At 46.4% G+C, this 72,089-nt stretch overlaps 1 long non-coding RNA gene across 2 annotated transcripts; it reads right to left on the reverse strand.

Annotated features, from left to right (window-relative positions):
- Window positions 1-4,993: 4,993 nt before the first annotated feature.
- Window positions 4,994-19,861, reverse strand: LOC142847352 (uncharacterized). 2 transcript variants are annotated; one of them, XR_012910152.1, is made up of 5 exons: window positions 19,687-19,861; window positions 14,990-15,315; window positions 11,818-12,037; window positions 6,484-6,647; window positions 4,994-5,686 (listed from the first exon to the last, which is right to left on the reverse strand). It is a non-coding gene; the product is annotated as an uncharacterized LOC142847352 (long non-coding RNA). The 2 variants fall into 2 exon arrangements; XR_012910151.1 differs by having other exon boundaries at window positions 4,994-6,647.
- Window positions 19,862-72,089: the final 52,228 nt, after the last annotated feature.

A 72,089-nucleotide genomic window follows, 5' to 3' on the forward strand; every position in this document is an offset into this window, starting at 1 on the left:
CATATCCGCCCACTGTCCTTGGTCTGGACCTCATCATGTGCCTCCAGTCTGTCCATGCAGAGCCTTTTGAAAGATCAGAGTCTCATCTGTCCTCTCTTCTCTGGAGTCTTCTCCCTTCTCTCTTGGCAATTTCCTACTGGTTGGTTCTCATGACCTTGGAACTGCCGATTCTGGACAGGTATTCATCGTTTGAGATGGAAACATGTCAAAGGTAGGTTGTGGCTAGAGAAACAAGATCCCTATTTCACAGTATGCTATCTGGGCTTACTACGCTACTGAAACCGTGTCTTGGGTGACATGCTCAGTTCGGGCCCTGGTGTTCACAGCCACTAATGTTGAACAGGTGGAGTCACTGATGGCTACAGGAACTATGACTACGGCAGAAGTGGCTGTCCATCTGTAAGGGGCTTGGTAGAGGAAGTGGTGGGATCTCTGCGGCTTGGGTCAGGGATGAAGCACAGATAAAAACCTAGTAAAGCAGTCTTATCTTAGTAAGAGCACCATTTGTGAGGTTTGGGACTTCCCAGAGATGAAATGTATGGTAGCCATCCCCCGTCCGTGGATATACACAAGCAGAGACAGAAGGGCACAGTAGTTGTGGGGAAAGTGTCCCATTGGCACACAGCCAGCTATTACATAGGAGGGAACCTGTGGGGTTTTCATTGTAAGAGTGCAATCTGCCTTCTTACTTTGCATCTTCAGTCTATTACTCAGAGAAACAGAGCAGCTAGGAGCTTTTTTGGAACATTCAAGAATCCAAGGCAGCCAGCTGTAAATGACCCAGAAACCAAAGGATCCCACAGCGAGCGCATTTGCTGCAGCGCCCATCCTCCCTGTTTTGAGCATTCTCAGAGCTCTGAGCAGACTCTCTCTCCAGCTCCAGCTTCAGACACAACTGTATACCCTTAGGGTTTGTAACACACACTACAGAGAACATCCGTTGTGGAGCGCCGTCGGAGAGAGCCACTTGAAGCAAAGCAAACCAGCGAAGATTCCCAGGGCACCGCAGCCGTGCAGGGAAAACTCTGGTGGTGAGAGCCAGTCTTTGCCAACAGGCAGGAGAGCCCAGGGAGAGCACGGGCTTGTGAAAAGCTTAACGGCCATGCCACTCTTCTAGCACCTTCCCAAAGTCGTCCACTGCCTTCACTCAGCTGTACCTTCTGCAACGACTGCATAGCTCTCTCACTGAGACAGCATCCACAGATATGACATCTGAGTCTACGCCCTACCAATCATTTGGACAATTTGTTGTAATGCCCTGAATTTTAATTTCCACACCTGAAAATGTTATACCTATTAGTATTGATTATTATGTGATTGAGCTATGTTAATAATATAGTTCACAGGACCTAAGACATATGTGCTAAATCAATATTTTCTACCATTAGTGATACTATTGCCAATAGTAATAGGGTGAGGTTACTGTTAAGATCTCTTTTCTAGAGTAAGTTCATAAAGCAAAATCCACACAAAATTAGTAACACTTCACACTCCAGTATCACAAGCCCTTGAGAACATAGGTCCTTCTCCCCAGCTCTCTCATTTAGGAGTGGCTCATGAAGCTAACGAGTGCTTATTACATAGGAATCAGTCAAAAATCTCTACCTGCATTGAGTCCCTTAGTTTAATTTCACATCAGTTCCATAGGGTAGACACTAGGATTTTCTCCATTTTTACATGCTAGGAAACGACAACATGGAATGACTAGGCAAATAGCATGGGGATTTGGATCTACAAAATCATCCAACCAAGCTCTAATAGATACACATTATCAACCATGGGCACAGCTGATGTCCTTAAAGGAAACGGTGTGGGACTGTGCCCTCATCCCTATTTCAGTGTCTTGGGTAGCTGCAGAGTGAATGAGTTCCACCTGTTACTAGTTATAGGAGCTCAAATCTTTATATACCCCAGTCTCCATAAACTTATAGGTGGTGGAAGGGGAAGTGAGGCTGGAGTGAGGTTATCAGGGTGTGTCCCCATTTTAGGAGCCCCTTTGTTCATGCCTAGTCAACTTCTGGTCCATATCTCCATCCTTGACGCTCAATGTATCATCCCTTTCTCAGTTTACACAATGACCTCACACACATACAAACAACCTTTATCCCATACAGCTGCCATCTTACTTGGTCTTAAAGACAGAATGTCACACTGCCATCTTCTAGACACCAGGACAGGTGGTAATGTGTGACATTTCTATTTTCTCTCAGTAGACACATTCAACCAAAGAGGAAGATTTAGAGAATCAATGAAGCTTACCGGATTAAAGAAGTAAACAGCTGACAGGAAGTTCCTGAAATGTACAAGACTCACACTTTTTCCCAAGGTTATGTAAGCAGTACCAACCAAGCTATTTGCAAGAGAGTCCCCACTGACTGAGCTGCTTGCAAGGGCTGCAGGAAGCAATAGGGATGCAGTTCCCACAACTCCTCACCCATGCTGGAATGAGGTTTCAGCAGTGCAACTGCTTTAGAATACCCGGGATCCTATAAGACACCCTCGCCCATGTTCCTGTATGTAACACCAATAAATTCATTTGTTTGCCAAGATAGTCTTGGGTGTGATTGTCCTTTTGGTCTGTTGTTAGTGCCCTATTTGGTCATGTCTCCCCAGGAAACATCACACATTGGGAGCAAGAAGAAGGCCTCACAACCTTCAACATACTTTGGAGGAATAGCAATAAAGCATTGCTTCTATAACAAGGGCAGAGAAGGAGATGGAGATATGTTCCAGAGTTTGTGAGTTCCCTGAGAACTTTAAAGTGATATGTTTTTACCTTTGTGATATTGTGGCTAAAGTTAGCATTCTGATTAAATCTTGGAGTGGCATTTATCTATGGGTATAAACATAAATATTTATAAGGCAGCTCAACACCATGACCATTTAGCTAAGCAACAATATTTGAACTTCACCCTGAGGGCCTAAGACCTTTTCAGTTATGGATTTTGGACTGGGATTACCGTCAGATATGAATTCGTCTTGTGGAAGGGGCCTCATAGCCAATAAAGAGTTGATTATCCCATAACCATCATGCCATTATTACACCAATGGGCATGTCTTGCCTGGAAGGTTGGTATTGCAGATCATAGGGTTTATTCAATCTGCAAAAGACCACTAATGCTTTTTTCTCCCACAGCAGCCTTCGAAACACCTCTGGGACCTGTCAACACTCCCCAGAAGGAAGGAAGTTTCCAGCTCAACTAGAACTTGGTTTCTATGCAGCTTACAATCAAGGTATCCAGCGTCTTTAGCAATAAGGTCTTACCAACCAGTTCCGGTAGGCAACCAAGAAAAGTGCCAAGAGTCTGTATAGTTCAGGGGCCCTCTGGGGGCTCTTGAACCAACAACGCCTAAGGTGTTCTGCAGCTGGCACTAGAGATTTTGTTTAGTAATCCTTGGCTTTTGGGAGCAGCCTTATCTAGACATGCAGAATATCTTCCTTCTTACTCTCTTTTTTTAAACTTACATTTTTAATTAACTTACAAAGTAGCAAGTTTCCATATGGCTTTTTCATACATCCTTAGTTTTAGTTAGCTCTCCCTCCCTCGTCTCCCACCCCCCATGCGCATCCCTGCTTAAACTTTCCGCCCTCAGCACTCCCGCTCTGTTTTCCTATCTGCTGTGTGATGCTATCTTCCCCTCCTTAAGGCTTCCTGCACTCCAGTGGCCCTCTCGCTGCGGCAAATGGTGATGAATGCAGAGACACATAGCTGCTGAAGGCTCGCGGAACATCCTGGAGAAAGAGGCAGGAAGAGCCTGCAGGAGCCACAGAGAAGGGCTGAGATGCCGACTTCTGGGCCTGACGCAGCTGATGCAGTTCCAAACCCACAGTCTTACAGAGGATCCTGGTTAAACTCAGGAAATCTCAAAATAAAAAAAAAACAAATAAAAAACGAAAACAGCGATGAAACACTGAACGCAGAAATTCCTGTAGGAAACAATAATAGAGGTAGGAGGAAATTTGAGGGGGAATTATAACAATCACAATACACAAAATACATATATGAAATGTCAAAACAGCAAACTCAATGAATTATCATATTTATTTAAGGAAAATAAATATAATATTCCTATATTTTAGGGGCTAAACCACTAACTCCAGCATGAAAGACTCTGGATGCAGTTCCTGACATTGCCACTCAACAGGGTGTGTGCTTGTAGCTAGGATCCCAGAGAAGATGAGCGGCCTGAGGAAGCCAGCAAGCTTTCTGGCTGACCTCCCTTCCGTCCCATCCTGGCCACTCACAAAGCTGCACAAGTATGTTTCTGCGGTAAACATTTCACCCTGGCTCAAGGCTAACCGAGAGAAGCCACTCTTGACTGAGGAGAGACCTCTGGGCTGACGAGACCACCACCATCACCTGAGTCTGCAGAATATCTTCTAGCTGACCATGTACCTGCCAGTAAATGTCATCCTGACGAGCCCCCGAAGACATGAGTGAGCACTGTATGTTTATATCGATAGAAAACTGATCCTCACAGTTCACAGATTTCATGTCTGCAAATGTGCCTGCACTCTCGGATTATTGTAACCCCCAAATCAACACCCAGAGTGCATTTATAGTCACCCGCAGTCAGGGCAGAGCAGTGAAAATTTAAAAGAGACACCCAGAGTTGCTAAGGAATCCCATCAGGACGGAACCTTCATCTGGTGATGGATGGAGATAGAGACAGAGACCCACACTGGAGCACTGGACTGAGCTCCCAAGGTCCCAATGAGGAGCAGAAGGAGGGAGAACATGAGCAAAGAAGTTGGGACCACGAGGGGTGCACCCACCCACTGAGACAGTGGAGCTGATCTACTGGGAGCTCACCAAGGCCAGCTGGACTGTGACTGAAAAAGCATGGGATAAAACTGGACTCTCTGAACATGGCGAACAATGAGGGCTGATGAGACGCAAAGGACAATGGCACGGGGTTTTGATCCTACGTAATGTGCTGGCTTTGTGGGAGCCTAGCCAGTTTGGATGTTCACCTTCCTAGATATGGACGGAGGGGGGAGGACCTAGGACTTACCACAGGGCAGGGAACCCTGACTGCTCTTTGGACTGGAGAGGGAGGGGGAAAGGAGTGGGGGGAGGAGGAGAAGGGTGGGAGGAGGGGGAGGGAAATGGGAGGCTGGGAGGAGGTGGAAACTTGTTTTTTTTTCTCCTTTTCTCAATAAAAAAAAAAAAAGAGACACCCAATTCACAGGACCCCAGCTAAGGTCAATCAAGGCCATGCCACCTTCTTGCTACAGCTCAAGTATCCTTTAGTGGTCTAGTTAGTAGCATGCTTTTGGTTTTTGTTGGTTTGTTTTGTTTTACATTTTGTGAATTTTTGTTCGTGAGCTCACTGTTTTAAGTGGCCTTCGAGCACATGTCAAAGAATTCAAGGAGCTGTGATGGGCCTTGCAAAATATGCACATAGAAGATGAGCTTTGTTCCGGTAAGTTACAGTGCTGTTGGCCGTGAGCTCAACCGCAATAAACCGGTAGTAATATTAAACACGGTGGTTAGCAGCAGAAACACACACCTGAGGCGGGAAGTGTGCGCTCTACAGCAGACAGAAATGTGCCCACTCACTGAAGACTAACCCAGTTTCTCCTGGGAGCCATGGTTTAATATTGCCAACGTAACGTTCCCCAAGACTTCAAACTCAAAAATCAACCCTGATGAGAGCGTAGAGAAGACTGCACACACCAGACCTGCATGAAAGAAAGGACAGCGGGCTCAGAGACTTGCCGGTGTAGCCTGAGTCAGTAATGGCACTCACCTACCGCCGGCAGCTCTCACCTCTCTGGTTCCCTGGCAGACTGGTAGTTCAGGCAACTGTGGAGCTGGTAGGGAGGGACTGCTCCGAGTGTTTTACCAAACCCATTGGGTTTTTGTTTGTTTTGTTTGTTTGTTTTCTTTTTTGCAAAACGGACTCAGGTAGCCCAGGCTGGTCTTGAATTTAGAATGTAGCCAAGGCTGATCCTAAACCTCTGAGGCTCCCAACTCTACCTCCTAAGTGCTGGGATTACAGGTGTAAATCACACCCAGTTTATCTGGTTCTGGGATTGGACCTGGAGCTTCATGCACGCCAGGCAAGCCCTCTGCCAACTGAGTTGTCCCCAGTCCCAGGTTCCCCCTCACTGCCCCTGTTCTTTGTATCTTCTTGCGTCTCTTGTTTCCTTCCCACTCATTCAGACTCCTTGGCTTTCCATTTTCTATGAAGGTTCTCTGAAATCAGTGAGCCCCGACTCTCATTGCCATGTGCAAGCCTTCCGTGGTGGGACACAGGCCTCCTGGGAGGCAACACAGTAGGGTTTTAAACCTGAGTTCCTGGGTGAGTCAGTGAAAAATCTCTGCCTTAAACTCTGGCAGAGGGTAAGTAGTGGAGAAGGGCTGGAAAGCATCCGTACACCCTATGCCCACCACAGGCAGCAGCCACAGCTCCTCAATGTCTTGTCCCTCCCCACGTAGGCACTGTGACCCTGTCTTCATGGCGTCATACACTCACCTCCCTTTTGTGGGGTCTCAGACCCAATTCGCTTACAGTGCTGTGCAGATGTGGTGAGTTTGACAAGCCTGGCCCAGAAGCAGGGGGAGATACGAGTGTCTCCCAGGTGGCGTCAACAGTTAGCATTTGCTTCCTTTCGATGTGCGGCACACGCATCAGGATTCCTAACAGAAAGAATAGAATCTATCTTAGCCCGTTTAAGCAGAAAGCTAATTGGAAGGAAGAATATTAAGTGGTTCTCAGAATCTTCAGGGCTGTCAAAGAGCCACTCAGAGGCCAGCCACCCTCATGCTTATGGTGACTCTTCTGCCTCCCCACCCCTGTGTCTGGGAATAAAGATATGAACCACATCTGGTTTTAGGGTACCTTTTTAAAAAAAGATATCTATGACTTTAAAAAAAGAAAAATATATGATTAGTGTTATTTGTTCTATTATAGTATTTTTCAGAAAAGCCAAAAACAATTAACTTCGTTCGATACTATATCACCAATAGATAGCCAAGCATGATCCTAGATATTGTGTTCTTGCAGAAATTCTCAGTAATTATGAGAGCTGGAGGGCCACTGGATTGTCCTTTGGAAGAGAAAGTGAAAGGCTTACTTATTTCATTTAAAATCTCTATTAGTCCATGCCTTTACCTTTGCTGGAATGTTCTATAATGTAAACCCACTGAGAAAATTAATTGAGCCACTCACCCCAATGAAATCAAGATGAATCTCTTTAAGTACAACCTCTAAAAATAAGAGAAACTACTATTAACTTTTTCGACATGAAAGGATATTTTGAAGGAACTATTTATGTATACTAAAATTAAAAAATTAGTGTTGTGGTAAAAAAAATTTAAAAAAATTAAGTAGCCAGCTAAGAATAAAGGCCTCCTACGACCCCATCTCAAAGTCAATATATTTTAGGCCCAGAACAACCACACGGAGCTACAAACACCAAGCTACAGACCACCACTGACCCTGGGAGTGCAAAAAATTTAAATTAAACTCATCCATAGATGCATTTGGTTGGTAATGACTAAAGGGCAGAAACAACAGAAATTTGTCTTTTCCCACTTCTAAAGACAGATGTTCCCAACCAAGACATCAGCAGTGCTGTGCTGTGCCACCTCTGGGGGCTGCAGAAGACAATACCTTGCCTTGCTGCTGTCGGTTCCCTATGGCTATGAGGACATTCTCAAGCACGTGGCCTTGTCACCCCAAGTCTGTTTCCACCATCACACTGCCTTCCTCTTCCAGCTGAACCCATCGCCCCCAACCCCTCCCCCCACACACAGCTAAATGAAGAGCCCATCAAACAATGCTTTCTTCCTTCCAAAACGCTTAATTAAACAGCTGTAAAAGCTCACTTTTCCAAGCAGAGGACGAGTGACAAGTTCTGGGATTAGGACATGGTGCGTCCTCCAATGGAAGGCCGTTTGTGTTAATTACTTCCCTTGTTGTTGGAACCATACCTGACAAAAAGCAATTTGAGGAAAGAAGGCTTATTTTTGGCTTAAACTTGAGGGAACACCGTCCGTCATGGCAGGGAAGGCATGGCAGCAGGAGCTCAAGGCGAATGCATCCAGTCAGAAAGCAGAGAGATGCAGGCTGACACTCACCAACATTTCACCTTCGCATACAGTCTGAACTTCTGCCCATGGAATGATACCACCCACATTTAGGGTGACTCTCCCTAGCTCCATGAACTTCATTTAGAAAACTCTGAACAGATGTGCCCAGAGATTTGTCTCCTAGGGGATTCTAGATCCCGTTGAGTTGACCATCAAGATTAACCATCACACCACCATTCAACTCGCTGGCTATGGAGTCAGGTCGTTTGTGGACCTTTCTTCATGCATACTGATGCTGATGCTGGTGCTGGTGCTGATGTTGATGTTGATGCTAATGCTGGTGCTGATGCTGGTGCTGATGCTGATGCTGGTGCTGATGCTGATGTTGGTACTGATGCTGGTGCTGATGCTGGTGCTGATGCTGATGCTGATGCTGTTGCTGATGCTGGTATTGATGTTGGTGCTGATGCTGACACTGATGCAGACCAGGGAAATGGCAATCTACAGGGGAGTGATGGCAGCTGCTGCTGGAGCTTCCTTCAGCTTAGTCAGGCTTGAGGGTCAGTAAGAGCCAGTGTCCACAGAAATCACCTCTTCTTACAGGTGACAATGAATCCCAGAAAGAATCCAAGATCTCCCCCTCAGGTCATGTGCAGACTGAGTACAGTGTTTGACCATCCTCCAGAGCAGTGTGCAGTGATGCCCACAACAGAACCCAGCTGTTAGGCTCCAGGAGAGTTAGCATGCTCAGTATCTTCTCTGGCTTGCCTTTTGATAGGGTCTTCTTGACCCCTCTCAAGTTTAGCAGCATCTGACCTCACACCTGCTGGGTCCCCAGCGAGGGACCAGATCAACTTACAACTTGCTGAGTGACCTCGAGGAAGGACCTGAAGCTCTCTTGGTCTGCTTTCACCATCTTTCCTATGGCAGCTTCAGCTCAGCGTGCTGCGAGGTGGCTTTCTGCACACAAAAATGCTACAATTTGGTAATTCCAACCATCTGAGCATGTTTAACTTGGCCCTCGGCCATCCCAGGATGTTTGATAAAATCTGATCACTTGGACAAGTCCCAGGAAAGGAACGGATCAGAGCTTGCATTTGGTGTTGGGAGCCCACCTGATGGGAGAGAATGTGTGTATGTGGTGGGGGTGGTGGGCTGGCTGGTAAGATTGCAGGGACTTAAAACTAGGCGGAAGTAGACTCTGGCCAGGGAAGCAGACGGCTTCCTTGCTCAGCCATCATCAGAGAGGCTTCCTTCTGCAGCAGATGGGAACAGATACAGAGACCCACAGCCAGACATTAGGGAGAAAGTGAGAGACCTTGGAACACTCAGCCCAGAATAGGATGACTCTGTTAACTCCCTCCCCTCAGGGCTCAAGAAACCCTGCAGAGGAGGAGGCAGATAGGGACAGAGGACACCAAGGAAACAGGACCCTCTAAATTAGCATGAACAAAGCTCATATGAACTCACAGAGACTGAAGCAACATGCACAGGGCCTACACAGGTCTATACCAGGTCCTTCGTGTATATTTTTTTAGCCTCCAGTTTGGTGTTTTTGTGGGGTTCTGGGGAAGTGGGTTTCTGTCTCTTGTGCTGTCTCTTGGGTTCCTTTCCTTCTGGTTGTTTCGTCCGATTCCAATGTGTCCATTTCTCTTTTCTCTTCTTATCTCACATTTTATTATTTAAAGAAATACTAGGAGGAAGTAATTCAGCACATTCCAAGTTTGGACCCTGAACTCTGGGAGGGGCAGGATTCGCCCAAGCTCATACAGCTAGTTAAAGGCAACTAACTAGTTAAAGTTAAAAAGCGAGTTCTTGACTTCTATCCCTTGATATTTTTTCCCCTGTATTTCAGCTGCCTTGGACACTGTCTTCTAGAAGAGTCTTAATCCCTCCAGTCCAGTAGGAAGGGTGCTGAAATTGTTTAGCAATGCCTGACAGTCACGGAGGGGAGAAGAGCTGCCCACGTTTTGCCAGCCTTGATCTACCTTGTTCACGATATGGACAAATTGCTGGTGGAGAATTTGGTCCTCACTTTCCACAGAGAACCCATTGGTGAGAGTGGAGTGAATCTTCAGAAGCCTTGTGGATCCTGCCCCACAGGTAGTTCTGGGTGATGCCTCAGGAGCCAGCCCACGCCTAGAGTAAAGTGTCCTAGAAGAGGCTGGGAACCAATAGGAGCTGGAACTGTGACCAGGTGCCTGACGGTCACATGTGAGAGGCGGGGGTAAGTTCCTGGAAAGATGACAGTTATCACAGAGTTGCCCTGAACCCTGGGCACTAGGAAGTACCCATCATAGTATCCCTGTTAGGCTGACTGCAAAATTGTTTTCTTAAGCCCAGCTATAAAATGATATTCAAATACTCATGCAGAGATCAGTCCTCCTATGGCTAAGCTGAGGTGTGGTGAGATTCTAGTGACTTCTCGTGAGATTAAAGAGTACCATTCCTGCTTTATACATGAGGAAACTGGGGTTCACATGAGATGGGGAAATTGCTAGTCCCACAATTAGAAAGTGGCAGAAGTGAGATTTAAATAAATCTAAACCCGATTTGAGGCCTATTTAAGAACTCATGGGAATCAGGCCTTGTGCCCACGCCTTCAATCCCAGCACTTGGGAGGCTCAAGCAAGTGGGTTTGCATGAGTTTGAGGCCAGTCTGGGCTATATGGTGAGTTTCAGGTTAGTACAGGCTACAATAGAATTTACTAGAAGTAGCTTTTCCAGAGAATAACCTGAGATTCCAACCCCCTTTAATATGGAACCGAAATCATGGTCTTCCTCTTTTCATTGACTAGACTCCAAACTACCAAACTTCTTGGGCTCCATGGGAAACCTAAGTGACTCGGCATGTCAGCGGAATGGGGTCTCCGCACAGCTGCACCCTGTCGTCCCCCCAACACCAGCATGGACCGTCGGGTTAAAGGATATTGGCACTGCCATACACTCTTCTTTTTCCCAAATTAATCAAGAAGCAGGAATTTCTGACAAATGCCATCTGCTGATTTTTCAGAGACAAGTTTTGGTGGTGTGACCAGCAGGTGCCTCAGCTTTTTCTAGCATGCAGTACCAAAATAGTCACCATGGCAACCCTTGGAGGGCAGCCTTCCAAAGAGATGCATTGTGAGCACAGAAACTCTAGAGCCCTTTCAAGCAAGAGGGAAGGAGGCTGGTGTTAGGTTTCCAGTATGGGTGAGTGAGCGGGCCTCCCCGCTAGCCTCACACTGGGCTCCAGCCCCTGGATGCTGGGCATAGTTCGACCTTTCACTGCTCCAAGGCTTCTGTTCCCAGAAAGAGAGCTGACTTGTGAATTATGGACCACAGCAGCAAGCAACCTGAATATCTCTTGCAGAGGCTCAGGTAGCGCAACAAGACTAAGCAATATGGCTCTGAGTTGGATCCTGCCCAGACCTTTGGCAGCTGGACTTATCTCTAGTCTCAGCTTCTCGTCTACGAAACAGACTGATGAGCAATGCCATCTTGTCCTAGGGAACTCATGGACGAAAGATACGTGCAGGAGGTACTGAGAAGATATTTGGTGGGCAGCACAAGCAGACAGAAAGAGACAGACGGACAAATACAGAGAGATTGGCAGAGAGAGGGACAGACAGACACAGAGAGAGATAGAGAGGGACAGAGAGAGTCAGAGACACACACACAGAGGGGAAGGGAGGGAAAACACACACACACACACACACACAGAGAGACAGACAGACAGAAAGACAGACAGACAATTGGGGTATCAGGAAAACCTGGGTCCCTAACCGGGCCCTACCTCTTTCGAATCCCATGACGTTGAGCTGTTCACGGAGCTTTTCAGGCCTGCACCTTCACCTTTCCAGCATGTCCTGGAACTTCTGGCACTGTGGTTGAGAAGGGTCTAACAGTATGACAATTATGGTCGGGGTACACGAGGGCTCCCCTTCTTTGTGCTCTCTTCTTTGTGCTCAGGAAATTTCATCCGGTATCTTCCTAAGAACTAGGATTCATGCTGCCTTATGGCATTAAAACAGACAGAAACACAGAATTAAGCATTCCAAGATGTCCCCCTGGGAAAGTCCTGTCCCGATGTGAAGAGAGACTTGAGAGGGACCAGGACAGGACACATGACACATGGCACAAATCTGACCTGATACAGAAATAAAAGAAAGCTGGGTCTGCAGGCTACAAAGATTCAGTGAAGCTGCCAATGTTACTGGACCATTACGGCCTCTTAGACACATTCTCTGTCTTTTAGAGACTAAGTTTGCCTTAGTATCCCTGCCACATTCAGTCACTGATTGGCTGGAAGCAGCCAGTAGAAATGTGATCTTAACACACCTGTGGGTGCAAGCCTAGGGGGCTCTCAGTCAACTGAGGTTCCCATCTCCAGGGCATCTTCTCCCGGCCACTTGACCTACCTAGTTCACTACAGGGATGTGGCCACAAACCCACGTTGCCACTTCAGAAGCCTGTAATTCATACCCACAAGTCTATGACCAGGGACATTATAGAACTCCGAATCAGCAAGACTTCAACACTCCAGCTCAGCCAAACAAGGTTTCCCCAGCTAGATGAGATTATAGAACCAAGATGCACGCGTGAGTGTGACCTGTATTTGGATGTGTGGACAAGCATGTTTAGTGCCTGTGAGATATGCATGACATATATGCATAAGAGGACAGCACTTCTGTGTGTGTGTGTGCGTGTGCATGTGTGTGTGTGCGTGCGCTTGTTTTGATATCATATAGTGATAGTATGACCGCCACGTTAAGTGTTTTACACAGAGCATCCTGACATCCTTGGCTGTCTTTAAGATAGTAGATAGGTAGGTAAATTGGGAAGTGACTGTGGAGGTATCATCATCCTTACAACTCAGACTTTTTCCCCCAGATGACACAAGCAAAGCCATGCTTTGAACTAGAAGCATTTTACTTCAAAACCTGATCCCTACCTTATTCATATGACCATTCATTGCAAAAAACAAAATACATACATGTGCATGCACACACAAGACTGAGATGGGGATGGGAACACACATGAAAAGTGTAAGTTTATTGTAGATTAATAACTGGCAGAGGGCATGGCTCTCAGAAGTCTCCACCTTCTCAAACAGAAATCTCATGCTATAACGGCATCTAGAAAAATGTAGGATCCTAGATGTAAACATCTCTACATCACATGCAGTGGTGTAAACTTCAGGGTCTCTCGGATTCTTCTAGTACACACTAGTGACAGTCTGGCCTTTTCCTGAATCCACGGTCCAATGGCAATTTTTTTTTTTACTTTACTTCATAGAAATTGTTGTCTTCTGTTTTTTTGTGGGGGGGTGGTTGATTATATTTTTGCTTTTGGTTTTTGTATTGTTTGGTTGATTACTTGGTTGGTTTTGGAGGAGTTCTCTCTCTCTCCTTTCTTCTTTCTCTCCCTCCATCTCTGTGTGTGTGTTGTATAATCTCCCCTCAAGATTTGAGTTTTTATCTCTTAAAGGAGGCACACTTTGAATAATTATAGAAGATTAAAGTTTTTAAAGAAAAAAAAGATTTGAATTTTGTTCATCCTGAGGGAGGTAATCCAGACCTAGTAAGGCAAACACGGCATGTACTCACTCATAAATGGATATTAGATGTAAAGTAAAGGATAGCCCATGACCCCAGAGAAACTAAGTAACAAGGAGAACCCTAAGAGAGACATACATGGATCCCCCTGGGAAGGAGAAATAGACAAGAACTCCTGAGAAAATTGGGAGCGTGTGGGGAAGGGAGAGCAGAAGGGGAGGGAGAGAGAAGAAGGGAAGTGGAGAGGAGGACATGAGGGTGTAGGATGGCTGAGATAGGGGAAGGACAGAGAGGGAGAGCAAGGAAAGAGATATCTTGACTGAGGGAGTCATGATGAGACTAGCAAGAAACCTAGCACTAGGGAAATTCACAGGATGACCCCAGCTAAGACCCTATGCAATGGTGGAGAGGCTGCCTGAACTGGCCTTGCCCTGCAGTCAGATTGATGACTATCTTAATCATAGAAACTTCATCAAGCAACGGATGGAAGCAGATGCAAAGATACACAGTTATCACTGGGCTGAGCTCACAGAGCCCAGTCGAAGAGAGGGGGAAGCGATGATCTGAGCAAAGGAGTCAAGACTATGATGGGGATACCCACAGAAACAGCTGACCTGAGCTAGTGGGAGCTCGCTGACTCTGGACAGACAGCAGGAGAACCTGCATGGGCCCAAACTAGTCCTTGTGAATGACAGTTGTGTGGCTGGAGCAGTCTGTGGGGCCACTGGCAGTATCACCAGGATTTATCCCTACTGCTTGAACTGGCTACTTGGAGCCCATTCTCTTTGAAGGAATGCCTTACTCAGCATACATATAGGTAGGAGGGTCTTGATCCTGCCTCAAAGTGAAGTGCCAGACTTTGTTGATTCCCCCATGGGAAGCCTTACCCTCTCTGAGGAGTGGATATGGGGTGGGTGGAAGGTAGGGAGAGCAGGAGGAGGGGAGGGAGAGGGAACTGGGATTGGTATGTATATTGAGAAAAGACTGTTTTAAAACATAAAAAAAAAGAAAAAGATTTGATTTTTGTAAATCATTTTTGTCTGCTTGTTTCCTGGCAGCCTGAAAACCTAGTCTGAAGGAAGTCTTAGAATTTCTCCATTCATGTGTGTCAAGCCCAGGTCTGCCATTTGATCTGGGCTCTGATCAGGAAGATCGGCAGTGCCCAGTCTCTAAGAGATGAGGCATACTCGAGTTTACTGCATGAATGGGGAGCAGAACAGAGGTGGGAGCTGGGCTCTGGGCACCTCAACCCCCCCTCTCCCCACCATGTTCTGTTTCTCTAGACAGAAGACACCATCTGCCCCAAAGCCTACTTTTCGGGTCTTGCATTCACTGTGCTGAATGTTACAAGCCAGCAGGAGCAGCCAAGCTCAGGACAGGGCCACTCCGGGCCAGGGCAGGTAGACTTACCTGGGTAAGCTCCAGCATGGCTATCGGCTGATCTGCTTTCTTCCCATTTCCTTTTTCAGTCTCATGCCTTCACAATGAAGAGGCCAGCTCCTGCCAGTCCCGACTGCCATTCAGGCTTTCTTTCTTTCTTTTTTTTTCTTTTTCTTTTTAAGAATTTGGGGGACGAAAACCGTCGTGTGCCCACAAGGGACCTGGGAATCAGAAGTGTCTGGAGATCTTGAGCTGTTAAGGTAGAGAGGTGGCAGGTGTTTTCTAGGACATCCTTGGGGGGCCGTGTGGCAGGTGGAGCGCGCGGAGCTGCCGTCTGGCTCATCTCCAAAGCTCTGCTGTAGTAGAGTGGGTAAAGGGGAAGATGGGACAAGATGAAGGAGCCAGTATTCAGTCCCAGACCAGAGCTAAATCTCTGTGCTTACCAGTCTGGCTTGAGGGGGCAGCACCCGAGCCCCAGTCAATCTAAGTAAAAGCCCAAAGCCACCTGAAAGAGGCAGGCCTTACCATAGATCCCAGGGGTAAGGCCAAGGCTACAGGAAAGGGAAGGACAAATGAAGGGACCCAATGGGAGCAAGATCATGGTGGGGAGCAAATCCAGGGGTGGAGGTGATGGCTGGAATGGAAAATGTTGGTGTGTATGTTACTATCTGTATTGGGCTATGTGATGTGGGAGTGTCATATATCAATCTGTTGATTTCATTGGTTAAACAATAAAGAAACTGCTTGGCCCTGATAGGTTAAAACATAGGTGGGAGGAGTAAACAGAACAGAATGCTGGGAGGAAGAGGAAGTGAGCTCAGAGATGCCATGCTCCCCTCGCCCGGCCAGACGCACGCCATGAAGCTCCGACCCAGGATGGACATAGGCTAGAATCTCCCTGGTAAGCCACCTCGTGGGCTACACAGATTATAAGAAATGGGCTAGTCCAGGTGCGAGAGTTAGCCGAGAAGAGGCTAGATAGAAATGGGCCAAGCAGTGTTTAAATGAATACAGTTTGTGTGTTGTTATTTTGGGCATAAGCTAGCCAGGCGGCCGGGGTGCCGGGGACGCAGCCCCGCCGCTCTTATTACTACAGCTATGTGTGTACATGTATGATGTATGTATGAACAGATGCTAGGTAGGACAAAGACGTGGCATTAGTTAGCAGATAACGGGATCTGCAGAGGTCAAACAGGTGATGTACAGTCAGGAGCACTTTCCTGGGTCCCATACCAGCAATTGGCCCTTGACTGAATATATGGAGAGATGAGCGAACAAGGGGGCTCACTGAATAATTTGATCTCTTTCTAAAATTAATGTGTGCATGCATGTGCATGTGTGTATGCGTGTGTGTGCGTGTGTGAGTGCATGTGTGTGCATGTATGTGCATGTGTGTGCGTGTGCACGTGTGTGTATGTGTGTGCATGTATATGTGTGTGCATGTGTGCATGTGTGTGCGTGTGCATGTGTGTGTGCATGTGTATGTGTGTGCATGTGTGCATGTATGTGCATGTGCACATGTGTATGCGTGTGCATGTATATGTGTGTGTGCACGTGCGTGTGCATGTATATGTGTGTGCATGTGCATGTGTGTGCATGTATATGTGTGTGCATGTGTGCATGTGTGTGCGCATGTGCACATGTGTGTATGTGTGTGTGCATGTATATGTGTGTGCATGCAAGTGTATGCATGTGTGTGCTTGCATGCATGTGTATGCGTGTGTGTGCATGTGTTTGTGAGTGTGTGTGTGCGTGTGTATGAGTGTGTGTGTGAGCGTGTGCATGCGTGTGTGTACGTGCATGCACACTATGGTGTATGTGAAGGTCAGAGGACAACTTTCATTAGTGACTTCTCTTCTCCCTCTTAGATCCTTGAGATTGGACTCAAGTTGCCAGGCTTTGGCGGGAAGCATCTTTACCCACTGAGCCGCTGAGCTGGTCCAGGCTCAGCAACTCTAGCAGTCCAAGTCAGGAGCTCTACATGGCGCCCCACAGAGGCTGGGGACTGGGATGCTGGACCTCAAGGTTTTACTTCTGTTTTAATTTTTTTAGTGCGTGTGTGTGTGTGCGTGTGTGTGTGTGTGTGTGCCATGATATGTACAGGAGCGCACATGCTCCTTTCATATTGACATGAGTTCTGGGACCCCAGCTTAGGTCACCAAGCTTGCATGGCAAGCTCCCTCACCCAAGGCACTCTGGATGGCACTGTTTGGTTTGGTTTGAGACAGGGTCTCTCTCATGTAGGCCAGGGTGGCCACAAATTCACTACATAGCCGAGGCACAACTTAGTCTCCAGCTGAAACCTCAAACTTTTCACCAAGGTGTGAATCAAATTTGGGAGTGGGGGAAGTACTTTTCAGAGGATTTAGGCATTTTGTCCTCCTGCACTCAAGACCCAAGAATCTGGCTTGTCTTTAGGCTGCTGTCTAAAGGCTGGTGTTTGAGGCAGGGAGATGTTCTCAGAGAACATGCTACTTCCATGTCCAGGAGCAGTAGCCAGCTGTCTGGTAGACATAGCTAGTGACTCAGGCAGGAAAGCAAGCAGGGTGCATGTCCGAGACAATCCTGGCCAGAGTCTTTCAGACCAGCCGTTCCTTGCTGCCTGCCTGCCTCCTGGCCTTCCTGACTTGGACTGGTTTTTTGCCCTCAGCTCTCCAACCCGCAGACCCCAGAGAAGCATTTCCGAAGCCCATGGAGTCCCGGCACCAGAGCCGTAGTACTGGCTAACCCAGGCCAGCTTCAGGTACTGTACCCCGGCCAGCCCTGCTGCCCCTCAGTCCCTGCCCTCCCTTCCCTGCCCCAGCCCTCCCCTTGCTGCTGACGCACACATCCTATAATAAGCCTCTGTTACTTGGAGCTGGGGCGGCTCCGTAGTAAGCTGAAACCGCTACTATATTTACACCCTTCCACATTTAGACAAAGGCTATTTTTAACAGAAGGTCTATTTGTAGGGGTTGCCCACGTCAGACTCTGTTCACATGCGCCTCACCAGCCCTATCCTGTTATTCTGATTTCACACTTATACCAGTTCTCTCTCCTTCTCTCATTTCTTCCCTTCTTCTCCCCGTTGCTTTCTTTCCTTTCTTCTTTCTTCCGCTTTCCAGTTTCCTTCCTCTCCTTTCCCCAGAGGAAATCACACTAAAGTCTTTGGCAGGCTGTGTTGCCACAGTTCTTCAGGGAACACCCAAGTCATGGTCCTCATGGAAAACAAGACCAGTGTGGCCAAAGTCTTGGTCGGTGGGTCTGTAGTCGGCTGTCAGTGTCTGCTGGAGGCTGCGTACAGGCTACAGCCTCCGGGAGCGTCGTGGCGGCCTGTCGTCTCCATGCTGAACATGGATGGGTCCACCAAGCTGTCACTGGCTAGATTTTTGTGCTATACTCCAGTTCTCTCTCTCTCTCTCTCTCTCTCTCTCTCTCTCTCTCTCTCTCTCTCTCTCTCTCTCGTGTGTGTGTGTCTGTCTGTCTGTCTCTGCCTCTGTCTCTTTCTCTGTGTGTATGTGTGCACATATGTGTGTATCTACTGTGTGTTTGTGTGTGCTCAAGTGTGTGTGTGTGTATGTATGTATGTGTACTCAGGGAAGAGATAGTTAACAAGGTCAGAAGAAAATAAGCTAGTTGGGTTGTCATTCACGGGGCCAGCCACCTTTTAAAAGCTCATTTGATCAGATCTCCCTAAGATCAAGAAGCATTTCTTGCTTTCTTGCGGTGTGAATCACTATAGGAAGAGAGATCACCTTCAGCGGTCAAGCCCTGAAGGGCACTATGGACACCTGAACTGCTTCAATGGTGCTTTGGAGTAGCCCCGCCTGCACCCAAGTTTCAAGTGGGGCACCCTGAGCCCACCCAGAGGCCCAGTAACTCTTCCTAAGTCATTTAGCTGGCTATGCTGAGGCTGAAATCTCTGGGTACAAACTGCAAGCTGGCCCCAGGTCACACACCTTCCACTCCATCCCAGTGAGCAGTGTGTTTGTTCTACTCCCCTCCCTGTCTCTGTCCCCAACCTGGAGCCACCTTTTCCACCTTGGTACCCTGGTAGCATTTTTGGGTCAACTCCCCCCAGATGGTGAGCAGTGGCAGATGTGAGATAAGGTCCCAGGAGAATCCAAGAGCACACGTAGGAAGCCTGGCAGACCCTCGGGTCCCAGAGGAAAAACCCTTGGGGTTGAGTCTTGCGCCCCTCGTAAGTCTGTGGCTTCAGTGTAAAATGCCCAGATTACATTGCTGAAAGCAAAAGGCCTGGGCTGTTGTGGAGACCGAATTCAGGACCAATGCTAGGGCTTCCTGCCCCCCCACACCCCTCCCAGCTGGGTTCCATAGGTGCCAGAAAACATGTGGAAACCAAATGCCCCCAGAGTGCCCAAAATCAAGACTTTAAAACTGCTGATGCAGGCTCAGACATTTCCTGGAGACGCCGATAAGAGATGCTATCTGCTAGTGTCCTCGAGTCCAGAACCCAGCAGCTGTAACACTAGGACAAGCCATGCTGCTTGCATTTCATTTCATCTCTTCTTGCCTAAAATGGAGATTCGAGGAGATAAGGGAAGAGGTGGAGGGCTTGCAGGCGGAGTGGATTTGATAAAAAGGCATTGTATGCATGTACAAAATTCTCAAACAGGAAAATATTATGAAGATACTAGTACTATTGCCTGCCTGCCCCTTAATGACTTGCAGCAGTGTTGGAACGAAAATACGTGTGAGTGTGTGTAGGGGTGTTTGGGTGTACTCACCCACACGTGTGCATGTGAAGACCGGAAGTCAGCATCGGGCATCCTCCTCTACAGCTCTTCTTTTATTTTTTAAAACAGCTGCTCTTATTAAACTTGGAGATCATCCTTGTTGCCAGACTGACTGGCCAGGACCCCTCGGGGATCCACTTGTCTCTGTGCCACCCCCCAGCACTGGGGTTACAGGTACCTGCCACCAAGCCTTGCTTTTTATATGGATGCTGGGGAGAGCAAAGCAAGCACTTCATGCGCTGAGCCGTGTCCCCACGTGTACTCCTTTCTGTGCTGGCAGATGCAACAGGCAGCGAGCCATCCATGCTGATGTTTCTGTCATTAGTACGGATAACAAACGAGGGCTCAAAAAGCCGAGGGACCCGCCCAAATGTTTACAGCAAGGAAGTGGTTAAAATAGAGGCATCATAGCCCTGAAACCCTTAGCAGTGATGAGCTGTATTCAGCCTAGAAATGGGGACACTGATTTCGGATAAGCCCCGTACTCTCCCCAGCTGACCCCCCTGTATCTTTGTCCCAGTGACTTCTCAGCAGTGTGGGTGTCCTGCCTCAGCCAGAGCAGAAATCCCAGAGCCCTGAAAGAAGAGCTGGTGTCATGAGGCTTCTGGTTTCAGGATATGCTGGAAAGGTGAGAAGGAAGCTTGTCTTCCCATGGATGGTGGCCAGGACCCAGTAGCAGGGCCTCCCCCGCCGGGAGCCTGGGACGTTCCCCAGGTGCCCGGGCATTCCCAGGTCAGCGGGGCCGCCAGCAGTTTTTCAAAGCCTTGGCTTCTGTCAGAAAACAAATCATCAGTGCTTTGCAACTGCAGACAAAACCCACCCTGAAGTTGAGTCTACCACCAGGCAGGGCCTGTGCTCACCCTGCAAGGGGACCGGTATGATGGAGAGGAATTAAAGTCCCATGGAACTGCTTCTTGGAAGACTTCTCTGGGCCTTGAACTTGGTACTTTGACCATCCACTTTCTGCTCCCCCATCCGTTTGTACCATGGTCCTGCACATCTCTTTTTGAGGTCAGGTTCAGGTTCTACTCCCAGTGTTTAATCAATGCTAGCTCTCCTTGCGGCTTGAGAATAATCTGCCCGCTCTTGGCTCTCCACGCTCCTTGTAAATACCTAGCCATCCCATGCCGGCTTGTGCCGCAGATACCGTGCAACAGATGGTTCAGAGCTGCCCGTGGCGGTGGTGGTACAAGAGGCTTGGCTTCCACTTCTTCCAGTGGAGTGGGGCTCTGGGCTGAAAGGACATAGAGTGTTGCAGATTCTGGGGTGCTCTCTGAAATCACCCATGCACCCATCCCCAGCAGCAGTATCCCCCTCTTTGCCTTGCATGACTCACGGCTGCCCAGTTCCTCCAGAGAAATGCTCTCAGGAGGTGGGTGCCACCTCTTCCCACACCAAACTCTAGCTCCCGCCATACTCTGACGATGTCACAGAGTACACTCTTCAGAAAGGCTCACCTCTTCACGGAGCTTTACCCTCTATAGTGTCAGTACCACCTCTATGCTCCCGCAAGTCCCCGGCAAGGCTGACTTGCCCCAGATACAACACAATGTCAGCTTAAAATTCCATTTTACCACTAAAAGTCCCACATCCCCAGATCACCTTCAGTTTTGGCAAAAAAAAAAAAAAAAAACTGACCAACCTGGGATGGGTCACAGAATTTAGCATTTGAAACTACAAAATTCCCAGTAAAATTTGTATTTCAGATAACAATGAGTACATTTTTAGAGTATGTCCTGGGCAATACTTGGGTCACGATTATAATTTTTAAATTATTGTCTATTTGCAATACAAATTTATCCGGACATCCTGTGGTTCACCCAGTAACCCATATCTGAAAACATCTCCCCGTCTCTGTCCCACATCCCTCTCTCCCTGTAGATCTATCTTGAAGCATTCTTCCTCAGTAAACTACAAGAGCCTAAATCCTTGTCTTGCTCTGCCTCTGGAAACCTGATCAGAGGCCCTATTGATCCTCTGCAGCCCGAGCCAGAGAAGTCTCTCTGTGTTCACTGGCCTTCTCAAAGCATGTCTCTTTGGTCCAATCCCTTAGACTAAATGAATGGTCTACAGAATGTCTCTGGGTGTGTGTAAGGGCAAGATACTAGCTTGACCTGTGTCCGTGAAGAACTAGAAAGTGCAGGGAAATGGAGCTGTCTGATATCCTTGTGAGCATGTCTCCTTTAAGGGGACTCTATCTCTAGCTACCCATAATAGAGCCAGGTTGGTAGGTTAATGTCTGAGCCTTGCTTTAACATGCTGGGACACAAGACTAGGATACAATGACCTCTGAGGGCCTCCCATCCACAACTCAGTGACCCAGGGAATTTTCATATGTCTCGCAGTCTTGTTCAGTTTGTAAAGCCCCAAAGCTGGTACTTGGCACAGTAGTAGGTAGTACTCACTAAGCAGTTAGTGTTGTTGGTATGTGTTGTAAACAATGACAACAGATGACATTCTGTGTTCCCAGATGGGGAATGTGGAATAAAAATTATGACCTACGTGGTCTCACTACAGTTGAATGCAGCACAAGGCCACCCAGAGACAGAGTGGGCCGCCTGGTAAGGCGGTGGCTCTTTCTGTCATTCCCAAGGAAAATGGAAGGAAGGACGACATTTATCTTCCTGCCAGTGACAGATAATTTCCATGCATCATCTTCTTTAATCAAACATGGAGATGTTCTGGCAGAGGCTGGGTGACAGTTTGGAAGGGCACGCCAGCCTCTAAGAGTCCTTCCCAGGCCTGAGATACAGGAGTCTTTGAACAAATCAACACTCCATATTTACAAGGCCACAGACTACTCTGTTGTCCAGGAACTTGGCAATTGGTTCCACAATAACATCCCGAATTCCATACCTGTACTTTTCACTACAATACATACTCCCACGAAGGTCTTAGACAACACAGCCATGGCCTGAATGGGGAGGACACACCCATAGCCACTTGAAGTCTTTCTGAGCCTCAAGTCCTCCAACCCAGAAGACAAAGCTAAGATTCTCTCCCCTCACGTATGCCTTCCCCTCCTCTTGGGTGGCAGTATCCCAGATCAGGGCCAATGTCTGCTCTTTCTCTAGACCTCCAGCGGTCCGACTGAAGGAACTAGCTTTTTCTGGGACTTCTTCCACAGCTATCCCTGGATAGTAGACATTCTCCTCACCCGTAAACCCAGCGGTAAGCTCTTCATCACAACCATGATACTGTAGAGCTGGAAGATTCCATGGAACAGCTCATCCAAACCTTAGTAGACCCATAAGTCTCCATAAGCCTCCCTGTGCCCTTTCCCCAGAGAGCACTCACCCCTCACCCTTCTCGTGATTGAATGTCTCCACTGCAAAAAGGTCCTTCTGTCATACCAGATGTCCTCTGGCGTATTATTGTGACTTCTGCTGGTTGGTCCTAGTTGTCCAGTGATGTCCGAGAGACCAGCCTTTGCTGGAAAATGTGAGGTGGGGGTGGGGTTACAGGATGGCGTATGGAGACAGAGAGAGAGGCTCAGCCAGAGGTGGTGAGAATATTGGAGGAATCGGTCAGGGCCACATAGCGACTAAAAGTTGCATGGTGTCCACATGCCTGGAAGTTTCCAGCATGCCTTTTAAAAGTTTTGCTGTTCGAGAGTCACTGCTGAACTTTCTAGAGAAAGCATCCCTACCAAATTGTCACCTACGGTGCCCACCAGGGTGGCCCGGGAGAGCAGGGAGAGCCAAACTGAGTCACAAGGAGAACGGATGAAAGAACCATCTCCTTCACCGTGAGAATGGGTTCTGAGGGTAAAATTGGTGGCTCTCCTAGTATTTCCTAGGTTGGGCCCACGCCAAGTGACACTAAAAACCAGAGTTAGGACAAAGGGGTTATCAGAGGTACCAAAAGCTCCCTTCTGAATGGAGTGATGGAATGTCTGGTAAGAGAGAGGGCAGACCCCATCAGTGAAGGATGCAGGCTATATAAGAAGGGAAGGGTCACCGAGACCTAAGCATAGGAGGAAGCAGCACCTGATGGCTCTTTATTCTGGATGGGCTATGAGTTTTCTTTTAGTGTATGCACATCATCAACCCACCCCAACACGCACACACACACACACACACACACACACACACACAGGTCCATAAAGCCAGGTGAGGTATACCACTGGAGGGTGTGTGACCCTTGCTTAGGTTAGCTTAGGTGGTCCCACGATTTTCCATTGCTGACTTGGTTACGAGCAAGAAATAAACGCCTTTCCTCTCTCCTTGGGAGGAGCGGAGCAGATTGCCTGAATCTGCCTCATTCTGCCCTGGCTCTGGTCTCAGCACCAAACGCTTCCTTCTGCGCAGTCTGTTCCCGTGACAATGCAGAGGGGAGAGCAGGAGCAAGGACCACAGCCAAAAGTCTCAGAGCAGCAGGCGGGCGGGGCTTCGCCATTGACTAGATAGATCACATTTGCATGGGAGAAAGAGGAGATGCGGGCCCCTGGCTCCCCACACAGGCAGAAAGTTTGGCTGGTGAGTTCTTATCCCCAAGCGTGGATCAGAGAAACTCTGCCAAATGTCCACCGCTCCAGGGTTTGCCCAAAGGCAGAGCCTGAGAGAGGTTCACACAGGAGGAGCCACTACACCTCCGCACCATGGAGATTAAAAGAATAGGTTAGCTCTTTGCCGAAGAGATGAGATCATGTTCTGCTGCCTAACACTGGAGAACCGGACCCTCTTTCCTTATTAAATACAGACAACAGCCTTGACTGGAGCTTCGTGCATACGCAAACATTTTGCCTAGTCCCTTCGACATCCTGTGACCAATCAGTGGTGATTCATGAAGCCCCATCACCTACCAGGGATCACTGAGTTTCCACCACGCCTGGGGCCAGCTGAGAACAAAGGTGAGAGAGGGCTGGAACTTGCCCTCAGGGGGTGTATAGTCCCGGTAGAAAAGCAAGACAGACCGTCAAAGGCAAAAATTAATAAATAAAATAAGATCCACACATTCAAGCTACTTCAAGCATGTTGTTAGCACCAGAGCCATCTGGAAGGACTGTCTGCGGAGGTGGGCAGGGGAGGAACTTCAAGGATGGCCAGAGTTTTACAAAGCCACAAAGGGCAAGAGTGGGAAGGGTGGGTGTGTACGCGAAAGTATGGAGAAAACGTAGCAAAGCTTTCATTCCTTAAAGAACCACGAGTTCTGTGCCAGGTCCAGACCTTGCTGGCAACACGGTGATGTTTACAGGAATAGATTTAAACCAGCAGCTGTTTCATCCCCCTAGGACACTTGATTGTCACCAATGGAGGCAGGTCAGCACCTTTGGTACCAAGTAGACAAATGTCAGGGATTCTGCCAAATATCTCACTGTGTTCGGGGTGCCCCCACAAGAAAAATGTTCCAGACCACAATGCAATAGCTCCAAGGTTGAGAAACCCCAAGACTCTAGAATGTTTCCCAGTACCCTCGGCCTTTACCTCTAGACAGGAGCAAACGAGACACTAGGGGACACATGGGGTGTCAGGTCCTACTGTCCAAAGCTTCGCTTCCCAATATCTCAGCTAGCCCTTCCTGACTTCCTGTCTTTCACTTATGAAAAACCTGAATCCACTGTCTGTCCTCAACTTGCTGATAAAAACATTAAACATAAAGCTTTTGGGGATAAAGTTTGTAGCACGTGCAGCTGATGGCCATTTTCCAACCCTTTGGCCTATTCATCTTTTTAAAAGACAGTGTGTCTCAGAGTTGTTCTGGGGTCTAAGAATTACTTAGTTATCATAATCTTGGTTCCAATCGCAATCAGGCCTGGCTCTGGGTACTCCAAAGACCCACCTACCTCACCACAGGGGATGTTGGGTATATCATCTGTCCTAGAGCCTGGAAGAAAAAACTCTTCCAGCTTCCTGTATTCATATCTGAGTGAGGGTCTGAGAGCAGCCCCCCCCCCCCCAAATTCCCTCTGATTTGAGCTAGGACATTCATATAACCTGCTGACCGCAGGGGACCTCCAGCTCCCTGAGACTGAGAGAGCTTCTCCAGGCCAGCATGGCAGGGACAGCTGCTCAGCTCAAGTTCTCTGTCCAGGAGGCGTTCCCAACCCTGTGATCTGGCCCTTCTTCCAAAGCGGCAGATGGGCACAGGTGCCTGTCGTGAATCTGCCCCCGCCCGCCCGCCACTGGGCATGTCTGACCAGTCATAGCCAACAGAGGACAACACAGTCAGCTGAGCGGTGGGCACCTTCCAAGTGGAACCCCCAAATACTGCTGACTGCTACGTCACTGTCCTCAGCACGAACAAACCACGCCAGGTCATGCATTGCAGAAAAACCCTCCTAATCAACCCTGGCTGTTCCAACGCTTTGCTCAAGGCTTATTTGTCTATGGTTAAAAATTTATTAACATGACAGTCTTTGACCTCAATGGCTCATTGTGATCTAATTTCCTGTATTTCCAAAGGCATTCAAGAAAAAGACCACTCCCCCTCGCCTCCCCTCACCCCCCTCACCCCCCTCATCCCCCCTCACCCCCTTGACCCCTCAAAACCTGTTAATCATGAGCCTAAGGGAAAGATCTGAAGCCATGAATCTTGGCCAGTAATAAAAATCTTTTTTTTTCTTTTTTGGTATTAGGCCTACCTGAGCTGTATCAATACAACACAGAGATTTGTGTCACCCATCAAACAACCCAGACCATCACAGGATCTCGGCATGGCTCCCCATATACTGCTTCTCGGTGGCTCCTTTTCCTATCAGCATTGCCCAACTACTGCAGTTACATCCCAACCTAGTATTTGCTTCCTCTCCTTCGGGGTCCAGACATACTGCAAATGTGACCGCTGAGGAGAATGCCCTGTCTCTCCGGCTATAGAGTGAAGTGAAAAGGGGAAGCAAGAAGAGGTGGAGGTCAAGCATGCTGCTATATGCCTTCAATCCCAGCACTTAGGAAAAACAAGCAGGCCGATCTCTGAGTTCAAGGCCAGCCTGTTCTCCATAGTGAGTTCCAGGCCAGCAAGGATTACACAGAGAGACCATGTATTTAAAAAAATATTTTAAGATGCAGACAAAAGAAGGTCATTTAAAAGGGCCAGCAAGAGATGATGGTGGCTGTGATGATAATTATATTAGCGAAGGTGAGGTAAGCTCTGGATGAATGTTGTAAAAGTAGTCAGAGGTCCTCAAGCCCCAGGTGGTGGGAAGGCCATATTGTCCCTTTTGCCACTGTGACCAACTATCTGATAAGAAGGGACAAAAAGGTGTCAGAATTTCTTTGGGCTCATGGCTTGAGGGGATCTAGTCCATGATTGCGGGGAAGGCACAGAGGTAGCAGGGGACAGTGGTTTGATCATGTCTACAGAAAGCAGAAAGCGACAGAGGACAGAGGGAGAACTAGGGTATAACTCACTCTTAATGGCTCACATCTCCTAACTAGGCCCTACGTGCCGAAGGTTCCACAGCCTCCCAGACAGAGCTACCACCTAGGGACCAAGTGTTCAAACAAGTCAGCCTGAGGGGCATCTTATGGATCTGATCTATAATTGCTCCTTTTCTACCTGGGGACCTTGCAACAGTAAACGAGGGGAATATATGTTACTGTATCAGTGTCGTGAGTCTGGTCCCACAGAGTAAACATCTCTTTCTTGGGGTGCAGTACAGGGATACCCATTTCTCTGTGAACCGAAGTGTTTGCGTGTCCTGTGAAGTTTTCTGCAAACACCACAGTCCCTTTGCTTTGTGCCGCTCATCCCCTCAAACTGCTCAGCGTGCTCCTCACGTGCTTCCTGGAGGGCTGGAAGGAAGTCAAGGACTGATCCAGGGTAGAGGCTCAGCAGGCAACTATGAGACACTATGGCCGTGAGGTGACCCACAGTGTCAAGTGGCTACCCTGTGTCCCTGTGTGATGGGGTTTCTAAAAATACCACCCCCTCCCGGGTCCTGCTACTCTTGGTGTGCCAGCCCTGCCCTCTCATGTGCCAGGCAGACAGCAGGGGCATGAACAACCCGCTCCCTCCTTACTCTCCCCACGGCCTCTCCAGTCCAGGTCATTGTCTGTTCTCAGCATGACTGTTGCCTAGCCACCTGCCTTCTCTTTCTTCTCCATGTGGACAATCAGGTGGTTACTGGGAAGCACAGGGACCTGTTAAGAGGCCACAGCATAACACAATGAGCAAGGTTTATTCTTCTAGTCATTCAGTTGTTCGGCGTACCTTAAAACACCAGGGTCAAGGGCCTTTGCCAGGTCAGGGCTATAGTAAATACTACACACTAGGCAACAGAGAAGTTCATGCTCTATGACTCTATGCAACTCTCGAGGGTAGCCCAATGCAAGTCTGTAATGAGAGAGGTCAGGATGCTGGTGACATCTTTGGAGTGCGAAAGGACATGGGGAGTTCTCGGGCCTAGAAATGGATTGAATCTTAACCTGAGTGGCTCTCACAGGGCTGATTAACATATGAAATACACTGAGTTGTAAAATATGAAAAGTTGCATTCTTTGATTCATGCTTGTTAAATTGCAATCCTTTTTTGTGGTTTTTATGTCGAGTCTACTCTGTGTTTACTCTTAAGAGCTGTATGCATACCCATAACTCAAGAACAGATGAGAAACACCATTCCGACATTTTATCAGGGTTTGTGGCTGATGGGTGGGATAGTGGTGAAGACAGAATTTACTGCTTTATCCTTTTCTGGGTTTCTCAATTATTCCACACCGAATATATCCTGCTTATATAATGAGATTAAATACGCTGTTATTTTTAAACATTTTAAAAGTGCAAGCCCTTGAAACGAAACACTGGGCAAGCATGAGGCAGGTGGCTGTCTTCCCAGGGCAAAGCCTGCTCACCAGTTTTTGTCCTCTTCCCCAGCAAGGACACCAGCTCAGGAGGGACAGTCCAGGTCTGTGGGATTTCGGGCCAGCTAAATAAAGTTCTTGGCTCCAACGGGGCTGAAGTAAGTGGAGCTGCTTGGGGAGCCCTCGGGGCTTTCCTGTCCTTGCCTAGAGGGGCATGCCAAGCCCCTTGTCACAGCCAGGGGATCACACCTGATTCAGGTTCCAGCCAAGCTACCCTGAGTCTGCTCAGGATCCCCCAGCCCCAGCCAGCCTGGACCTCTGGCTCCTTGAACCCTCCCCCTCATTGGCAAGAAGGAATAACTGGTGTGTGAATTTGAAACCACAGAGAGGTGAAGGGAACCTGTTGGTTGGGAGTTTAAAACAATGAAAAGGAAACCTTGAAAGCCTGAAGGAAGGGAGAAAGTGAAACAAGGAGGTTGGGGGATAGCTCTGTCCTTGGTCCCCCTCCCCCCTTCTCCCTTCCCTGCCCCCCACCCCCGGGAAATGGGGCTACTGTGAGAGGGGATCTGAGGCGGCTTTTGTTGTACAGTGTTATTGTACAGTGTTCTTGGAAGAGGTAGACAATAGTCCCTAGCCCCCTACTCTACTTACTACTCTTGGCCACCAAAGTCTAAACCTAACAGGATCCGGAGTGGGTTAGTCTGGGTGCCTGCAGCCTAATTTCTGCATTGGCAAAGCCAACACGGTCCTGTGAGTAGCAACTTGTGATTTGCCAGAGTGTTTTATAGTTCCAGCCTAGATCCTAAAAACCCTTCCCTCTTCCTCCCACCTCCCTCTCCAGCCCCTCAACACAAGACTCCCACAGAGAAGTCAAGTCGTGTGACGGCTTTACACACTGAGCCAAGGCAGGAGCCAGTGGCCAGTTCTGCCCTGTGACACACACACACTCGGCCTTCAGCAGTCACATGGGTTCCAGCTGTCACCACTTGCCCTCCGTCCCTGACCTGCTACTCTTTTCCTGGCAGGCCTCCTGAGCTGACTTGTCCCCCCAAGCTATGGCTTGGCAGACAACTGGGCTGACAGACAGATTGCCAAGAGGCTTGGACAGTTCTGTCTCAGCTGACCTCAAGGTGGGAACCCTTCCAGGGAGCCTCCTGAACACTGCAGAGGGTGCCCCCATGGGAATTAGGTGCCTTGCTGGCCTGAGGCAGGAACAGACAGAGTTGTCGGCACCACAGCCAACCACAGCCAGCACCCCCAGCAGTGGAGAGCATGAGCCCTGGGTGCTGAGTGAGGCTAGGTAGGCAGCCAAGGGCTGCTGTTCAGTATAGCTCATGGGGAGGTTGGAAGTCAGGCATTGCTGGGCCTTGGAGAGCAGGACAGAGGCGAGTCCAGAGGTGCCATCTAGATGAGCATTCCTCAAACAGAACGCAACAATAAACAAACAAACACAACACAACGCCCAACTCTCGCACAATGGGACTCAACTGGAAACCATTTTTTTCATAAGGGGATATTTGGCAATGTATTGGGACATCTTGGGTCGTCAGAACTGTGAAAGTACTGCTGTCACTAGTGGAGAGGAGGCAGCCATGGAGTGGCCTAGCATTGTCTGGCCCCATATGGACAGTGTTGTGGTATTCAAGTCCTGGTCTGAAAGAAAGCATTCCTGAACCTAAAAATCAACTCAAAGGACTAACCCAAGGCTGTCGTCTACAGACTTGGAACCCTCCAGAGCCTGACCAATGCCTCAAGGCCAAAGCCTCAGCACATGCACAAAGATGTCCTTCAGCCAGGCGGTGGTGGCGCAGGCCTTTAATCCCAGCACTCAGGAGGCAGAGGCAGGCAGATCTCTATGAGTTTGAGGCCAGTCTGGTCTACAAGAGCTAGCTCCAGGACAGGCTCCAAAGCTACAGAAAACTCTGTCTCAAAAAACCAAAAAAAAAAAAAAAGTCCTTGGCCTGACCCTCCTCAGCCTCACCTCCTGTTGGGTTTTGTCCACACTGAACCATTCACATCTTCTATGTGTTCTATGACTCTTGCTAGTAAGAAAGGGCTTCTGCTTCCTGCCTGGAATTTTCTCCTCTCACTCCGTCTGGCCAATACCCTTGCTGTTGAGTCCAGCTGTGACATTGCCTCTTCCCTTGCAGCCATTTCACCTCCTCCACAGAGTTGTTCTGCCCTCACCTCAAACAGGGGGCTGAGAGGGTTCTGTGTCAGTCTGTGTCTGAGCTCTCCCAGAACACTGGTCTCTCTCCCCAGTGCCAAAAGAGACCGCAAGCAATTGGAGTTACCTGCTGATCACCGATGTTCCCCTGACCATGTGGTGAGTGGGTACACCTGGCCCTCAGTCACAGAAAGTCACTTGGGGAACTGAGGAAAATGCAAAGAGAGAAGGAGGTCAACTGGGTCACCCGAAGAAGGCAGGAAGGCTAGAGAGACCGCACTGTGGATTGAGCACTGGCCCTACGATGTGGGGAACAGAGGGCGGATCTCCAGAACCCTTGTTCAACACAGCAGAGACAAGGGGTCCCCAGGGCCAGAATCAGCAAACCCCAAGTTCAGGAAGAAGCCCTGTCTCAGTCAATACTAGTGGCTGAGAACCTTGACATCGTTCAGGATGAAAATCCCAAAGAACAGAAGGGGTGAAGAGGTGGTATTACTAAAACAGGCACTTTGCACCATTTCCTTAACACACAGCCATTCGAGTTTCTACATTATGATTTTATGACTCCGATTCTGATTGTTTAGGAGGCATTATTGTTTTTCTTGTAAAGAAATATGCTGTTTGAGTAAGGTGTATCATCTCCTAAGACACTAATGGAAAAGAAAGAGTTAAATCGAAATAAGTAATAGTGAAGGAGACACTCAGCATCAGCATCAACTTCCAGCCTCCACATGTGCATACATACACACGTGCACACATACCACACACACACACACACACACACACGCACGCATGCACACACACACACGCATGCACACACACACACACACACACAAAGAAGGAAGGGAATCGGGACAGGAAAGATACTGAAGGACCAAGGAAGACTCGGAGTGTCAGTGTGGAAACTCAACAGGGTGGCAGAGGTAGACAGCCAGTTCCAAAGGAGGCTGTGTAGGCTCCTGATACTTCTCAGGCTGGACATGTGGCGTCTGACAGTGGGCTTTCTGCAAGTGTTTGGCGGGGCTTAGCATGAAGATGCGAAGATTTGGTCATTTACACATGTTAATTGAAGACTCTTGCTTTTTTTCAAATCACCCACATAGAGAAGGCAAAGTGGCAAGGAGTCTTTCTATTTTACATATAAAGATGCCTGTACTCCAGGAGGTGAAGGAATCATTTCTGAATTCCCAAGTACTGCCCCTCCCTCCTTCCTTTCCTCCCTCCCTCCCTGCTTCCTTTTCCTTTGGGCTGCACCATTCTGTGTTGGCCAGGGCGATATCAAGTGCCCAGCTTTTATGAGCATTCTCAGGAGACAGCAAATGAAGAACAACTCTCCAATGCGTCTCCCGTATCCTTGTTCTGAGATTGGCTGGGATGTCGCTAACCCATAACGAAGCACACATATTGAAAGGATAACTGAGTTAGAATTGGCTTGTGTGCCCACTCTAACATCCTCCAGGTTAAAATCCTGTCTTCTCCTCTCTTATTGTCCATTGTCCCTGTCTCTTTTCGTGATCTTCACAGGCAGCCACAGACCTGCTTTCCACGGCTAGGCTAATTTTCAATTTCTTGTCATTTACATAAATGTAACCATACAATATTCCCCATTTTATCTGTCTTCTCTCACTCAATCTCATTTCTCTGAGGTTCAAGCATCTTATTGCATGCCTGAAGAGCCCGCTACTTTTTTTATTGACGACCAGCACTCCAGTGAAACTTCACATGACAGTCTGTTTATCTACTCACTTGCTGGTAGATGGTTCCAGCTTGGGCTAATCACAAATAAATCTTCCATGGCCATTTTCAAAACAGTCTCTCCGTGTGGACAGATGTCTTTATTTTTTGTAGAGGAAATGTCTGTGTCATGTGATCAGTGTAGACTTAACTTTCTAAGAGATCGTAACATTGTTTTCCAAAGTAATATCATTGTACAGTTCCACCAGCAGAACATGAGAGTTCTGGGTCCCTCCCCCCATCTGCATCAGCAGCAGGTGTGATCAGTCTTTCTCCAGGCGAGATGTTTTAGTGGGTAGTGGCCCACACTCTGAGTTCGTTTCTACAGAGGATGTTGAACATCATTTTATGTGCTTACCTGCCATCCAAGCATCCTTTCTGGTGACATGTCTACTTAAAAACAGACATCAAGAATTTGTCTTTTTTTTCTATATGTCAGTCACAGGTCCTCTAGAAATCAAAGCCTGAGACAAGAACTACAATTTCTTGGGGACTTTACTGGAATGGTGAAAATTTCAGTGATCTGGGCAGGGGGACATGGAGAGGGGAGACAGTTAGCATGCTAAATACCGCTATCCCCAAAGGTGCCAAAGAGACACGGCTAGTCTCTCGGCAGTGTTTGATCAGCACCTAGAATGTTTTGGAAACATTCGCCAAGAGTGAACACTCTGCTTGCAAGCCCGGGAAAGAAGCAGCAATAGATATTTCTCTGACAGCGCCTCGCTTTAGAGCAGGGTTGACTTTCCAGAGCCGCCTCCTGATTACTTCAGGGCTGAGCCTTCAGTGCCACGGTAGCCGCTCAGGTGAGGGTATCTCACACCTGCATTTGTTGCATTTTACCTGAGCCCAGAAGACAGTGGGCAGCTTAATACAGGGAGCAAGGCAGGGGAAATAAAACAGATGCATGAGGTTGAAGGGTTTTTTTAAATTGATTTTTATTGAGCTCTGCATTTTTCTCTGCTCCCCTCCCTGCCTTCCTCCTCCCCTTCAACCCTCTCCCAAGGTCCCCATGCTCCCAATTTACTCAGGAGATCTTGTCTTTTTATACTTCCCATGTAGAATATATATATATATATATATATATATATATATATATATATATATATATATATGTCTCTCTTAGTGTCCACATTGTTGTTAAGGTTCTCTAGAATTGTGATTTGTGGGCTGGTTTTCTTTGCTTTATGTTTTAAAACCACTTATGAGTGAGTACATGTAATAATTGTCTTTCTGGGTCTGGGTTACCTCACTCAAAATGATGTTTTCTAGCTCCATCCACTTGCCTGCAAAATTCAAGATACCGTTATTTTTTTCTGCTGTGTAGTACTCCATTGTGTAAATGTACCACATTTTCCTTATCCATTCTTCCATCGAGGGCCATTTAGGTTGTTTCCAGGTTCTGGCTATGACAAACAATGCTGCTGTGAACATAGTTGAGCACATGTCCTTGTGGCATGATTCAGCATCCTTTGGATATATACCCAAAATTAATATTACTGGGTCTTGAGGAAGGTTGTTTCCTAATTTTCTGAGAAATCACCACACTGACATCCAAAGAGGCCAAAAGAACAAATAATCTGATTTAAAAAAAAATGGAGTACAGACCTAAACAGAGAACCCTCAACAGAGGAAATGCAAATCAAAACAACTCCGAGATCCCATCTTACACCTGTAAGAATGGTTTTCCTACTAGCCCCCAAGGAAAAAAAGAGGGACCCAACAGGCTAGCAGAAAGGAACTATTGGTTTATCTTGAAATGGCCAGGGCCACATCTTTCACACGATGAGGGTGGGATGTCAGTCAACAAAATTTTCCTTAAAGGCCCGAGGGTAGCTGCTTCAGGGCCTGCAGCCTAAAACTGGTTTCTGTTGTAACTGGCCGAACCTGAGGCTGTAACTCAGGTGTAGCCAATGCACAGAAAAACAGGCATGGCTGTGCCCCCTCTACAGTTTTACTTTCAAACCCAGACAGTCTGACTGCAGGTCATGGTCTTCAGATCCCTGGGCAACAGCTACAGTGCATCCCCTTTAGTACATGGAAAAACTGGGACTAAGCAGAGAAACGGAGCTGGTTGTGTAAGCAGTCTGAGACGCATCTGACTTTCTGACCAATATTTCCACTCTGCTCAGTGATGTTCGTCTTGTAAGTTCTGTGTGTGTTGAGGGAACTGGCAGCCAGAATCCTTCAGGGAATCACCCACGTAACCTCTAATTCTTCAACGCATTAGTTTGTTTCTTTTTGGTGGCTAGAGAGGCCCAGGGGGACTGAAGCCTTCCAGTCTCCAAGAATGCCACAGAGTAACTTCCTGTCCCACGTCACTGAGCAAGGCTGCTTTGGAAGCCTCCCCTGGGTCAGGCCCTTTGCCACCAGCCTCAGCTGCCTTGGCAGAGCATCTCCCGGGCCCGGCCATAGAGCACAGAACGAAAAAGTCGTTAGAGCTTTGGATCCTGTAAAAACTCTAAAAATATCCAGGAATGTGTGCACATATGTGGCCCTTCTGTGATCAAAACATCTGGAGAGAAGATCAAATCCTGCTAAACTTATGCAAAGATTTTGGATAGGAGCGGAAGTTGAAAGTCATTGACTTTACTTGAGGGGAGAAAAGGACATCATAGTTTGTTGTTGTTGTTTTTAAGACAAATCTAATAGAATCCTTCCCTGGGGTGAGTTCTAGACTTGTGCTTCCTTGGGACCCTGGGATTATTTCTCCTGCGGGAACTAAGGGGTGGGAAGTTCACTGGCTATGAGCTTAAATTCCTGATTTGACGTTTTTATTTTTAAAGAAAAGGACAATTAAAATGCTATGTCCCTTACTAAGAAACATTAGGAATAGACATCAAATCAAATGACACCCTCAAACACTAGATTTAAAGAAGGGCTGTTGTCACCAGGCATTTACCAGATAGAGAAACTGAGACTAAGGGAGGGCTTGCCTGGTGGTCCACGGAGTAGGGAAGAGGCAAGACTGACTGACAGATGTCTGAACTCTCAGCCCGCTAATGCCCTGGGAAGAGGAGTTGCCGTGGAATTTCCATCCTGGTTCTGCTTTGCTCAGCCAGAGGACCACCTAGCTAGCACTGCCTGGGGAAGCCAGGCTCAGAACTCCCGAATCTGGGCAGCTGCTTGCTATGAAGAACGAATAAAGGCAGGTGGATGTGTACTGTCCCCAGAGCTAATTGTGGCCCAGACTAGAGTGTCCTGGTTATTTGAACTATCTAATGGATAAACGTGGGGTCCTATTGGGACCCAGGCTTTTATCCTTGACTAGTAGCAGGTAACTAACCCTCTTCCTGAGGCAAGGCTCTATGGGGCAAGGAAACAGGCCACTCCCTAAAGCTTAGGCTGCACACCTACGTCACTCATCCCTTCTATCTCTGATCAGAGCCACTCATGGTTCCCACTCATCCCTGAGGAGTCAGTAGAAGCTTTGCAGCTCACTGCTCTGGCAGATGGGAAGACCAGGCAAGGATCTGAAAGAGAAGACACAGAAGGGCAAGGGTCTTAGCTTAGCTCGCCACTTGGACACCAGAATTTCCCAGCCTGCCCTTTATGTGGTCTGGAACCCAAGCATGGTTTTGACTTATCCCCACTACAGATGTCACCAAGTATACTCTAGATCAGTGGTTCTCATCCTTCCTAGTGCTGTGACCTTCTAAGACAGTTCCTCATGTTGTGGTGACTCCCAACCATAACATCATTCTTGTTGCTACTTCAGAACTGTAATTTTGCTACTGTTATGAATCGTAGTATAAATATCTGTGTTTTCCAGGGGTCTTGGGCGAACCCTGTGAAACAGTTGCTCAGTCACTAAAGGGGTCATGACTCACAGGTTGAAAACCACTGGCTCTTGGGGATTCTGTTTCTCTCCAGTTATTCCAAAGGCTCGTGGCCAGGACCATGAGGGTCATAACTCTCAGCCATACGAGAGAAGGTCATGCATTCTCAGAACAGCTCACACGGTGTCTTGGCAGTACTGTGCCTCTGTCCCTTTCCACCACTGTCACTTGGTTCCATACGCATCCATCATGTTGGGCAGTCTGCTGTCCAAGGCCTTTATAAGCAGCCACCCACTCTCTATTCTGAGCTAAAAAGTCATGTTCTTTCCTACCAATCAGGTGGCTAACAGGGCCAAGACTCCCTCCAGGTCATTCAAGAACAATGTGTCATGACTGCAGCCAGGCACCCCAGACTAGCTACCACCCACCCTAGCAAGCTGTCCTTCTGTGGTCCTTCCCGCTTTAATCAGTCCACAGAAGTATGAAACAAACATGCTCTCTTTGCCACAGAGGAAAAATGCAAATTATGTAGAGCCCTCCCTCGCCTTTTGTTCCTTCCGGCTCTGATTGATTTCAGCCCTAAGCACTCTAGGCTCGTGTTGAGGGAATGAGCTCTTGTTCTGGAGCTGCAAACACTTCCCCACTTCTCAGCAGCGCCCTCACACCTCCCCAGATGGACAGGCCCCAGGCTCCAATCCCAGCATGCTCAGCATGTGTCTCGTTCTTCCAAAATCAAGAGTCAACCTGAAACATGACCATGTTGGGACTCATCTGCAGTTTCCGGGGAGCAAGTTCATCTCAAACTCATATGCCAGCCACACATAGCAGCTTCCAGGAGATAGGGACCTGGGATTGAGTGACGTGAAAGAACTCTTCCTGACAAACCAGCTCTGCAGACTGGGTGAGTCCGAATGGCGGGGATCAACACCATTTTCTCTCCACTTCTAGGGATGCCCTATCTGATGCATGGCTTGGTCCCACGTTCTAAGTATTTGTTAAAAGGATCTCAGAGTTATATTTGAGAAATGGGGGGATGGGAGCAGAGAACTACATGTCTGTTTCTAGAGAGATATGATCCAAGGAGGGAGGTGTGAAAGTCACACTGATGCCCAGGTATTCTTGATTTTATGCTCTGTACATTAGGAACTGCTGGGAAGAAGTTCATAAAGATACCCTTGCCTAAGATGGCCTGACAGCCAGCGTTGTTCAGTAAAGTCCAAGGACCTTTGTCTTAACTTCTGTCTGATTTAGGATGTGTGCTTTTAGGGATTTGGGGGGGGGTGCTTAGTTCTTTTTGCCATGCCCACTGAATAAATCTGTCTTATGAGACTGTTTATATAAAGCAGCTGAACATATTTGCAGGTTGAAGCTACAATCGGTCTGATAGGTCCAGGAACGGTGAGGAGAACAAGCTGAGCGGCCCACTTGTTGGTTTCAGATTTAGACACAAGGGAAGAGGCAAGAATTAAAGGAAAGGCCCTGTGGAGAATCAGGCAAGGTTTTCCTTCTCAATGATTACAGCTATACCACTTACGTTGGAAAAGTCCAAACTTTGGAGGCCTGTGGGCTGCAGACCATCTGATGGGAAGGCAGGCCACCCTCCCCATGCCTTCTAGAACACTCTATGAGCAGACAGCCCTCTTCTGACCTAGGAGATAACGAGGGCAGAAGGATGGTACCCACTCACCTGCCTGACCAAGTGGCCTTGATCTTCTGTGGACAAATGGAGAGATGCACACAGACTCCAGATGTGGGGGTTTGGGGCCACTGGGAAACCTTGGGGTCCTTCAGCGGACAGTCATCACGACAGCTGGGAGCCAAGTATTTGGTATGTATGCTAGATCCATCCATGAAAACAGTCCCTGCAAAGGGTCAGTTGGGGTGGAACAGCTCTTCAGAGGGACTTGTTTCCAGTCTGAGAAGCAACTATAAATACGACACTTACAGGCTCCAATATCTAAGGTTCAGCATTGCCTACTACTCACAAAGAAAGAATATGCTGGGTTTGGAGTGTGAACTCTTGAGTCACACTGATGTGGATGGTGAAGACCATGTTCTACCATAATTATTTGGGAAAAAAAGAAAGCCAGACCATGATTGGGTAAATAAATGCAGGACTGTTGTAAGAGGCAGCCAGTTTGTTCCTAGCTGCTCAGCCATGAAATAATCACACAAAAAACTTATTATTTGCAATACTGTTTGGCCAATAGCTCAAGCCTATTTCTGGATAACTCATATCTTAAATTACCTATCTCCATTAATCTGTGTATAACCACGAGGCTGTGGCTTGCCGGGTAAAGTTCTGGCATCTGTCTCTGGCAGGGCTACATGGCTTCTCACTACCTTCTTTCTCCCAGCATTCAGTTTAGTTTTCCCCACCTAGATATATTCTACCCTATCACAGGCCAATGCAGATTCTTTATTCAATAACTAATAAAAGCAGCAAACATACAGAAGGACTTCCTACGTGGTAGGACCAAGGGAATTAAATGACCTCTGCTTCCCCTCAAGGAATAGAAGAACTCAGAATCAGAAAGCTCAAACACACAGATGGTACCATGACCGAGGCCACTGAGTCATCAGGTGTTGATGAGGTAAGCTCAAATGTTAATGTGTGTCCAAACATGCATGTGATAGTTCAGAGGCAATCCGAGGGAGGGAAGGGTAAGGGATCCACCCTCAAGGTGTACAGCTTCAAAAGGTCATCATCCTGAAAGGCAATATGAAAATGGGATTTGGCCAAGGGAACCAGGGAAACCCTAAATTCAGCACTGTCCAACCACTTCCTTCCTAATGAGGAGTCCAGCGAGATAGACATGAGAATCAAAAATGGACATCATTGGCTGTTATAAAAAAAAAATCTATCCTAGAATTTCAATAAACTAAGTGAGACTATGTAAAGGGTTCCTTTTCTAAATCAGATGTCAAATGTGGGCTAGTCTAATTTCTGCTTACAACAAAATACCTCACGCTAAGTATTTTAGTTAAAAAAAAATTGTACTTAGCTCACAGTTCTGAAGGTCCAAAGAGCATGCGGCCAGACCTCTCTACATTGCTACACTGGAGACCAAACCTCAACATGAGTTTGAGTGGGGATACACCATATTACAGCCATTAAAATATGAGTAATTATTGTTCCACTGTGCCCTAGGGACCCACTCCCATGCCCAAGGCAAATGCATCTGGAGCTGCTAGCATTTGTGGACAACTTCCAGATCGGTCCTCCTTTGACCTCACCCTGAGCCAGGCTCTCATTCGCTGTCCAGAGGTTAAGAATGCCTTAGGGAAAACTGCAGACCACAGAGAGAAAGTAAAGAAGGGTTTAGCACAGCCCAGCAAAGAATTTCCTTTTTAAAAAATACTGTTACCATTACCATTTTGTGTACATGTAAGTGCTCTCTCTGTCTCTGTCTATCTCTGTGGGTGTGTGCATGTGTGCATGTGTGTGTGTGCATGTGCATACACATGTGTGTGAGTGTGGAAGCTACAAGTTAACGTCTTCCTCTATCACTTATTTTTTCTTTTGAGATGACTCTCTCACTAAACCTGAAGCTCACCTATTTGGTTAGACTCTTTGGTCAGTGAGTTCCAGGCATCTGACCACGGGTCTGCCTCCCCAGCACTGGAATTACAAGCATGAACCATCACAGTCAGCTTTTAATGTGGGCTCTGGGGATCTGAACTCAGGTCCCCATGCTTGCTCAGCAAGCACTTAGGCAACTGGACCACCTCCTTCTACCCATCAACCTGATGAAGAACTTTGAGGAAGGAAAGCCCTCCCTGTAAGAAGGGCTGCATCCAACAATATGAACTCTGTCTGTGAAGGTCAGGTTTTACCGGAAATTCTATGAGAGGGTGACTTAAATCTGAACCACCTCCTACAAGCTCAGATTTTGAGTTTGTGTTCCCCAGATGGTTTGGGGGAAGTTATGGAACCTTCTGGACATGAAGCCTCACTGGTCACTAAGTGTGGGCTCCTGTTTCTAGCCTCACTCCCTGCTTCCGGATTTTCTGTAACATGAACAGACTCTGCCATGTGCTGCCACCGCCAAGCTCTACCCTCCATGATGGATTGAAATTCTCTGAACTCATCAACCAAAAAATCAGTCCTTCATCCCTTAAGCTGCCTGTGCGAGATGTTGTGGTTACAACCACATACAGGTAAATAATGAGGCCCTGGAGAAGACAGGCAGTGGTCCCTCCCCATCTTGAGAAGCTGTCACTTCAAGTTATTTCACCTGCCTATCTACTGGTATTTTGACCACTGAAGTTCCTCCATTTCTCTGATGATAAACTATTAATAATGGCACCACGATCCTGGTGTGAACCAGCGTGAGCAGACTGCACCACACGCTGGATGTGAGTGCTGATGGAGTCACTCCAAGGAAAAACACCGATTGGCCAGCAATAGGAGATTGCCGGCAAAGGTGACATGGAGGCTTTTGCATTGCTAGATCTAGAAAAGTGTGAGGTCATAGGGATTTTAAGACAAATACATGCAAATAGCCCATTCTTCCCAATGCCCTTTACGTCTATGTTTTTCCCTTCAGGAACTGTGTGCCAGCACATGGTATATGGTCCTGCTTCCCAACAGCTTTAGAAGGTGCCAAATATTTAATGACACCCCACCTCGAAACAATAAATACATTTGAGTCAGCCTTAGGCTCCTGGGGAAAGGGATGCTGAAAATTTGATGAAAGGGATTAATAAATTATAACCAAGCTATTAAGATGTGAATCACTAAAGACTCCTGACACTCTTTCCCTTTCTCTAATTAGAATTAGGAAACAAATAAACAGACTCGCCTCCCTGTGCTCAGAGTCCGGCCCCACCTTCCCAAGGCCACGGTGTTGGTCCAGCTCTCAGACTTCCATTTAAACAGTAAAACAGTTTCAACGATTGGCAGTGAGGTTCTGACAGTCAGTGTAGAGACAGTGTTCTGATTCTCTAAGCCAGATGTTAGGACCTTATTGATGAGATGCCAATCACACAGCTGGGGAAGGGGAAGGTCCAATTTGTGGGCCGTGGGGTATCTTTCCAATCAAAGTCCTCCTGCTGATGGATTTCAGGCCCTGCTTCAAGCTGCATAATAAGATTCAAGCTTCCCAGAAGGAAACTTAGATTGTTTCCCACCTTTGCTTTCTGTGTGGACAGAAGCTGAGTCCAAAGAAGAGGGAGCGTGCTGCCCAACATCCTGCAAATTTTTATTAAAAACAAAAACAAACTCACACCACGGGGCTAAAGCTGGCTTAGTCATGAAGTTGTTTGCCATAAAAGCATGAGAACTTAAGTTTGGATGCCCATGAATCATGTGAAAAGCCAGGTGTGGTTACATGTACAACGTCAGCACTAGCCAGGGTGGGAAGAAACAAGACAGATTCCTGAAGCTACTTTGCCAGCCACCTAGCCAAATCAATGAGTTTAGAGTTCAAGGAGAGACTCTGTCTCAAAACAAAAAAGCTGGGAGCAATCGAAGGAAAACACCTCTGACCTACACACACACACACACACACACACACACACACACACACACATATACACATACACATACATGCACACTTATACACACACACATAGATATACACACTTATACAACACACAGAGAGAAAAGGAGAGTGCACACTACACACAATATACACAAATAAAACCTATACAAGAACCCGGGTCCCTTGACTCTTGGATCACGGTTTTCCACATCTGTTTCTGTACCTAGTGTGGGGACCTAATCCAAGGGTTCTGTCCTCCTGGTCCAATTACTGGAGCAACTCTTTGGATTGCAAGCATCAGAGGACATCTACTGGGGCAGGACATTTCGAGTAGGTAGAGTCTGGATGGCTCCTCCCTCTGATTAACTGCCATGGAGGTGTGTCACCTCATTCGGACCGAGCCCAGAGACTGACTCTTACTTGTGTCCACAACCCAGGACAAAGACAGCATTGGTGAGTCCAGGGTGGGAATGGAGAGGGCAAAATGAGGAAATTATGAAAATTTACCATCTAAAGACTTTTATTTTGCTTTTCAGTGTAGAGAGACTCAAAACCAAGAATGGACATGTATCTCAAAGCCAACAATGCAAAAATGCATTTTCCTCCAAATAGTTCATGGGTTCTGCGTCAAGGAAATCTTCAGCAAACATTCATTCAGATTTATTATCCACTAAGTGGTGAGCAAAGAGAGATAAGACATAGCCCCTATCCTCTGTAGGCTCCCTGACTAGGAAGAGAGACGGATATACCAGTGGTTGCAACCTGAGATGACGGCGCTCCGTGACAGGTGTGTGCAAGGGTAGAGCTGACAGCTGAGCTAAGTGCTGAAGGATAATTCAATTGGGGAGATGGCGAGAAAAGCAGATTCGGGCGGAGGAAATGCTAAATCACGGCATGAGATGGCCTGAGAACGCTTGGCCAGTGGGAATACCAGGGGCACGTTTTAATGTGCCAAACAAATGAAACGTAGATGGGTTTGTATCTCCGTTTGTTCCTTTTTCCAGAAGAGGCCATCCTTGGCTAGTGGGAGAAGCATCCTTTTGGAACGGGATTAAATGAATAAAAACCCACTGTTGCATTTACAGTTGCTGAGCTCGGACGTCATGTGCCAGGCTGCTCTGTGCCTCCTGGGCACCACACCACGACTAGATCTCGTCATCACCAGAGGGTGCAGATGAGGAGCTGTGCCCAGAAGGAATAGTCAGGACTAATGCGACCATCCGCTTCTCAGCTTCCATGTCCTGTTTGCTGAGACCCAGGGATGGGAGCTCATTAGACTCGGAATCATAGATTCAAGTCCAAAGCCACACTAAGCTGTCTCTTGATGAGGTTTTTTGTTGTTGTTGTTGTTGTTGTTGTAATGTTCAACAGTCCCAACCTCTTCCCAGAACTGCCTCCTAATGCATGGGGAATACCTCCCCAACCCCTCTAGTGCTCAGACACCCCAGATACCTGACCACTGTCTTTCTTTGTGGGCCCGGAATTGTGGTCTCTAGGGGAGTGGGTGTGTCTTGCCAGCCCCATCCACTTCCTCAAGCCTTCCCACTCTACCCCATGTCTTTCCTGGGCTCCCATCACTGCGCCTGAGACAGTTATGTGTCAGCCCTAAGAGCCAGCAGTACCACCTTTCCCGAGGCGACCACTCACTCACATATGGTCCCCCTCTCTTCTGGGTTTTCCATGCCCCTGGAAATGCTTCCCTATCATTTGCCAAAGCTGAGTTTCACTTACATCCCACAAAAATACTGGTTGCAGGGAGCTTTCCAGTTCATCCCAGGGTGCTGAACATCACTTGGGTCAAACTCCCAGGCAGAGAGATTCCAAGCCTGACTCTGCCACCTACTGGTTGCCAGTCACAAAAGCCAGTGACTGCAGAGTACTCACCCGGCCATGCCAAGGCCAAGCACAAAGGTACCCAGAGGTAACCTCGCTTTGGTGCACATCTGGCAGCTCTGTCCCCCCACACACACACCACGGCTAGATCATGCAGAAATGAACAGATGCTTGCGGTGCATGGCCAAATGTTCCCGATCAGCCCAGCCATGATCCACTTCAACTTCCAGAAAGTTCCTGCCGGTTCTGGTGAGGCACACCCTTCCCCATTTTTGAGCACACTATGTTTGCCCCTCTTATTATAGCTCTTTGGCTATTTTAATGAGATTTTTGCATGAGAGTGGAATAAAATGCATATATTCATGTTTTTGTCTTGGACCTCATCAAAGTATTGCAGCAGATAGGTTATTTTAAGAGGCATTTCTGACTGGGGGATGCTTCTCTGACTCCTTAAGTGCTAACCAGTTCACTCTCTAAGGACTGAGTTTCAATCCTGACTCTTCCTCCTACCAATTACATAACCTCTCTGAGTCAGTCATCTCTTCCGTAAAATGGGAATGATGCCACCTATTATGACTGGAATATGAATTGCTCCACACAGACCCATTGTCTAGGTCCCAGTTGGTGGCATTATTTGGGAAGGTTCTGGGAGGTCTTAGGTTCGGGAGGTGGGCCTCTTTGGAAGAAATAGATCAGCAGGGGGTCTTGGTCACTTCTATAGTCTCCTTTCTCTGCTTCCTGACCACCAAGTTGTGAATTGTTTTGCTCTGCCATGTCCTCCTCACCATGACCAACTGATACCTCTGAAACCAGGAATCAACATAAATCTCTTTCCCATAAGTCTTTTACATCAGGTATTTTGTCACAAAAACACAAAAGTAATATATCCCTATTCTCACAGGGTGTTGTAAATTTGATCATTAATTACCAATTGCTCATCATAGGCACGAAATTAAGCACGATCCTCCTGTGTTTAGTTTTAACTGTTCTTTACATATATTGGGTTTTCTTCCTTCTATATTACCTTATAAAAACTCTGGGGAAAAGAAAGATTGTCAAAACTTCACCTGACCCCGAATATAAACCAAGCAAACTAGTACTGGGAAGGATCTTTTAGATGGGAAACTACGTCTTACACAAAGCCCAGTCTCATGGAGTCATTTGGGCAACAAGGTGCAACAGGTTAAGATGTGGACTGAACATGATCCCCACTTCCCTGGCATCCTTCCGCCTGGAGCGTCTGTACCAAACCTCCACCTCAAACATCAGCTTGCAGTTCCTAGGCAAAACTCACAGGCAGGACTCACATCTCCCAAGTCCCAGCCACCATGCCCAAAATGATAATCACTTGAGAATGTTAATTGAATGCTATAATTATAGACTATGCATAATAGGCATTTTGCACTGATGTTGTACACTGCCAAGAAAATATTTACTTGGCTAGCTCGAGTCCATGACCAAGTCTATTTTTTTCACAACAGAAATAATGCTCTCATTTGGCATCACCAGACGCACCCGTGGGAAGCATCCTGGATGCTGCAAACATAATCAAGATGTCTTATGCTTGTGCCCCCTTATAAGTCATATGCCTCCTTTCCTTGCAAGAATATCCTTGAGTCTTGTGTGGGCTCTTTTCTGTTCCTTCCTCACTTTTCAAGAAATTAGCTGCTTGCTGGGGATTCGTTGAGGACAGACAGAAGAGCCTGGAGCTTGCGTTCGGGTTTCTTGTCTCAAATCCACGTTTTATCAAATCCATTCTTTCCTTTGCTCTGGACGCTCAATTCCCTTTGGCTTTTGGTCCATGCCATTCAGTAAAGCATTTTAAAATCATAGGCTGTGTGCTGGTTAGTTTTTTTATTTATTATTTATTTATTGTCATAAACTTGGGTTATCTGGGAAGAGGACCCTCAATTGAGAAAATGTCTCCATTAGATTGGCCTGCCTGTAAGTTCATGCGAGCATTTTCTTGATCAATGATTGAAGGAGATGAGCCCAGCCCACTGCAAGCAGCGATACCCTAGGCAGATAGTTCTGGGATGCGTAAGAAAGCAAACTGAGCAAGCCATGAGGAGCAAGCCAGTAAGCATTGTTCCTCCACTGTCTCTGCTTCAGTTCCTGCCTCCAGGTTCCCGCATTGAGTCCCTGCCCTGATTTCCCTTCATGATGGACTGTAAGCTGTGAGCTGAAATAAACCCTTTCCTCTCCAAGTTGCTTTCGGTCACAGTGCTTTATCCTAGCTACAGACAGCATGCTAAAAGAGCCTGCCGCTTTTATCCACTTCACCTGAAGCAGGCCCCCTCGCCAGAAGCTGGCCTCTGACCCTGGAAGGAATTTGTGATGTGATTTTGCCCTCATCTGGCTTCCCGGGTATTCCTTAGAGTCTGTCTGTCTTCTACAGGGGTGAGCTGTCTGTCTTGGTCCTAAAATGCATGGTTCGCCTCACCTTTAGGAAATCCCTGTCCTACCTGAGACCTGAGACAACACCTCATCCTCTCACCATCCTTCAGGGCTCACAGGATGGGGAGGAAGGATTTGGGGCGTGGACATTGGGGTTGTGGACTTGACCCCACAGAGAACAGCATTCTTTCCTTCATTGTTGATGTCAGTGGGCTCCCTGCTGTCTTTAAATCAAATATCCCAAAGGCCTCTGAAAACCCAAGTCCTTTGGTTTGTTTCTTGTCCCTCCATGTTCTGGATACTTTTGGAAATTGCTGCAAAGCCAGCTGTGGGCGGAGATGAGAGTGTATGTATGCGTTTCACAAGGCTTTTTCTGCCACCATCCACCACCAGCCCCTTTGTGTACTTGATCTCTGTCTCTCGCATTGGAAGAAGGCTTGGCCTTTCTTCTCTGCCGTTGACTGTCATCCAATCTGGGAATTTCTGTGCTCTCTAGATCACCCTAAAGAGAGAATCTTCGGGCCTCCCTCCCTCTCCTCCGCCAGAAGAGCAAACCGCGTTTGTAGGATGTGTGATCAGTTCTTTCGTTTCCAGACGGAACTGTGGAGAGTCTACAGTGCGGCCGCAAGCCTCCAGCGAAGCAGCGGTGTGCTTCTCCTTGAGCATGCTCAGCTCGTACTGTGGGAACCGCTTCTTCCTTCTAACCTTGACCGAAAGGGTTCCTGGGAGAACTGCTCTCAGGCAGGTGCCCCGCACTGTACCCCTTCTCTGGAGGCCCACTGACATTACAGGGATGAGCCTCAGTTGACTGAAGTGTCCCCCCATCCTCCCTCCCCACACCCCCCTTGGGGACCTCAAGCGTTACAAGTGCGGCATAAGCAACATCCTGCTCACCAGCGTTCCCACCTGTTTTCTGCACCTGTTTTCTTGGGTTCCCGATCCAAGGGGAGAGGAAAGATGATTCAACCTTGCCTGTGTGTTTATCCTGCTGGTAGACTGTCATTAAATATGGAAAATCATGCAAGTAGAATTCCAAAGAAATGGATCAGCAGGCTGACAGCTCCCCTGGACTCATCTGTGTGTGGCTTAAGAAACCGGATTTTTAAAAAGAAAAAAAAAAGTACTTTCAGGACTCAGAAGAACAGGAGGGAGGACTATGCTCATCAGTATGAACACACAGCAGGTGAAAGGGCCCACGCAGCAGCGACTTCTGCTGGCAAGCTCCTATTTGCTGCAGCTATGAGAGGGAGGGCTTTTTCCTTTTCCCAGTCTCCCCCAATAGCCCTGCGGGCTAATACCCTGCGGTAGGTGCAAAGATATTGAAGATTTTAGGAGAGACCAGATGAGTCTTAAGAGGTGCTTCTGCGGTTGGTAATGGCTGGTTTAAAATGTTTCCACTTCTGACTTGGAACGAGTCTGTGAGAGACTGCCGGTGTTGACGCTGACTTTAAACCTCCCAGCTTGAAGTAATCTGGAATTTTCTTAAGCCTCTCACCTGTGATGCTTTTCAGAGTGGGTTTAAAATATGCCCACCACATCTTCTTCCCAGGGTAAGTGCTTGGTGTGAGTAGGTCAGCTACACCAGATAAAATTCCCAAAGCATCCCAATGTGACTCTAGCTTTCTCAGTATGACTGTAAAAGGACGAGATGCTATTTTAGCTGTATCAGTGATCGCAGGGCTTTTGAACTAAAAACCTCAAGGGGGCTCTAACCTGAGCATTTTCAAGAGGCAGGTTCTTGAAACATAGGCAAAGTTCTTGACCCTGTTTCCCCTTTTGAATTGTATATGGATAAACTATAACAAAGGACAACTCCTCCATAGTGTTTGCATAGCCTCGTCCAATGCCAAGGGGCAGAACGGAGGGTAATATTAGAATGCAAGCCCGGACAGTTGTCTGCCCTCTGCCTGGACCTGGTTCTGAGACCCGAGGCTGAGAAAGGAAGGTCCCAAGGGGAGACCCTGATACGATGTTTCCTGGGCAACCACACACAAAAACCAGAACAGTCAGAAAAGCTCCTCAGCAGAGAAAGAAAAGGAAGACCCCTACACGCACTTCAGAAGCTAAGTTAAAATTGTATCTCAGACCCACCTGTTACCCCACATGTCTCTCCCCTCCCCCAGCCTATCCAAAAGCTCCAAAGGCTCACACAACCTTAAACGGTGAGAAGTAGGAAAAGTTCCCAAAGGTCCTCAGCTAAGGTGACCCTGACTGTCCCTGCTCCTGTTTTGACGGCAGAATTAGTCCTCAGCCGTCTACCCAGGGCTCCTCTCATGCAACCAGCCGGTCACCCAGGCCATCTAGTCAGCACACTCCCCATCCACCCAGCACTCCCAGTACCCACCGAGGGTCCCAACCAAGAGAGCATGACTTTAATGCCCCATCCGTTCGTGAATCATCTAACTCCCTGTAACCCTGGAGATGCAATGCTGTAGCTGGTCCATGCAGCCACCCACTGTGGGAACTGCATGACTTTTTCAGGACTCACCTGGAATGTTCTAAAAACAGGGGTGGGGTGTGTGAAAGAGATGGGTTTGCTCTAGACAGCTCCCCAGAATATGGCTGACCCCTGGCTTCTGCTCCCATTCACTGTCCCAGGGAAGTGGAAGCTGGTGTCACGGGGGCTCTTCCACAGCATGGGCTGTACTCTGCAGCCCTCTGGCTGGCTGGATGTGTGGCTCTGTCCTCCGAACAGCCCTTCTCTCTCCTGACATCTCAGGCGATGAATGTGCTCTCGTGTCTGTCCCTTTGACGGCACAATCACTCCAGTTTCTTCTGTTCTGGCTGGCTGCCCTCTCTGTTTTCTACTTCTGGAGTATAAGAAGCATGGACTGCTGGCAGTGACATCACTGGGCACCCGTGGAGAAAAAAACCTAGTCGCCCCGCTCCAGAAGACTCGACCAGGTGCCAGAAGCGCTTGTGGTTTGGTGCTTCCTCAAAGCTGGCCTCGCAGGAAGGAGCTACTCACCTGTAATTACCCCCAGAGCAAAGGTTAAGCACTTTGAAATAGTGAATACGTTTTTAAAACATTGTTTTCTAAATCATCAAGAGGGTAAAAAGTGAGAGCATCCGTTTTTAAGTTGCTGTTACATATTCCTGTGTCAGCTGCACACCGCGTCTCTCTGAAGACATTCTCTGATGAAAGTTAAGAGTTTCTCAGTTGGGAAGGGAAGGAAATTTCCCTCCGAGCTCCTCTTAACCTTCCTAGTTTGTAAATTTCTTTATAGTACTAAACCTTTTCTGGGGGATTAGTATCATGGTACTTAAATAGAGGTTTCGTTGGTTTATTTTAAATAAGAGGGGTTTTTTTTTTGTTTTTTTTTTTAATGGCTCCTTTTTGGCAAGTGGGAGAAACTCCTCAGGAGTTGCTCTGGCCTATAGAATATTTCGTAAAGAAGCTGATAGCCACGGACCCAGACAGCCTCCAAGGACCCTGCCTTCTGTAGAACAGCCTCGAATTCATGAATATTCCTCAAACCCCAGAGCACAGGAAGGCCTCTGGTTCCTAGGCATTTCATGTTCTTCCCAACACCTGTGTTACTGTCTCTTTAAAGAATCCAGAGTGAGTTACTAGTAAGGTCAATGTAGAAAACTCCTTTAAATACAGCAGAGCTCCAGCTTTGTTTTTAGGCACTCCCAAATGGCAGGGTTTAAAAACACAGCTAGTGTCTACAGAAAGACAAACGGCTCACCTGACTCACTTGGTAAAATGTGTGATGTCTAATGAGATGGCAGAATGTAAGAGGAAAATGTGAGCCAGGAGTGGAGTCACACCTGCAGTCTCAGCACTCCGGGAGTTGAATCACACCTGCAGTCTCACACTCCAGGAGTGGAGTCACACCTGCAGTCTCAGCACTCCAGGAGTGGAGTCACACCTGCAGTCTCACACTCCAGGAGTGGAGTCACACCTGCAGTCTCACACTCCAGGAGTGGAGTCACACCTGCAGTCTCAGCACTCCAGGAGTGGAGTCACACCTGCAGTCTCAGCACTCCAGGAGTGGAGTCACACCTGCAGTCTCACACTCCAGGAGTGGAGTCACACCTGCAGTCTTAGCACTCCAGGAGTGGAGTCATATCTTCAGTCTCGGCACTTTGGGAGTGGAGTCACACCTGCAGTCTCAGCACTCAGGGACTGGAGTCACACCTTCAGTCTCACACTTCAGGAGTGGAGTCACACCTGCAGTCTCAGCACTCAGGGACTGGAGTCACACCTTCAGTCTCACACTCTGGGAGTGGAGTCACACCTGCAGTCTCAGCATTCAGGGAGTGGAGTCACACACCTTCAGTCTTAGCACTCCAGGAGTGGAGTCACACCTGCAGTCTCACACTCCGGGAGTGGAGTCACACCTGCAGTCTCACACTCCGGGAGTGGAGTCACACACCTGCAGTCTCACACTCCGGCAGTGGAGTCACACCTGCAGTCTCAGCACTCCGGGAGTGGAGTCACACACCTGCAGTCTCACACTCCGGCAGTGGAGTCACACCTGCAGTCTCACACTCCGGGAGTGGAGTCACACCTGCAGTCTCACACTCTGGGAGTGGAGTCACACCTGCAGTCTCACACTCCGGGAGTGGAGTCACACACCTGCAGTCTTAGCACTCCAGGAGTGGAGTCACACACCTGCAGTCTCACACTCCGGGAGTGGAGTCACACCTGCAGTCTCAGCACTCCAGGAGTGGAGTCACACACCTGCAGTCTCACACTTCAGGAGTGGAGTCACACCTGCAGTCTCAGCACTCCAGGAGTGGAGTCACACACCTGCAGTCTCACACTTCAGGAGTGGAGTCACACCTGCAGTCTCAGCACTCCAGGAGTGGAGTCACACACCTGCAGTCTCACACTTCAGGAGTGGAGTCACACCTGCAGTCTCAGCACTCCAGGAGTGGAGTCACACCTGCAGTCTCAGCACTCCAGGAGTGGAGTCACACACCTGCAGTCTCACACTCCGGCAGTGGAGTCACACCTGCAGTCTCACACTCCAGGAGTGGAGTCACACACCTGCAGTCTCACACTCCGGGAGTGGAGTCACACACCTGCAGTCTCACACTCCGGGAGTGGAGTCACACCTGCAGTCTCAGCACTCCGGGAGTGGAGTCACACCTGCAGTCTCACACTCCGGCAGTGGAGTCACACCTGCAGTCTCACACTTCAGGAGTGGAGTCACACACCTGCAGTCTCAGCACTCCGGGAGTGGAGTCACACCTGCAGTCTCAGCACTCCGGGAGTGGAGTCACACACCTGCAGTCTCAGCACTCCGGCAGTGGAGTCACACCTGCAGTCTCAGCACTCCAGGAGTGGAGTCACACACCTGCAGTCTCACACTCCGGGAGTGGAGTCACACCTGCAGTCTCACACTCCGGCAGTGGAGTCACACCTGCAGTCTCAGCACTCCAGGAGTGGAGTCACACCTGCAGTCTCACACTCCGGGAGTGGAGTCACACCTGCAGTCTCACACTCCGGCAGTGGAGTCACACCTGCAGTCTCACACTCTGGGAGTGGAGTCACACCTGCAGTCTCACACTCCAGGAGTGGAGTCACACCTGCAGTCTCACACTCCGGGAGTGGAGTCACACCTGCAGTCTCAGCACTCCAGAGGCAGAGGAGTTGGCAACTCTGAGGCCAGCCTGGTCTACAGAGCCAATTCTAAGCCAGCCAGGATTACGTAGTGAAACTCTTTCTCCAAAATCAAAGAGAAGGGAAGACAGAGAGAGCATGATTGAATTAAATATGAATATCAGATAAATAAGTGATATTTAGCAAGACTGCCTCAAATACTGCATTCTATCTGCCCAAACTCAGTTAATTCTGATCACGACTAACCTATGAAAATTCTCCATTATATGTAGGAGATACTTAGAGAAATTACTTCTGTTTTTTTAAGTCTCCATTAAAGACGTAACAAATCCCGTCTTGACAAAAGAAGTACATGCCAACTGAGGCATATGGCCAGTCTCACCCAGTGTATGCGCCTTGCACAGAATTGGAATCTGGGCTTCCACTCACTTCCTAAGAGCTGATAATTAGGGGAAACTAAACTACAAATGAGCACAAGGCAAAAATAGAAGGGAAAGTAAGGAAGCCATCCCAGCTCCTTAGCTTCTCTAAGTAGTCGGGCTCTCGTGTCTTCTTCACGGCTGCCTTTGCCACGTCCAACTCCTTTCCAGAACACAGTCAACACTTGCACAATAAGATACAGGGAATATCCGAACGGCTAGGCCACTTCTGCGCGCAGCTCTAAAGTAGCAGTCTAATTAGGGCAGAAAGTGTGAGGCAGTGAGTGAATGAGCTTCGGGAAGAAACAAGCTTTTCTTCCCCAAGCAAGACTGCTTCTTACATAAGGTAGAGATAAAACCCATTGAAATTTAAGAGAGAGTCCATGTACGTCTGATATAAACATGATGTGAGTTTCCACAATACTGAATGCATTTACTCCATTACATAATTTCCTATTAAGGAGAGATACTCTGTGCTCAAATGTGAATGTGCATATTGGAAGGCCAGGGAGAAAGGAAATATTAAGGGAATTGCATGGATGAGGATAGTATGAAATGGATTGGGATGAGGTGTAGGGTGGCTGATCATCCTCACAACTTGATAGGATTTCAAATCCCCATGGAAACACTCTTCTGGGTGTGTCTAGGAGGGTGTTTCCAGAAAGCCTTGACTAAGTAGGAAGACTCACCCTGAATGCAGAGGCATCATCCCATATCCTGGGAGTCCTGGACCACACCAAAAGGAGAAGGCAAGCTGAGCTCCAGCCTTTATTTCCAGAGCCCCCAGCTGTGGACACACTGTGACCAGCTTCTTCAGTCTCTTGCTGCCATGCCTTCCCTACCATGATGGGCTGTGTCTCCTAAACTGTGAACCCAAATAATCCCTTCTCACCAAGCTGTTTCTTGTCAGGTATTTGTACATAGCTCTGAGGAAAGCGACTGATGAAGAAGGGGTGGGAAAAGAGACGAGTTAAATGGGATGGATGGGAGGAGGGTGGGATCTAATGGGATTGGATGGTGGGGGAGATGGGATGGGTAGGATAGGACGAGATTGAATAGGAAGGATGATCAGGATGGGGTAGGATGGGATGAGATAATAGAAATGGAGCTGGACCACTGAATAATACTAAGCCTGTCAATCTCCAGGGTTCTAACTATGCTCAAATGACAACCTAACACTTCTAAAAGACAGTAAGGCTCTAAAACAAAACTATCACAATGTTGCCACACACCATTTTAGAGATTCAGTAAAATGCTGACCAGAAATTTATTCTAAAAAACAAAACAAACAAACTAGACAGTAGAGCGGGTGTTGTTTAACTGGCTAACCAGAAATCCACTAATGTTGTTTCACCAGGTCTGCAAAGGCAAAGATGTCTGGGGTTCCAAACTCCACAATTGAGCACACCGCAAACCTGTTCTTTTGCTTCTGAATTGTGCCCATCTGGAGAATCTGCCATCAACTGGATCAATTTTATGAGATAGCACACTAGCCAGGGGAAAAATGTGATAATATTTCCTTCCATAACAAGGGGGGTGATTGCTGTTTTCATAGAAAAGGGACACAGATCGAATTTTTCGTTCCACTCAAGGTTTTATTTTTCTGAATGCAGAGGCAACTTTGAATGGTCCGTTGTTTCACTTTGCAGCTTCAGCAAGGAACTCAGCAGAGGTATTTAATTTTCCAAAGTTGGTTGAAGCAAATATGGACAGAGTCGGGTCTTTGATTTGATTTTATGTTAAATTTTTAAGACTTAATATTTTGTCTTGTACTGAAGTGAGGACAACTCTTCTGTAAGCGCATTTAAAGAGGCAAACGAGCTTTTGTGATCAGAATAAATCCTTCGGCATCACATATATAATTGCCTTAGTAGAATGAGCCTCTGTTTGACGTAGTTTGAAGTTGAATGTGAAAATGAAATACTTGTTAGTTTAAAGCACTCAGAGGAACAGGTCCACTTGAGCAAGGTGAAGATCTGCATCACAGTGCATTTTCTGAGAACTGGAATAGCTACCCATACTGTCATGAACATGCTACGGCAAAAACAGAGACAAACACTGTATCTTTCAACAATGTCAGAGTTTATTGAATGACAATAAATGTATAAGATCCGGCAGTGTCAATGGCAGCAATTTGCCAGACACCCTGGTGATCTGGCCCAGGTGAATGCACATTCCTCTATTCCGACCTCAATCACTAAAATCATCTCTCATATCACACAGTACACACACGTGTGTGTGTGGGTTTATGTGCATGTGTGTGGCTTACAGAATATGCAAGTTAAAAGGGTCGTGGCAGCGTTCAAAAGGTTTCAGAAGTGGGCGGCTAACAATCCAGGCCAGGGCTGGCAGGGAGCAGCTGCTGCGGCCACTGCAGTCAGGGTTTGAGAACAAGCCAGCTGTGAGGTAAAAGCTCTAACCAGGGTCAGAAAGGCAGGGTCGGGTCCAGGTCCAGAGAGACAACCAAACCACTGAGTGAATAGGCAGGCGGCAGAGCTGGTCATGGCAACACCAGGGGACCAAGCTAAGGTTAAAGTCCTATGGTCATCCAGGTATCAGATGATAGGTTGGTGAGGGGGACACATTGTCATGGTGTTAGGTGATCATCACTTTATAGGATCTCAGTGAGGAAGTGACACCCTTTCCTCTGATTGGTGTGTCTGATAAATTCTTGTCCAGTTTCTCTGATATGATCTCAATACGTTAATGTGTCTCTACGTCTCAAGTCACCTGACAGATGTATAGGGTGGCTCCCTATAGTAGTATAAATGTATAGTCAAACTCCCAAGAATAGGTCAGTCATCAATCTATGCTGGGTAGACAGTGCCCGTTGCTTATGTGTTTTAACCCCACTTCTTTGAACAAGAAATTTGTCCTTCTAGTCAAAAGTTCATTGCTTTGATGAAAATAAAAATAGTTAGAGTTGGGATACAAAAATAAAAAAGACAACAATTCAAAGTTTCCCCAAACCAGAATCTTCAAACTCTAAGGCTAGGGGCTAGAAAGATGGCTTGGTGGTTAAGACCACATGTTGCTCTTGCAGAGGACCTGGGTTACTATTTCTGAGAAGAGACACCATTACCACAGCAACTTGAGAAGGACGGGGTTTATTTGGCCTACACTTCCATATCACAGTTCATCATCAAAGGAAGTCAGGACAGGAACTCAAACAGGATAAGAACTTGGAGGCAGGAACTGGTCATGGAGGGTGCTGCTTACTGGCTTGCTCACCATGGCTTGCCCAATCTGCTTTCTTATAGAACCCAGGACCGCCATTCCAGGGTTGACCCACCCACAATGGACTGAACTCCCCAATATCAACTACTAATTACAATAACACTCTACAGGCTTGCCTACAGCCCAACCTTACCGAGTTATCTTCTCGGTCGGGGTTCTCTTCTCTCAGATGACTCTAGCCTGTCACGTTGATATAAAATTAGTAAACACACACATAACATAAAAATCTATAGATCCTTACCAAACCAAACAAACTGTAAAACTGAGGCTTGGGATATGGCTTGGGAGGTAGAATGCTTATAAGCATGCATGAAGTATCACATAAACTAGGTGCTGTGGTAAATAAATGCCTGTGGTTCCAACTCTCTGGAAGTGGGAGGCAGGAAGACCAGGAGTTTGAGGGCAGACTAAGATACATGAAACTCTGCTTGAAGTGGGGGTAAGTGGGGGTGGAAAGGGGAAGGAAAGGGAAGGCAAAGAAAGAGGAAGAAGAGAGAGTAACAACACAACTCAAAATATTCAAGCTTGCAAGGTGTCTCGGTGGTGAAAACACTTAGCACACATGCCTAATGACCTGAATTGATCCCAGGTAGAAAGTGAGAACCAACTCTTAAACGGTGGCCTCTACCCACAACAAACCTGCCATGCCCAAACTGCAGTTTCTGAAGTTCAAACTACTACAGGCACTTTGAATAACTGCTAGTCAGTGCCTCCTAAAAGCCGAGCAGAGCATACATGGAGCTAGGTACCTATACCAATTTCACTATTGCGTTCAGGCTCAGCAGAGACGTAGACAAGTGGGTGGGGACAGCGTGCTCTGAGATGCTCACTGTGGCTATTGTGACAGCTAAGAACTGTCCTAGGTTTTAGAAGACATCGTCACTTTTCCATATTTGCTGTGACGTTGTCTATGGGTTTTCTGTACTGTGTTTAAGTCCTGGTCTCTTCTGGTTTTTTTACCCTGACAAGATGTTGAACTTTGTCAAAACTCTTTTCTATGTAGACTATTGAGACTACTGTGTTGTTTCTGTCTTAATTTACTTATGTACTAAACCTCCTTGCTGGTTTGTGTTTGTTGAACCAACACTGCATCCCTGGAATGAAACCAACTTGGATGTGGTGCATGACTTCCCTAATGTGCTATTAAGTTTGATTTATAATAATTTTACTGAGATTTTTCACATCTGTGTTCTTTAGGGATGTTGTTCTGTGGTTTTCTCCTCCTCATGTCCTTTCCTTGTTTGGGCCTCAGCGTAATTTGGCTTCAGAGAGTGGGTGTGCAGTATCCCCTTCTGTCTTGAGGAATGAAGCATTGGCGTCAGCTCTTCTGTAGAGGGTTGGGAGAATTCGGCAGTGGATTCATCCAGTGCTCACTTCCTTCTTGGGAGACTTTCATTAGCGCTTCACCCCCATGGATTAGTGTGGATCTGGCTCTGCTCAGAGCTTCTTGATTTCATTTGGGGAGGTCATATGTGTCTAAGAGCGTTTTCATTTCTTCTAGGTTTTTCTGGCTTGTGGAAGTCTCTAAAAATCATCTCTTTTTCTCTGAAATCTGTAATAAGAGCCCTTTCATATCTCCAGTTTTAATATTTAGGGGAAATCACCATTGATTGTGGTTTGCATACATTTATCAATCTTATTGTTCTCAAATATTCAGGTTTTTATTTGATCGATTTTATTTTGTCCCTATTGTTTTCTGTTTCACTGATGTCTGCCCTGAACCTTGTTTTTTCTTGCCATCTTCCATGTTTGAATTTGGTTTGTTCTTGTCTTTCTGGGACCTTGGCATGTGTTGTTAGTTTGTTTGAGATCTTTGTTTGGTTGTTGTTTTTCAGGTAGGTCCCCATTGGAGGAAATTACATTTTACCAAACTGAATTTGAGACTTGTGCAGGCTGTGTGCCTGTCCTGGGGGTCAAACTGCCCAGCTTCCCAGGGGCTTACCTTTGGGTAGTGGCCACCCAGCAGGGAGCAGTCAGCCAGCAGGGAGCAGCAAGGCTGAGTCCTTTCACATCCTTCTTGGGTTCCAAATGATCTTCTATTTCCTCTTATTCTGACTCCCTTTTTGACTGACTCACAAGGCAGCACCTGTCGCTGTCACCTAACCCAACAGTCTTGCTGTAGCCTTGTCTGGTAGAATATCTTCAAGATTACCCTGCATATTCTGAGGCCCCATTGCCTTTTTTGAATCAGCTTGTTAACTTACACACACATATATACAAACCTGCTAATCTTCTGATCAGGTTTTTAATAACCTCTAAATTAATTTGAGAAAAAAATGATAATGTTAAAGTCCAAGAATATGGAATAGACCTGGATTTCTTTGCTTCCTCTTTTACTGTAGCAAATGCGCCAAAAAGCAATGCCGAGTGGGAGGCTCACTCCAGTGAGGAGTGGGAGGCTCACCCCAGTGAGGGGGGCTCATCTCAGTGAGGGGGGCTCACCCCAGTGAGGTGTGGGAGGCTCATCCCAGTGAGGAGTGGGAGGCTCACCCCAATGAGGAGTGTGGGGCTCACCCCGGTAAGGACTGGGGGACTCACCCAAGTGAGGAGTGGAGGGGCTCACCCCAGTGAGGAGTGGGGGCTCACCTCAGTGAGGAGTGGGGGCTCACCCCAATGAGGAGTGGGAAGCCTACCCCAATACAGTTTTTGTTCTTTAAAGAATCTTGGCCCTGTGAGTCCCAAGTCCCACCTGCTTACTCAGGTAACATGACCTGTCATTTAGGTCACTATGGCCACATGAGATGGATGAATAAATCTTTCAGTATACTTTTTATATTTAGATGTGTTTGTCCTTGACCAGTTTTCCTTGAAAAAAATAATAATTTTTTAAAATCTTTTTTATGCTCCTGCAATTTACTGCCAAGCATCTAAAATTCCCACTGCCCAGCTGGCTATAAATGTCACCTGATTTCTTGAGTTTATCTTTCTGTCTTGCGTTTCTGGGCTCATACCCCTCCCCCGGAAAAGATCTATATTTAAGAAAATAGATATGTGACTTATTATAGCTTCTCTATATATTTGTGCTTTTTTTTCTGGGCTATTTCTACATGCTTGAAGTTGCTCAGAAGCTATCTAGTTTCCACATCTGTTATTATTACTTTTTAATTGTGGAAAAATTTTTTGATTGCATAATCTTGTCAATATTTCTATGGATGTCTTCTGCCGGCATGGGGGATTTTAGGTGCTATAGATATTTTTAATAAATTATTTTAATTTCTCTGCTTGTAAGATTAGTATGCCTTTTAACTTTTTTTATGTGAACGCCATCTTTTTGTGATGAATTCCTAACCTATTATTAGCTTTCCATCTCCCCCGTCTCCTCCCATTTGTTCTTTTCATTAACCTCACTGCCGTCTGTCTTTTGGCAGAGACACCTTAGTTTTGCGTATTCTAAATAGGTGATATTATCTGGTGTTATTTCTTACTCACTTAAACACTGCATACATTTTCTACCTCTGAGCAATGGGGCCAATATTCTTAATTTTTAGATCTATTGTCTTGGGCTCAATATTGAAACTGTCTGTTGACTCTCCATGATTTCACTAAGCACTACTTAATTTGTTCTGTTCTCAGGGTATCTGCCCCACCTACGAATTTAACAGATTGGCTGCCCTTTGGATCCGTTATTAAAGTGATTTTTTAAAATAAGTGGACAGTAAGAACTTTCATGTGTCCTAAAATAATGAAAAAGACAATAACAGCGACAGAGAGAAGCAGCATTTATGGTGTGTGCCCAACCCTGTACTACGGGCTCGGTATCCATCATCTCTGTCAGTCCTCCCAATAGAAGGGCCCTGACAACATTAGACTAACCTCTAGTTGGCAGAGACTATTTAAACGCAGAGTTTTCTGTTGTCGGAGATTGCTTATTCCTTTCCAGGCTGCTCTACTCGAAAAAAATCACACAGAAATCTGTATTATTTGCAATACTGTTTGGCCAATAGCTTAAGCTTATTTCTAGCTAACTCTTATATCCTAAACTAACCCATCTCCATTAATCTGTTCATCACCACAAGGTGTGGTCTACTGGCAAAGTTTCAGTGGGCTCCAGTGGAGACATCTGTCTCTGGCAGCTACATGGCTTCTCATTGACTCTGCCTTCTTTCTCCCAGCACTCAGTTTAGTTTTCCCACCTAGTTCTATTCTCCTAAGCTGCTGGCCGAAACAGCTTTATTCATTAACTAGTAAAAGCAACACATATACAGGACTTCCCACACTGGTTTCCTGATTCCCAGGCTTATGTTCCAGCAGATCAAACACTGGCATGGTGCAGTGCGGGCATCAGGGAGTTTAACTTTAATTAGCTATGTTCCTGCATCAACCCATGTGGATATAGTTCCAGATCCTCAACTAACTTTTGTGAAATGTTTTGTAAATCTAAACTTCCACAGCAGACAGGTCAACATGGAAGGGGAAAACATCCTGAGGCTTCAAGCCTACACAAAGAACTACAGACAACTAAGGAATGCTGGGATTGGAAGGAATAGTCTTCCCCAGGGAAGAGCACACCAATTGGTTTGCAAATAACAAATGGTCAGTCCTGTCAACACACACACAAGTAACATTACACAGACTGAGCAGGATATGTTTTAAAACATGCATGTATATACATATATATGTATGCATATAAATAGATATAGATAGACACATATACATATGTATATAACAACAATTATAGGAAAAAAGAAGCATGAATAACAAGGAGGGGGATGTGGAAGAGTATGGAGGGATGACAAGAAGGGAAAATTATGGAATTATATTATAATTTCAAAAATAAAAGAAATATCTTTTTTAAAAAATGAAAAAAACACCTAAACTTCCTCCTCCAGACTGTAGAGTGCTATGCACTGAACAGCATAACCCACAGCCAATGTACAGACCCCTGAAACCACCCCATCACTGTCTTTACTTTTCACTTTTAATTCTCCTCTTTTTATTGTTGAAACTTATTCTGTAATTGTACATGACTTTTGTGCATGTACTCCTTCAAGGAGTTTTGAAACTCCTGAACATCTCAGAATCACCAACCTCCCTTGCCCTGGATTATCCCTCTCTCGGCAGCCTGAGTGCCTGAAGGCCTTCATCTGTATTTCCACCTCTTCACTGAGGTGAAACTTAGTTAACAGAAATTAGCCATTTATTTTTAAAGTGATATTTTGATGGAGGAAGGTCATTGGTTAAAAAAATAAAGAAACTGCTTGGCTGGCCCTCATAGGTTAAAACATAGGTGGGAGGAGTAAACAGAACAGAACGCTGGGAGGAAGAGGAAGTGAGCTCAGACTCGAGAGCTCTGCTCTGGAGCAGAGACACCATGCTCCCATCTCCAGGGCAGACGCGAGAGCTCTGCTCTCTGAGACATACATGATGAAGCTCCGACCCAGGATGGACATAGGCTAGAATCTTCCCGGTAAGCGCACCTAGCTGTGCTACATAGAATATTAGAAATGGGCTAGTCCAGGTGCGAGAGTCAGCCTAAAAGAGGCTAGATAGAAATGGGCCAAGCAGTGTTTAAAAAATACAGTGTCCGTGTAATTATTTCGGGTAAAGCTAGCCGTGCGGGCAGCCGGGGTGCTGGGGACGCAGCCCCGCCGCTCCTATTACTACAATATTTCATTTCTATTAGTGTACCAGCCTTTTTCTTTTGGGCTACCAACCAGCTCCGAAATCATGACACAGAGACTTACTGGTTTTGAAAGCTTGGCCTAGCTTAGGCAGGTTTCTGGCTAGCTCTTTGAATTTAAATTAAATCTCTATCTCTATTTACATTTTGCCTTGGGGCTTTCTACCTCTGTTTACTTTTTGACTGTCTCTAAGTCTGCCTGGATTCTGGCCCCAGGTGCGTACCTCATTTTCTCATCCTTCTTCTGGAGCCTAAATTTCATCTCTTATTTATTCTTTCTTCCTGGTAGCCCCACCTATCCTTTCTCTTGCTTAGCTATTGGCCATTCAGCTCTTTATTAAACCATCAGGCACCTTAGGCAGGCAAGAGGAAACAGATGCAACACAGCTTTACACAATTAAACCCACATCCTTACCCAATTAAACAAATGCAGCATAAACAAAAGCAACATTACTTTACAAAGTTAGAGTGATATTCTAAAGCATAAACAAATGTAACACATCTTTTCCCAGCTAAAATAATATTTCACAACACGTTAATGTACATTAATTAACAGAAGATAACTATACATATTTATAGGGCACACTGTGGCATTTCAGTGCATACATACAGTGTATAATGATTTCAGAGTCACACGCTAGCCATCTCAGCTGTTGAGAACTAGCCATCGTTAAGTGAACTGAAAGTTTAGTGGTATTTCACCCCTTCTGCATGGTGCAACCACCACCTCTGCCTACGTCGAAATATTTCTATAACTCCCAAAATAATTTTATGTTCATACACCACAAGGTTGATCTCTCTCTTTCCAGATTTATGCAATTGACTCAACATGAAAGCTATGTGCTAAAATTTGAATAAGTTTATTAGTAAGTCACAAAAAAAATTACCCTTGTTAAGTAAGATGTGGCTCGCTTCATTCGCACACAGTCCTTGTGAGACACCTAGGTCTTCTACTAGAAGAAAGAAGATTTGGTCTCGTGGTGTTTCTTTCTCTGTACACACATATTTGGAGAGAGGGGTGTAGAGAGAGAGAACATCATCATCATCATCACCACCACCACCATGGTTGTCTCTTTCCAGCGACTTTTCTTGGACCACTGATTGTTGTCAGCACCATAGCCAATCTCCCTGGTTCTTACAGCAGAGGGCAATGCCTTTTCTTTTTGTCTTAAGTCAAGTGAGAGATTCGCGCTTTCTCGACTATTTTAAATCAACAAGGTCTTTCCTGCCTCCAGGGACTTTGTACACACCCTCTGTCTGTCTGAACATTTGTTCTTCATCTCTATTCTCAACGCCAATTTCCTCATGCAGCCTAACTCTTCATAGAGCCCTCCTAGGGGCTTTTCAACCAGACCTACCCCTCCTTGAGCCAATCTTTCCCTCTATGCCATCCGTGATTACCCTGCCCTGCTCTGCTGAATGTATAGCTCACTTTTCTAGTTGTAGTGTTCTTTAGAGACTTCACAACTTCCTCTCCCACTTGGCCATTCAGGCTCACTCAAAGCAAGGGAACTCCTCTGCTCTTTTCTCCCCCACCTAGTCAAGGGCATACAAGGCCTGCAATAAATTGACTAGAAAAACATAATCAGTGTGGAATATTTTAGGATCCTTTTCCTTAAAATTAGAAGGAAATGATACATTTGAAAATGCAAAACTTCAATTTGCAGAATAACAATTCTCAGCCTACCTATACCAACAGTTGACTTAATTATTGAGACAGTATTACTATATCAAGGAACTAGCTCCAAAGTCACCAGTCTTCTGGGTTTGCCTGAGACCTGTCCCAGCACCAGCTGTCACCCACCCAGCACTGCCGCTGGCTTATCTCCACCTGGGATGAAAGCACAGCACAGTCTGACCCATATATGTCTCTTTTAGCATGTGACCCTCTCTTCGTGTAAACATCTCTTTTTGTATGCACAGGTTATTTGGCAAAAGAGCAAACCTAAAACCAAACTCGCAGTTTGATTGGTATATTACTTTCCTCTCTTTATCCCTGGAGTAGCTGTCACTAAGTATTGTGTTGTTTTCTTTTATTCTTCTCTCATGCATTGCATTCTGACTGCCTTTTCCCCTCCCTCTACCCATTCTAGCCCCACTCCCACTTCCAGATCCATTCCTCCTCCATTTCCCTCAAAAAAGAGAAGGCCTTCCAGGGATAGCAACCAAACATAGCATAACAGGTTGCAATAAGACTTGGCACACCCTCATACCAAAGTTGGCTGGGGCAACCCAGTGGGAGGAAAAGGGCCCCAAGAGCAGGTAAAAGAGTCACACACACACACACACACACACACACACACGTAGTAATATGGAGCGGCGGGGCTGCGTCCCCAACACCCCAAGCCGCCTGCCCGGCTAGCTTTACCCCAAAATAATTACACGGAAACTGTATTCTTTTAAATACTGCTTTGGCCCATTCCTATCTAGCCTCTTCTAGGCTAGTTCTCACATATTAATTTAGCCCATTTCTAATCATCTGTGTAGCGCCCCTAGGTGCGCTTACCAGGAAGATTCTAGCCTAAGTCCATCCTGGGTCGGAGCTTCATCACGTGCGTCTTCCCTGGAGCAGGTAGCATGGCGTCTCTCCTGCGTCTGCTCCGGAGAGGAGAGCTGCGGAGTCTGAGCTCACTTCCTCTTCCTCCCGGCATTCTGTTCTGTTTACTCCACCCACCTAAGGGTGGGCCTATCCAATGGACCTAGCAGTTTCTTTATTGCTTAGCCAATGAAATCAACAGATTGATATATGACACTCCCACATCACGCACACTCCTGCTGTTAGAGTCCCACTAGAACACCAAGCTACACCACTATATCAGCATACAATTTTTATAGCATTGAGTGATGCAGGTAACACTTCCATGCACTCAGATCATCTGTTCACACACAGCTCACCAGGACATCAGTCATCTGGGAACACCTTTACCTGGGTTTCTCTTTGCAAGTGATCACAAGCAATCATGGTATTTTGTTTGTCTTTTAACAAGTAAAGCTTGCCTGAAGAGGTGCAGAGGTAAGCCCCTAGAGGCCAGGCAGTGGTGGCACACACCTTTAATCATAGCACTCTGGAGACAGAGGCAGAGAGAACTCTGTAAGTTCAAGGCCACCCTGGCCTACACAAAATGATCTAGTCTAATAGAGAAACAGCTCACACAAAGATGATCCCAGCAATTGGGATCCCATGTCTTTAATCCCAGAACTAGGGAGGTAGAGACAGGAGTGGTATGGCTGGGCAGAGAGAGAGGAATATAAGGTGGGAGGAGACGGGAACTCAGGGTAGTCTAGGCAATACAATCTGAGACAGTCTGGAGATACAGTCTGAGGATTTCTAGAGACAGGGTGGCCCCTTCGATCTAAGCATTGGTAGAGGTAAAAGTCTCTCTAGTGGCTGGCCGCTCTGTTTCTCTGATCTTCAGCATTAACCCCCGTAGATGACTCTGGGTTTTTATTATTAAAAACAATTAGAATTCATGCTCCAATAAGTTGCTTCTATGCATCTTCTTTGCAAAGCTTCTGGTGAGAATTATGCTTCCTACAGTCCTTCCCATTTCATTCAGGTTAACCTGTTTCCTGGAGAATGTTCTTCCTTGGCTCTTTCTCATTTTGAAGTCCACTTAGTGGAATTCCCTAGCTCTGTCCTTGCCCTCCCCTTTGCAAACTTCTTCCTGCTTCCTCCTATTGTCTGTCAATGGTTCTGAATCGGCCATCATGGGGGGGGGGTCTCCTTTTCCTTATAATTCCTTGGTTCTTGTGATTATTTCTAAAAGAGAGTTGACTCCAGATCTTTCCGCTTCTGGATTCCTGTGACAGGCTTTGTGGCACATTTCTTTTCCTTCTCCTTCCTGTCTGCTCCCGTTCTATTCCGTTTTATAACAGTAATTACTAACAATACCGTTTGAGGTGTCTTCTCTCATTTAGTCCCCCTTTTCTTCCCTATCTGAATTAATGCATTACCAAGGCTGCTGTTTTCTTTCTTTGGGGGTTTGTCTGCCTCGGAACTCAGGAGCCCTCATGACTTTTCTCCTGCTTCATGTTTTTTAATAGAGTTCTATTTTTATAGGAAAAATATCCACAAATTGGAGTGTAAAGAATTATAAAATCATTCTAGCCTTCCTCTTCCTACTTTTCTCACTTGGAGTTGAGGATTGAGGCCCAGTCCAACAATGCTGCATCCTGCAGGTATTGGCATCTGCCCTGCATTTTAGACAGAGGTTGCTATGGTTTAAATTTTAGCTGTTGGGAGCAATAGATAGAGGATGCGATGGCTCAGGAAGTAAAGTGTTTGCCACCTACCTAAGTTTGGATTTCCTTCACTCGCATAAAAAGCAATGGAGGAAGAGATCCAATGACAACCACATACGTACACATGTGCAAACACATAAACACACATATACCACACCTACATATACATTGAAACAAAATCTTAAGGATACTCAGAAATTCACATGTTGAGGAGTTTGGTCCCAGTGTTGACAGCATCGTGATTATAGGGGCAGTGACTTAGGGGCAGTGACTGGACCAAGACACCTCACCCTTATCTACAGATGCATACATTGATGGATTCCTAACTTATATAGGACCATGATGAAGACTTAAGAGGGAGGTCACATTAGAAGGCTAGTTCACTAGGGTATGCTCTAGGGAACAGCTGTCCCTGTCCCTCTCTCTCCTGCTTGACTTTTGTGAGACGACAGCTTAGCCCTCCCCGCCATGATGCACAGCTCCTCTGGAACACAGAATCGGTGGTGCGGGTTGGCCATGGCAAACACCTCTGTGACCGTGAGCCAAAAGAAAAGAAATCTTTTCTTCTTTAGGATTTCTTTTCTCAGGCATTTCCTCCGAGCAGTGGGAAGCTTGCTAACCCAGGGATTAAGAGCATCCTCAGGCTCCTGAGCCCAGACCAGTAGTGATAGGGTGTGCCGAAGAGGCTAGCCAGGACAAGGGGAAAAGGCAGTTCAATGGACAATCTGTCCATGGGAGCTGTGAGTGATAAGATGTGAAAGAGAAAGTTGGCTACCAGGACTGTTTTCAGCACATGAATAAACCAAATCAATATCATCTGATTTGTATTGCAATCATCAAGATGACCTACAGACATAGCAGACTCAAGGCTTTGGTGAGGGACACCTCATGACTATTCCTTGGAACACACCAACATAGTTTCCAGTGGTCCCAGGGTGCATGCCACACTCGGGAAGCCATCAGTGATGAGATCTGGTTCTTGGGAAGCTGCAGTAGCCACTCTGATGCTCATACTTGCCCAGTGTGCACCCCCACACCTGCATTGTCTTGGCTGTGATTCCACAGTACTAAGTACAATCCAATAAGGCCAGCGATTAGCACCCATTGGGGGTCTCTCTGGTAGGCAGCCTTTGGTTCCAGCTCACCAATCTGTACTGCTCCAAGCACAAGACTTTCTCTGTCACCGACAACTGTTCTTAGGCATGGTACTTTGAAGGTTGCATTAGGAATGTTGGGCAAATGCCAACTGGAGAACCGAACAAACAAATTCCAGCTTACAAGGGGGTGAAAGAGAGGCATTCTGGATTGTCCTTGGCACTGATGACTTTTGTCTCCAGGCCTTTTGCTTTAATACATAAATCTGAATGTTAAAAGTCAGTATTTGATTTTTTTCTTTACAAAAATGACAATTTCACCAATTTGGATCTGACAGTTATTATTTGAAATGCCATCGGCTTCCTCTGCCATCTTTGTGCTTTCAAATCCTAGTTAGTCTTAAAGGCCCAATCGAAATGTCACATCATCGTGAAGCTGACCTTGGATGTCTGAGCTGGAAGAAGCTGTATTTCCCTCTTAAGTTTCCATGAATGCCACGCACTGGTTTAACGTAACCTACCGACTGCCAGCGTGATAGACAGGTATTCTATGCAAATCTCAACTTTGGCGAATTTCATGTCTGTACCCTCCTCTCCATCCAGCTTGTCCTAACAGTACATACATCACCAAATGGTTTGCACAGGTTAGTACAGGATAGTAATGAATGTGCTACCTTATATGGTAAAGGAGAATTAATATCTGAGATTCAATTAAAGTCACTGACCTTGAGTTAGGGAGATTGTCCTGGTGACCTCAATAAAATCATACCAGTCCTTAAAAGTGGAGTAAGAGGCAGAGAGAGGGGCACAGTAAAGCAATGAGGGGTGGATTGCTGGGTTTGATAATGAAGGAAGGGGCCAGAATCTTAGGGGCTGCTCCCAGGAACTGGAAAAGACAAAGAAATAGATTCTCTCCTATGGGTACAGAAACAGCCCTGCTAATACTGTGATCTCAGACCAGTCAGACCCAAGTCTGAACTCTGACCTAGCGAGTGATAATAAATCGGTTGCAGTCAGCTGTTCTGTTTGCAGCCACTGCTACAGCGATAGAAAATGAACAGGAGCCCAGGAAAGCATTTACAGTTAATCTACGGCAGCAAAGATAAATCCTTTTTATTTCAAAACTGGGACAACAACTCAAATTTCACAGCATTTTGCCTTTAAAGGCTAAGAATTTCCATAGATGTTTGTGTGCCTCAGACATTTGGTTCTAACTTGTGGTACAACTGCTTTGCTAAGACACCTTTTATCCCACTAAGCACTGTGACTTCTGGAACAAGTTAATCACTCAAATGGAACTTGATGTCATTCATTACTCAATCACACAGCAAACATAACTGGGAATGGTAACTATTGGGTGAAAATCGTTCTGATTTGTTTTTAAAAAAAACAGTATATTTTTATTTTTTAGTGTTACTGTTTTGTTGTCTTGAGACAAAAATCTCCCTACGTAGATCAAAAACTCCCTGTGTAGACCATATGGGCCTCAAACCCATAAGAAATGTGCCTGACTCTGTCTCCTGTGTGCAGGAGTTAAAGGTAAGTGTTACCATGCTCAGCTGATATTTTTGTCTGTACATAATAGACATGAGCAGAAATAGAAACCCCTCCTTTCTTTTTAACATTTCCTCTTTTTCATCCTTGATCATAAGTGCTTATGACTTTACTATCACTCTTGCAGTATGTAACTTCATACTATTCCATGTTTATGTATGTCCCATTCTATATGGTTCTCATGATGGCTACTGCGGTCTCAGAGTTCTATCCCATTGGTAGATGTTCCAGAATCTACATCAACTCCAACTGGTCTGAGGGCCATGAAAGTTTTATCAACTCCTTTTTTTAATTCTTTTCACATAAGGAAAATTTGGGTATTCGTTTCTCTTGAGCTTTCTGGACAGAGTGTTTATGTAGTTGAGAGAGCAGGTCGAAGGACATGGCCTTTGATCATGGTCTTTGATCATGGCCTTTGATGGGAGAAGTGGGGGCAACTGTTTCCACAGAAGCTTTGTCAGTACTGGGGTGTTGGCATCATTTATATCACATTGCCTCAATCATGATTATAGTCAACACTACCATCTATCTTCTTGCTACTTTATTCATTATGTTTTCAGCAAAATACAATTATAGCTTTTACTTATTTGTGTACTAGGGACTTGATAGTTTTCTTAGAAATAACACTTTCAGAATGGTCAGCCCTAAAATTATGCAAGAAACTCTAAATGGACTAAGCAAGCTGCATTTCTATATTTTGGGGTGTGTGTGTGTATGCATTGTGTGCATGTGTGTTTGTGTGTAACAATAACAACTAAAGAAAAAGAGGCCATATATTCAGGAACAAGCAATTAAGAAGTTGGTGGGGAAAAAGAGAAAGAAGGAAATGAAATACTTACGTTTTTATTAAAAAATAAAAGTCAAAAACAATTGTATGAAAATAAAAACAGTCCTTAGACAATGTAAATTTTATCCTTCATTCCTTTCAGTTGGTTGGTTATTTGGTTGTTTGTTTGGTTGATTGGTTGGTTTAATTCACTTGGGAAAATTGAACTAAAACAAAGCATCTCCCACAGGAAAACTCTCGAACACACAGCGCCTCACTGGTCAGAATAGTTCTAGAAAAGTTTGGAGTTGAGTACTTCAGAGTGGTTTGCTGTGGCAACCTTAAACTTTCCGTCTGGTATCATCTTATATAGTTTGAACATTAATAGCAATTTATTATTTGCGTCTTCATAGCTCATTTAGTTTTCATTTTTTATGTCCTAACAAAGCTATAATTTGGAAATGAACAAAATCAACCTTAATATTAAATCAATTCAAGGAAAACTAACCTGTATTTCATTTGAAGCACTTTTTCCTGATTACAAAATCAGACATGTTTATTTCACACACACACACACAAAAATAGATGATGAAAAATAATTTAAAAAATAAATTAAATTCAACCCTGAATTGCCATCCAGAAAGCCTCCTCCTAACGCCACTGTGAACTCTCCTTCCCAGTCGCCCACATCTGGGGGTGCAACTGCACAGAAATTCTAATCAAACTTTGATTACATTATTTTTACACTATATTTTCTCACTGCCTGTTAGTTTTTAGTGGACATTTTTCCATTTTTATAAAATATTTTGGAATCAGTTGTACCATTATACAGATCTAAGTGAACTAATTAGACTCTGTCTTAAAAGTTCAAACACTTGAAGAGTCTTCTCATCCACAGTGGAAAGAGGAGTTTGGATCGAGTTCATAGAGCCTCTCAGGGTCAACCACATATCCACACACTTCCTAAAAGTCTACTCACATTAAACTCTGAGAAATTATTTATTTAGGAGTGATGCTTGCTATTTCTGCAGCTGCTTACAATCAAAGGCTTTAGCTGCTACAGCCCAAGAAACTCTGACAAAGTAGGGAGAGGAGGGGAGAAGGCACTTGTCAGAGCCACCTTGGACACTGAACTGATAAACAGAGATTTATTCACAGAGACCCTCAAGCTGTGGACATTGGGAATGGTAGATATAACAGAATGAGAAACATCCATTAAAGCCTACATTCTGCATCTTAGTCACCAAACTGGGGAGACCTTGGAGAAGTCACTTCACTGAATTTCAGTCTTCTCCTTAGCACAACAGTGTGCCCCTAAGTTGCCCAAGTAGATGGTTGCGTGAAACCTGTTTATAAAGTGTCGTGGTAATTTCTGTATATTGAAGAGGGGGAAAGAGAACCAGATAGCCTTAAGTCCCCATCACTTACCAGCTACATTTTCAAAAGTTCATCAATAAAATGTTCTAACATGTATATCTATATCTCTATAAATACTAGATAATTCAAAATGAACCATAAGGTTTTGAGTCATCAAGGTAATGCTAACAGTTTTACCAAGTACTCACACTTTCGTGGCTTAGTACTATAGTTTTGCAGCTCATGCAAACATCCAGTAAATGGATTGACAATTAACAGACAGCTTCGCAGAAACCCAGGTTCTTTCCACATTGTGGTTCTGTCTTTGTCTTCCAGGGCTTGGGGATCCTCTCCATTCAGTCAGCAGATGAGGAAAAGAAAAGGAGGCCCATGTCACATGCTCATTTCTTGGCACCATAGCCAGGCAGTGGCATTGGATTTCATTCACATTCCACTGCAACGTTCAGTTCATAGTACACCTTACATGGAAAGAAGCTGAGAAGCAGTAGGTTTGGCGAACAGCTAGTCAACCACATATGCTACTTAACTAATAGCTTAAAAAATAAGCTAAGAAAAAAACAAGCCAGTACTTACAGTTTCGAGCTAAAAACGAGTCCAGTGATTCTCTTTGTGATGTTTCCAGTATAGTCTTGTAGTCTTGTTTACAGAGATCTTCAGCGGGCTATGAATTTATTCACTGATTATTTATTCTTTCAAAAAGTATTTGTCCAGCACATAGACTGGTAAAGTAACCTATTCCCACATCAAGTGACATCTCTGCCCTAATGAAGGCTAACATACCTGTGTGCTCTCTCAGGCATACTTCAGTCTTCTGTGCCTAAATGTCTCTGCTCCTTGTGTGTGATTGGTAGTTCAGTGGTAGAATTCTCACCTGCCCCATCTTAACAGGGAACACAGAGCTCTGGATGCTGGTTCAGTTCCTGCCTCTGCCTCTGATTGGCTGCCTAGGAAAGTTTATCTTGGGCTCTCTGGACAACTGATTTGTTCTCTGTGAGATGAGGAGGATGAAGGAACACTGTTAAGCTCCTGCTGTGGTGACTAGCACCCAGAAGGCACTCCAACATCTTAGTTCTGTGACCCCCATCTCCCATCTTCACCCTCGGCTCTTTAACCCTCACTCCCACTTTCCGTGACCCACCCCCATTCTAGTTCTAGATCTATAAAGCCCCATGGGAATGTGGAGGTTGGGAGGTTGGGCAGAGAATTTGTTAGTCAAATAAATAACTTTTCCTGAATCCACTAGCTGTGAAATCTGCCAGGGAAGATGTGCGAAGTGTGAGCATTCTGATGATGGAAAATTGGAAAAGAGGCAGCTCTAAATCGTGGCTTGCCAACCTGTTTCATAGGCAAATATAATATTAATAGATATTTATTACACGATAATAAACCCTTCATGGTGAAAGATGTCAAGCTGAGCTTTTCAAAGGTCCCCTTCTGGTTAATCCTTACCGTAGACTTACAAAGTGGTCACTTTTATTTCTAATTTTACAGAATGAGCAGCAATAAAATAGCCAAACTGAAGAAGACCAAGGGGGCTTAAAGTTTGCCCAATTGATAGAGAACTGTCAGGATGAGAGTTACAGCCTTTTGTTCTGTCTATGAAGCACACTGCCTCCCTTCAGTGAAGACCTTTCTCTAAGACAGGAAAAAGCAATCAGTATTAACATACCCCCAAGTGTCTTCTCATCTCATCTTCCTGTCACACAGTAAAGTAGGGGAACAGAGAGTCCTGCCTGCTTGTGGCTGTAGAGTGAACCCGAGATTCAGGGAGGCCCATCAGAGGGTCTAAGGGGCATCACAGTAGCAATCACTAAAAATGTTTACTGCTGAGCACCAACTAACCGCACACCCTGCACAGTGAGGAGAATATCTTGTACACTCCTACTATATTTTGGCGCCAGGAAAACCCTCCTAGGACCACTGTCATAATCAACTCAATTTTATGCATGCAGAGATGATTCTTAAATACTAGAATCTTATGCCATCCAAGCTAGCAGGCAGTAAAGAATACAAAACTGAAATCTGCTTTTTCAAATAGGAAAAAGCAGAGAGAAGGTATTTCCATGTACTTCATCTAGGGACAAACAAGCATTCATTCAGTTACTACTTCCTTACAGTCTGATTTGTGACAGATGACAGTGCCCAGACAATGCCCAGGCAAAAGCCATGGTGCATGTATTGACTCTGAGACGTGACAAGGGTTGGCATGTAAGATGGCTAAGGTGACCATTCATTATAGTTAACAATAGAGACAGGAGCAGGAAAAATGGGAGTGGAAGAAAAGTACAGCCACTCGAGGACACAGCTTCAGGTACCTCATTCACCAAGTTAACAAAAATATATCAAGCAGACACTTTGTCCAAGGGGAGCTTTGTGAAGG

Source organism: Microtus pennsylvanicus, chromosome 3, assembly GCF_037038515.1.
Source record: "Microtus pennsylvanicus isolate mMicPen1 chromosome 3, mMicPen1.hap1, whole genome shotgun sequence".
Lineage (NCBI taxonomy): Eukaryota > Metazoa > Chordata > Mammalia > Rodentia > Cricetidae > Microtus > Microtus pennsylvanicus.